Here is a 70798-nt window from a genome sequence, read left to right on the forward strand (position 1 = left end):
GCGTACAAAACATACCAACAAATGTCAGTTTCAGTCAGAGACACTTTCATCAAGGAATTGAATATTTATAGCAAATGGTTTCACAGCTGGGGGAAATGCTTCTGCTTTTTGAGGGAGCTCTCCTCCATTAACATACACATGCATGGATGTTACAGTTAACAACAGACAGAAGAATCTACACACCTACCCTTGTGGCAATGTTCCTGTAGTCTGCACAAATGCAAGATGATGTGTGAAGGAGCATATGCAAAGAGCTTATCTGAAGAAAAAAAAAGTGAGGGTGACAGCAGGATCTGTGTGTGTGCTACCACCCCCAAGACCAACCAAGGTAGACACTCCTTCTGATTTATATTTGATTAAAACACTCATTTTCTCTGCATTTATGATGGGTGCTTGTGGGAAAAAGTCAAACAAGTCGGTAAAAGATCTGAGGTGACTGGAGTGCTGGTTGAAGCAGCGGAGAAGTTCCTGGTTATATGAGTGAAATGCAGTGGGGGTTTGTGAGGGGAGATCCACAGACATGAGTGAGGATGTCAGCTAGGATGCAAATGAGTTCAAAACAATATTTAATGTGCCTATGTTGTATTTTGTGCCAGTAACAGGCAGGAAATTAAACAATTTGTTGATTTTTTTTTTTTTATAGAATAAACTGGTATTTTAGTTTGTTGCACCCATGGGCGTAGGTTTTGTTTGAAAACTTGGGACACACACACTAAGTGTGGGTTCTGGGGACCCTCCCCCTGGAAACTCTGAGTATCAAACACTTCATTACCTGTATTCTGGTGAATTTTTATGCACCAATTTGTGCCTTTCCTGCATCACTTTATGGTGGAAATGTCTTTATTTATGAGAATGAAAACACAAAATTCAGGCACCAGGTGACAGTTCAATTTATAATGAAATATAATGCAGTAAGGCTCTTGAATTCAAATGTCCCTCACTGTCAACAAATCACATTCTGCCGTTCTTTTGACTTTCTTTGGACAGCTGTTGCGCAGTTAATGCTGGATTAGCTTCTCAGCTGCTATCTTAGCTAGCTAGCGAGCCTTTATGGGCAGGCAGCATTACCTTAAGATTAGACTTTTCCCTTCTGGCTCCTCCATGGTTATCAACCTGCCTGCATGTGCACGGTGCCAGAGGAGAGGAGGAGATGCTGTGCTGCCGCTGACTGAGATCCCAACACTGTGTGTGTGTGTGTGTGTGTGTGTGTGTGTGTGTGTGTGTGTGTGTGTGTTTGTTTGTGTGTGTGTGGTGGGGATAATTACATTTGCCTCAAAAGATTCAGTGGTTGTATGAACTCATAATTCATATTCATATTTTGGGAGTAAAAAAAGACCCACTGCTGAAGAAAATAGACCTGCCCCTGTTGGAGGCAGTGTTGCGTCTATGAGTAATGTTATAGTGTTTTTTTTATTGTGGGTGGGACAATGCACGTGTTCAAAATATTGAGGGGGACATATTCCCTGCATCGTCTTATATTCTACGCCTATGGCTGCACTACATTATGAAAGAATGAAAGTTGTATTAATGCAGATGGGGAAAGGTTTATTCCTGAGCACTGAGAAAATATCCAGTAGAATAAATAATTATGACTGTAACTTTAACTGTAATTAAATCTGCTAAATTAGACTGTGAAAATCAGCGGTGCATGCATGGTTGGTCAAAGAAGGGTATTAGAATACAAGTGTCAGAAGATAGGGACACTATTACTTATATACTGTAAATATATAAAATATTTTTAAAGGAACCCAAAGCACAATGAATCAGGCAAACTCTTAAGTCAATACAAAGCATAGGGAAAGTCATTTAAGTAATGAATGACCTTAGCAACGGGATTGTTAAGAGACTAGGTGATGTAGTGTGAAATGTCAAGGAGAAACATACAGTTTTTCAATTTTAAAGCCATGAAAAGACATCACATACCATTCATACTGGCTGAAATTTTTAAGATCATAGGATAATAAATGTTTACAAGCTGGGCAAGCAAGGTTCAGAGTGGCCATATGTGGTTTTATGTACTTCACCAGTATGTGTTAAAACCCGTGGGCAACAGTAAAAGCCAAAAGAAAACAGAGTGTATCAAACTCTAATATGTGAATTCTGTACTGCATCAAGAAGCACAACATCAGCCTTATGCTCCCATAGAAAAACAGACCGTAAACAGAAAAGGCAGTTTTGTGAGCACAGCGAGTGAGGAAGTGGAACAGCTAGGGTTGAGTGAGATGGAGAAAGGTCACACAAGTTGCTTGCCCTGAATTACAATGCGGCTGTAACCAAAGCCTGAACTAGAGCTATCAGTACTGGATTGGATGAGGATGGAGGATTATGGAAAGCCAGTGATGAGGTTATGTGAGGGCTACAGGAAAAATGAGTATATTTCACCTGCAGATTTTTAGAAATGGATTTCTAGTAGATATGATTCTTTTTCAAGGAAAGGCTGCTGCCAGAATAAGACAAGTAACACCACAGCATGGGTATTTTTTGCAGCCGATGCACTGACAACACTACCAGGGGGATGATCTTTGGTCAAACCTGACATCGTTTTAGAGCTTTTAGTGGGACTGTATTGAGTAGCAATAGTGAGTGCTTTGGTATTTTAAGAGATTCAGGCATAAATAGGCATAAAGGTATGAGACTGCTGATGTAGCAGGTAAACAAGCAAAGTGAGATGAGGTGGATTTGAAATGATGGTGTAGAGTGGAGTGGTGTATGGGGAAAAGCAACAAGGAGGTGGCAGGGGAAGTTGGAGATGGAGAGTATAGCAAATGCCATTTTTTCAGCAGGGGACATTTTGTTGGTAAGTGATAAGGTGATGAAGACAAAAAAGACTGGGGTAATGTTTTAAAGGCAACATGGAGTTTAGCTGAGATTGAAAGGTATAAATGACGGTAATTGCGAAGATGATTATTCATGCTTAAAATATAGGTTAGGTTTGAAGAGAACAGAGACCATCATTTTTTATATGACCAAAATATGTGAACAACTGAACATTACATCCATTACTGTGATTGCTGAACATCTTATTCCAAAACTATGGGCATTGATAGGGCTGGACTGTATTAGACTGTAAATAAAGATGGATGTAGTTTCTGTGATGTCACCCATAAGTTTCTGAAGACCAGTTTTGAAGCTCAGAGTGGGCTGCTCTACTGTTGCCATTTTGTTGTGACATTTTGTGACTCCGTCTAGCTCCCCGCTAATTGAAAAATGGGCAAAGAGGTGGGGGCGTGCATGGAGCAGAGACTTCGGTTCATACCCACCGTCAACTGTGCATAACTTTAAGCCTTAATACAATTCAAACGGTTGAGTAAGATAAAAATTCACCCCCCTATACAGTTTTAGCTATAGAGACTAAGACAGTTTTTTGTAACTGGCTGTTAGCATGTTTATGTCTGCTGTAAAGTTTGGGATTTTAACATGGGAGTCTATGGGGATTGAGTGGATTGGAGCCAGCCTCAAGATGCCATTCGAAGAACTGCAGTTTTTAGCACTTTTCACCTACGAATCGTTGGCACACAAATGTATCATAAACTGTATTTTAAAGGGCTTTAATGCATGATCAGACTGACTGAATGAATAGACTTTTACTGTTTTTTAAAATTCTTAAGATTTACTTTTTTCATTATCATACTCTTATCATTCCACTATCCAGAGATTTTTGGTTCTGAACCACAGCATCTGACACCAGAAATGGGGAGGACAGGGTGGGAGGGATGGGTCAGCCTAGTAAGAGATATGATTAGGCCAGCCCTGTGTCATTATAGAAAATGAACCATTGGGCTTTGTGGTCTGGTCATGGGTAATATTTTTTTAATAAATTTGATTTTAGTGGCCTCAAGGTGCATCAGCCCACCGGGAAAATGCCTGGTATGCCAGATTACCAGTGCAGCCCTGGGCATTAATATGCTGTTATAACAGCCTCCATTCTTTAGGGAATTTCTTTCCACAAGATTTGGAGCCTAGCTGCAGGGATTTGTTCCCATGCAGCCACAGGAGCATTAGTGAAGTTAAGCACTGTTGTTGGATCATATGGCCTGGGATGTAATCTGCGTTTATTCATTCTAAAGGATGGCGCTGCGTTGAGAGCTCTGTGCAGGCCGCACTATAAGAATATTTGGATTTTGATTGGATTTGATTTATTTGCTTTACTGTGAATTCAATTTTCCTACATGGTGATCTAAACACTATGTAAAAGTGAATTTTATTGCATTTCTAAGTGACCTTACAGTAGTCAACTTTAAATATATACTGAGCCTACAACCAAAATCAGCCTGTAAAATACAGTCACCAGAAAAAATACAGAGGATGTCATATGCCATTTATTTCCTTCAATGGTAGGTTTAATTGGGAAAACCATGTCTTTATTTTCCATGTCCGCATACTTTTGGTTATACATGTTGTGTTGTCTACAACAATAAAAGACTGGATTCTTACGCTCTGGAAGGGAGACCTAAAGTGTAAAGAGGAAATGTGTAGTATCCATTACAAACAGCTTGAGGCAGTAATGTACCAATGAGGGTATAGACTGCTGCAAAGACACACGAACAAGAAAAGTTAGTTTTTTTTATATTTTATTAAACTACAGCGCCCTGGATTTAGCCTTACAGGAACCACTTCCTTGGCTGTGTAAACAACAGATTAAATCTCTTTGGCTGGGATTAGCAGCGCTATATCTCAGATATGGCCCTTATAATGCCCTCAAGTTTTATTTGATTGGCGGCCCTTATTGTGGACACTACAGTCTTGAAGCAATGTGTGCCTGAAAGGTTATACTGAGGGCTAAAATAAGCGGTGTCGTTTCCTCTGACTTCAGTCTTCTTTCTTTTGACTCATGTTATTGGCATTACCAGACAGAGACAGAGAAAACGTGGACTGTGCGCTTTACCATCTTTGCCTGATGCTTAATTTAACCGTGTTGACAGTTAGTTAGCATTAGTTAATACAAAAATCAAAGTTGAAAAGATATACCTCTAAAATGACGGAACAGTCTTCGTTGTTACTGCGTAAACAACTAGCAGGTAAGTTAGCAAGCTAACTGATGGTCCTAAACTTATAGCTTAAACTGTTGTATATCATATAGTATTTTGTTATGTATGCGAAAGTAACATCTGCGGTTCTTTTGCCTGTTGTTGTTATTGGTTAACCTGCGTTTTTTTACGTACAGATAACAGTGACAACAAAGTTGAAAGGCACGTGTATAGATAGCGTGCCAGACAGCTGTTAGCCGAGATGTCACTGTAAGCATAGCTGCTATTGCTCAATAACTACTGAAGGTAGCTTTTTACTGTGGATGTGCTTGTTTTTCCTCGGTGTACCAGACACCACCATTACTTGTCTTGTCAATAGTTTGCTTCCAGCGTCCGAGTAGTTTTGAAGGATTTATATCCCATGACGATATGACATTTAATAATTGTAAGAGTTAGCCTACATCTGACTAATTGTATCCTAAATTTAAGAGCTCAACAAGAACCCAGTGGAAGGCTTTTCTGCGGGTCTTGTAGATGATGATGACATCTATCAGTGGGAGGTGGTCGTCATCGGACCTCAAGACACGTTATTGTGAGTGAAATTATGCATCAAATAATATACAGTAACTTGTGATGATATGTGAGTTGTATATTCGCCCAGCTCCTGAGTGTACAAGCTAACACTAGCCTCTTTCTCATTTGCAGTGAAGGAGGTTTCTTCAAAGCCACCTTAACCTTTCCCCGTGACTATCCTTTGAGGCCTCCCAAGATGAAGTTCGTCACAGAAATCTGGCATCCAAACGGTGAGAACAAATTTCCCAGGTATCACTAATTAATCTGTGTCAACCAAAGTAGAACTAAATAAATATTTTCTGGAATCATTAAAAAAGAAAATGGACATATTTATGCACATATTTTCAAAGAGTTGAAAATGGCTGTAACAATCACTTCAAAATTGATTTTCCATTGCAAAAGAAGTTTACATTATTTTCAAATTTATAAATCAGGTTCTGTTCGGTATCTTAAAATACCTAATCATTTATTTTTTAATTCAATCAGAAATAGGGCATTTTAATAAAAGAAAAGTACATTAGTGTGCACTTAGTTACATGAGATAACTTCCTTGACAAGATTTTGAGAATCTCTCAGCTGGCTGCACCATATGGTGTACCAGGTTTGACCTTTCCCATTTCGTAATAAATGTGAAGCTGTAGCACAATATTTGATCTTGTGCTGAAGTGGGAACTTGTTAGAAATCTTTGTGTAAACTTGTTTTCTCCTAGTGGCAAAAAATGGCGATGTTTGCATCTCTATCCTGCACGAACCTGGCGAGGACAAGTATGGCTATGAAAAGCCTGAGGAGCGCTGGCTGCCGATCCATACAGTGGAGACCATAATGATCAGTGTTATATCCATGTTGGCAGACCCCAATGGAGACTCTCCTGCCAATGTGGATGCAGCTGTAAGTGCCTACTCAAGTTGTGGTTAGTTTGCAGACTCTCTTTCCAGTGATACATGTGCACCAGTCTTAATTCCAGCCTGAGTCTTGTTTAGTGTCTTTATTAAACGGAGTTAAACTGTAGAGCCACAGGGAACAATGGGAAACATTTCTTCTAATCTATATATACATATGAAGAGGGATGCAAATTAGTGATCTACAGGTGAAAAAAAAAACATCAAATTACTGTTAGAAGGCACCACTCTGTTTAGTCTAGGTCTTTTAATGGAAATCCAAACAAGTGGGCTGAGTGACGTGGGTCCCTGCAAGGGCAAATCACTGCCTGTCAAGGCCAAGCAGAGCTTTGGTTGGGTTAAAATGGCTTATCTCTTTATTCAGAGGTGCTGCCTGGAGACAGAAAAAGGTGATAGTTCAAACTCTGTTTGAAGCGAAGTAAATATCAATCAATCAATCAATCAGCAGTGCTTAGAATTTTTTGTGCAAAATGTGTGGCCAAGAAATAGAAAGAAATAAAGCACAAGTGGAAGGGTTGCATTAACATAGTTGTTGATATGAGTTTTTGTATCTGCCATACCCTGCAGAAAGAGTGGAGGGAAGATCCTACAGGAGTTTTTAAGAAAAAGGTGGCCCGATGTGTGCGGAGGAGTCAAGAGATGGCTTTTGACTAAAGCCTCACTCCAGTCATCAACACCGTAAGTACAACCACCTGTCAGGATTCATCATGGTGTAGTTTGGACTTGAAATGATTGAAATCTGAGAAGTTACTGTTCATTGCTGCTCATTTAGGTCATTAGGTCTTTCCTTGTAAAACCATATAAGTAATCCTGCTGTAGTTTTACATAAATTCAATTTATTGAGAACTAACCTGAGATGTACGTTTTTGTTTTAGGTTGGAACTGCGCAGGGGATTTGATAACTGGTTACACAAAGAAGAAAAAGACATTTATAAACCCATGAATTCTTTAGTACCATCAGCTGTGCTTTTTTGAGCAGTCATATATTTCTCTACTAATTTTTGTCTTGGATTTTGAGAGTTGTTATTTATGGATATTGTTGAATGGTAGTGGCGGCCATGCTGCCAAAACTTCCCATTTTACTTTTCAATTTTTCATCCTCAGATGAACAAGTCTTCCCTTTCAAGCATCAGTATTTCACTCACAGGAAGATGCAGTATACAGGCTCTCTGTTATGTGCATACTTTCTGGGAAGAAATATCCCTTCTGATAAACGCACCATTTCCAAACTTAGTTTACTTTATATGTACCTATTTATTTAGACTGAGACTATTTTAAGATGCATATCGTCTGTTTTGGAGGCTTTTCTTTTTATTCAACCTGCCACACTGAGCCATCCAGTCTATTGTTTAATAATCGATTATGCAGTTTTGGAGTGTCATTAAAGAGATGGAGATACAGACACTGGCTTTCCTTTCCTGCACTTTTCTAGGAGTTCTGCAGAGAAAGTGTTTCTTCTTTCCCTGAGGGGGAAACTTATCATCCAGCGCTGCCTTAACTTTGACTGCCGAGGAAGGAAACCTGTTTTCAAAAAGGACTGCATCTGAAGGCTTGTGTTGGAGGCAGAAAAAAAACTATTGTCAGCAAACCAAAGAGAACACACCAATAAATATTTTTTGTAATGAACATGCTACATTTTTACCTATGTAAATATAAACTACTTGTCCTAGTCATTGCACATGTTCAGAGGAAAAGCATCCATCTTTCCTATGGGAGAGGTAGCGCTGAGAGTAGCACTTCAAATACCACCCATAAAGTGATCTCCTAATCAAGTGGCTCATCAGGGTTGAACAGTAGTGATAACATTTTTTATGCTGAGTAAGGACATCATTTGAGTAGTGGGTATACAGTTGTACCCACTTTTGAGGTCAGTGAATGTTAGATTGTGAAACAAGTAATAAAGCTCAATGTGGAAATTGTTGGCTGATCTGGTAAAATGTTTGTACCTCTCTAATCTACAACTCGGTCTTCATTCTTAAGTTGATGTATGAGTATCTCACTGAAAAACAACTTCTCTCAGAGCTACAGTTAAAGATATCAGTATGTGTTTGTAAGTTTAAAGTGCAAGAACAAAACACAGTCCCATCTTTCTTCCCAATCTCCATGATTGCTTTATTGAATTAAGCACCAGCTCAATTTGATCAACATCCAGACACATAAAGACATATCTTTGAACTCAAAGAGTATAAAATCATTTTTTTAGCAACACAAAAGCAGATCCACCCCACCCCACCCCACCCAACCCAACCCACCCCCAAGAAAATCCATCCATGTTGCAGGTGTACAACAGAAACTGAGGGTCCTGAGTTGCTCACTGTCCAGGAGCTGACAGACTTTTGTTCATGAACTGCTTCTTGACAAAGCACACCCACCACTGAAAGAAAAAAACTTTGTTAAGAAATGTCTCTGAAACTGTTGCACTCTAACTACCTGTGGCAAGAATTAAAAAAAAAAAATCTAACTTGGGACCACACGGCCCATTAGTCACAACAGGATACAAATTGTTTTAGTCCAGATATAATGCTAGAACCTCTACTCAATGTGTTGATACACAGTATATTCAGGGTTTAGTTTGAACAGCAGTTAAATGTTTAATCTTGTGAAGCAGCTATAGCTCAATTTTCTCTAATTTCCTCTTCTCAAACAAGTAAACCTTGTTTTATATTACAACTTAAACCACAGAGGATGCAGTTAACTCAGTAATTACATTCTGAACAAAGGAAAAGTCGACCAGTGCACATTGTTTTTGTTCTGAAACAGGTCAGAATTGTGCTTTGTGCCTGTAAAACTGTAGTTGTGTTATTTTGGAGATGCTTGGCTCACCTTGCTGGGTTTGTCTGTCTGGGGGTCAAATACACGTTCACATAGCCTTAAGCCGGTCTCCTGACGGATCTGCTGGAGGTATGCTCTCATAGTCTCTGAAAAAGGTTGCGGCATGCATCAGTATTATAACAACCACCTACATCATCACAGTGTTTACCAGTTGACAGTAGTTTATGAGGAGAGTCACACCTTGCATATGTCACAAGTGGGAAATGGGACATTAGGGACTGCTTAAATTGTTGACCCATAACCCTAATATATTCTTAATTTTACAGAAAAAAAAGCCAGTAAATACAGACGCTGACGGACACCACACAAGCATGAAACAGCACTTCCAGCCTGAGATCCTTAAAGCTGATAGGGCCTTGGTTGACATTACTATTTTTGGCTTGATATTACTCAGTTAGGAATTAGCTGAAATATAAGAAGGGTACAAGGTAACTGGCGCTAATTCAGAGTACAGGGTAGTGAAACGACATAAATGGACCTCACTGATTCACTGCTAACAATCAGTAGAAATAAGGTGAAGTGCCCAAATTAGCAAGACTCACACTTTATTTTGTTTTGTTTTCTGCAGGCCAACACATATTAGACCTTATTGAAAGCGCTTGTTCTTACCTTCCTCCTGCTTGTTTGTAGGTTTGACGTACATAGCATTAAGAGGGAAGCCAGGTTCTCCAGGAATGGGGAAGTTAGTGATGCCCAGAGTGTACATCTCCTTCTCTCCCTGGCTCCTGGAGCTGCACTGTAATGAGCCACACATATGCCGATGCAGAGGGTGAGATCACTAAATAAACTTTAGCTCATCTGTTTGACTAATATCCTTTAAAATAGACCTTTAAGCTGCTAATTCTTTCTCCTTGCATGCAAGGAAAAGCAATTTAGTCTACTTATCTTTTAATGGCTCCCTAAAAAACATCTGGTGAGCCCTTTGAGGATCCTCAGCCTTTGGTTGATTTGTTGTTACACATATTAGGATTTGCATGAAGCCAGTATAGAGTGCAAACATCCACCTCTGCAACCTCTGTACATGAACCAATATACACCTTACCTTCTGTAGTCTTTTTAGGCATTCAGAAATGTAGAGTGTGACATAGATCAGCGTCCTGTCAGCCTCATTCTGAAAGAAACAAATACACTCACATTACTTATTTTGATTAGGACATCTCTAGTCAGGTCTGAATGGTAAAAGGTTGCATAGTTTAAATCTCAAGCAACTATGTAGTGCTGAGGGGAATGAGAAGAAGCAAGCTGGGGCATGCGGAGGAACGAAGTGCACAGCTGTTTCTCAACACAAAGAGAGATGGGGAAGAGAAAAAACTCACAGGAACAAGCACACTAGTGAGGTACATGCTTGCTCCTCATGCTCGTATCTTAGCTGTTAAAAACTTTAAACACTTTTTTTTCTTCTTCTTTTTGTTTAATTTGGCTCAGTTCAATGATTACAGGCAGCTACGTTTAGTCATATGTGATGAGGGATAAAGGCAAGTTGCCATCAAAAGTGACAGTAAATTCCTTACCTTAATTTCATAGTTCTTAAAGAAAACATTGGCTTTGAAGTAGTAGATAGCCTCATCAATGATGTCTGAGTCTATGCCTGAAATGAAAACCAATATATATATAAATAAATGCAAGACTCTCAAGTCAAGACATAATGAAGTGATCAATCTAAGTGCTGACTATGTTTATCAAGACAAAGTTATTTCCTGTTTTGGTCACCACATATCTTTTTTTATGTGGCACTATATTTGATTTGTCATCTAAAGGCAGTTGAGAAACCACTCCAAGTGGCCAAACCCCATTTCTTATGTATAATATTATACAATTATAATGCTCAGTTTTTAATAACTTGAAAAGTGGCATATTCTGGTTATTTTGCTATGATGGAAATTTATCAAATCATGACACCACTATATGATACGTAAGCAATGCTAATGTTCTGTAAATTATTACATCCATAGATGACATGTACAATAATGCAAAAATTCTAAAAAAATCTTCACAAACAGCTTTACAAACAGAAAATTTGTAAACTTAGTGTCACAGGAAATTAAAGAAGTTGAACTTCAGGATGCACTCTTCAGGCCATATATGGAAGTGAAGCAAAAGCATGTATCAGGAACTGAGCAACGTGTCATAATAAGGAATGAAATCTGCACAAACTTAACCGAAGTAATTAAGTAAGCCGTTAAAAACTAAACATAACGAATGTGTTTCTGTTGTCAGTGTGGGTCGGCTCCAGTTCGGGCTTGTAAAAATCACCGTAAAGCCTTACCGTCTCCTCTGGCTGGTCCCTTGAACTGAGTTTTGATGGGGAGCAGAGCCATGTTCCCCACCAGCCTGGTCTCAGGAACCATCAGGTTTGAGTGATACGCCTTAAAAATTGAGGAAAAAAGTTGCTGTCATGTTCATTTTTTACTGGGAACATTTCTATCAGATAGCATCAGTGGCATCTCTGCTTTCGGCACCTCTGCTTTAACACCTATGCTATCACCATGCAAGACCGTATATTTTATAGATACGAAACTAAGAAGCATTAGCAACTTAGTTACAAAGGCGAATTTATTAGTTCTAACAGTTCCAGCATCGTTAAATTGCAAGCAAATGCTAATGTGGCTAACCAAATATGCTAACGAGACTCGCCATCAGAGCTAGCGTTAAGTCGGAGGGCCTTGTGTCACCAACTGGAGTTTCTGTGTAGGTATTATTTGCTCTGAAGCCCACAATAAACGCTTCAGTTTGTCAATTGTCATGCAATTTTTACTCACCGGCATGCTGAGTGATAAATAAATCAGTCCAACTGCTCAGCGAGAGAAAAATATTAGCACCACAGGACCCTGCTTCCGCCTGTCCCACCCTTCAGCTTTACAGGAAGTAGCTACATGTCATGTCGCGCAGTGACCACATGAGGGCGCTAACACAAAACACAGACTGTATACACAAAGCACACGCACTATTTCTTCACAACTGCAGGCAGGTAGTACATTTTGTACAATATTTTATTTAAAAATATAAATGTATTTAATAACACCTCTTTAAACTTAAGCATTGTCCTAAAATAATGAAAAGAGAATAGATTTAAATTACAAATTTCTTGAGTCATCAAAGTGGCTCACAAAAACAAAACATTCTAAACATATGACACTGGGTATTCATGATCTTCAGAGTGAGTCTTTTTCCCCCCATTCTCACGTTGAAGTCACATGCAATTCTCCACTTGGCCTTGATATAATACGTCTTGTTTTTTCATCAGCCTCGTATTCGGTTTTCATCTCATGTAAAGTCTTTTTCGTAGCATCTCTGGAGTCACATTACTCTTCAGCTGTCCACTTTGCCTTGAAAAATCTCATCGTAATTTAGGTTAGCGGGCTCCTCCTCAACGTCCTGTAGAAAAGGAAAAGATGCAATGTAATTACACCGTGTTGTTAAATTATATGTTGTGTTTTGTTTTTGTTTGTTTCCTCACCTTTGGCTCCTTGAATTCCAGATCCTCTCCATACTGTATAGAGAAGTCGATGTGTTGTAGTACTATGTTAATACCTTCCTCATCTGTGCGGTCAAAAGGCAAGAATCTCACCATGCTGTAGTCATCAATCTAGACACAGGCAGAGAGATTGTCTATTAAAACAAAATCTGAATTCTGATTCAAAATTAAATGCAGTATCAAATTAGTGGCCTCACTTACCAGACCACAGATGGCTTTAGTCAGCTTCTTGAACTTTGTGCTTTTGATAGTATCAGAATTATCTTCCATCATTGAGTACATATCTGGGTCCAGATACCTAGTGAAAAAGAAAGCAAACCATGAGGAGTGCTGTTTCCAGATGAAAAGGCTATTTCATGTGCATTCACTATCTATAGTAAGAGAACTTCAAACCCTATACAATTCAATTTCGAAACACGTCACACATTTTAGTCACTTTTAACTTTCCATTACTTGGTCCTTAGTACTAACATTAAAGGGAATCATTGCTGCAGGTTTCATATAAACTGAACACACATAACATATTTGTACTGTTATACTGTACTCTTATGAAACTTACTTTTCAATTTCCTTCTTGGCTTTGGGACTGAGCAGGTCCATTTTGGTCATTATGTTTACTTGAGGAATCTCTAATGACACCATGGCACTGAGGGCAGCCATGACTCCTGAGATGAACTGCAATGAGGGAAGATGTGCAACTTCAGGCTTACTGTCATTGCTACGTTAAGTGCAGTCTATTGCAGAAGTGAGGTGTGTTTACAAAAACAAACATGGTAACTCAAATAAACAGATGAAAGTATTGGGGAGATTACCTTAAATGACTCCACCATGAACTGGGAGTCAACCAGAAACACACCGCACACCCGAAACTCCCACTGCTGGAGCTGCTCCACCAGCTGCCTCATTACAGGGAGGTGCGTATAAAGTTCAATTTGACCTGCAAAATCAAGCCACTTGTCAAAACTGCACCACACTTTGTGTTGACAGAACAGATGCCCTCCCATGTCAGCACCCCTTAAGTCTCTCCACTTCACCTCCTCACACCAGGTCAGCACAAAGTTTGTAAACCCCTTCAGCATGCCTCCATTTACCTGGGCAGTCAAACAATATGTAGTCATCTTCTACATGACCCAGGCTTTCTTCCAGCCAGTCAAAGTTGTTGGCGAAGTACTCCATGCAGAAGACCAGGCCTCCGTTAGGGCCGAATCTGAGAGAATCGTCTTCCATCACGTCATCCACCTGGATGAGCTCACGGATGTCTGAGGACACAGAAACAATGAGGTTGACATGTGGGTCATGTAGATCTAAACATTTATCTTACTAACATTTTATCCCTCTCCCCTCTAGCCATAGAAACATGTTCATAAAGAATTGCTTTCTTTTTAGCTGCACTATAGCAAATACCATTACATAGGCACATTCCTCAGTCTCAGTTGTGATTATACAACTTATTTTCTTAGTTTAGTGTGCTGTTATACTGTATGGGAACTAACTATTCGACCTATCCATCTACCTATCTATTAACAGCAAATCACATTTCAGCGCTTCAGTGTTTTCAAAGTAAATCTAAAGCACCATTTATATACATACGCATGCAATGACAGAAACTATATAAATCTCTTTTTATTACTTATTTAATGGGCTAAACATTTATTACCCCCTCTGTTCTGGATTATATACAGCTAACTCTAACAGTGTAATTAACTGTAACTATCCTTTTGCGAAGAAACAACAGGCTATATTCACCTGCCATAACAGGGTAGTCAAAGTGTTCAGCAGCTGGGTCCAGATTGACCACCTGAACTGAGCGGTTTAGGGCTTCTGAATGCTGGACCAGTGTGGAGCAGTAGGTACTCTGGAAAAAATAAAATATTAAGCTTCAGCAATAATTAAATGAAAGGAAGATGTCACTTAAACTCAGTCTATGTGTAGACAAGACAGCCTCATGCCTTAGCATAGCGCGTTAGCCGAATGGCATTAACAAGACATTTCAGTAAGTTTAGGTGAATGTCTGATGACGTACCTTCCCGCTGCCCGCCGGGCCCATCACTAGCTGTGCATAACGAGGCATTTTGCCTCAATTAAAAAGTGTTGTGGTAAATGTAGGTGTCTTTATTCACTGGCTGTAGCTAGCTATATTTTGTAAACGGATGCCCCAGTACTTCTTCGTAATGTAAAAGATATTCACACCAGTTGTAAGTTCTACTCACTACTACTGCCTGGTGGTCAGAATGGGAAGTAAAATGAAGCACACAGGAAAAGAGGATTGATAGGCGTGTCTCATGCTCTGACTCAGCTGCTGCTTTGATAGCTGTGAGGGGGGAATCAAAAGCCAACTCTATTAATGAGATGTTCACTGTTTTGTTTGGAGAAGGGAAGATTATTTGTTTTAAGAAAAAAGAAAACAGATATAACTTCTGACCAAAAAGGCTAACCAGGAATGACTGTAGGGATGTAGTTAAATAAGTAGGATGAGTAATATTAAAATATTAAACTGGTTTATGCACATGTGGTAGTTCTGAGATAGTCCAACATTTTCTCTAAAAAAACAGGAAATGCAATAGTAAAATTAATGCACCTCTTTGGTGCAGGGAATCATATCAGTCAGGTCCAGATCTATTTAATTTTCTTTTTTACTTTTTTTTTTAACTACCAAAGGCTAACTACCTGAGTGAGGCAGTACAAGAAGCGTCTAAATGAACAGTCCCAGAGGAAGAAAAAGAGGGGGAAGCAACAAACTGAAACAAAATGCAAAAGTAACTAAGCAGCTGACACTCGCTCACAACGTGACTGTGTGACTGATTCTCTAATATTTGTCATCGAAAGAAAATGTCACGGGGAATGAATGGAGTTGACACGTCAAGCCTTTAGACAAAGGTGGACTTCTTGTGGGTAGCTGAGGTAACGTGTTATGCCCTATTTTGCACTGCAATGGATTATGGTGTAGTTAGCGGGTTACATAGACTCTATTAGCTCGATTGTGCTCTTGGCTCTAGTGACTCTTTGGCAGCTAAACGTAGCAACAAGACCCAGGAGCTCTTGGCTACCCGGGCTATGTTTATGATTTACAAGTGGTAATGTCCTGCTTCAGCTCGGATTTAGTTGAACAGCTGTCTTTTATCGGTGTTTAATAACCCTAGCTACTGTCCACCGGCGGAGGGGGCTGCCCAAAGCGAAACCATACAACGTTGGCCATCAACGTCAGCAGTATTCATAAATGAATTACGGCGTATTATTAGCGAGTCAAGGCTAACGCTAAACTTGGCTAGCAGTGTGGTGAGCACTAACTTAACTGTAAGCTTATAGCAGACTGATAATATCAGGATAGTTAATGTCAACGGCTTTGTAGACGTTTTGGGATCTTGGCTTAGAAGTATTCTTGGAAATTTGACTGTCCAGCCGTGTTGGCTAGTTTTGTAGATGTGCTAACGATAAGACTTAGAGACTCACTAATGTTTAGCTAGTTAATGTAAAACAGGTCTTTGTAGCGTAATATTGAAAATTCAACTTGTTTTTATGTCTCTGCTGAAACATTTTAATTAAAGTGACTAAATGACAAAAATCTACTTGACACTCACAGAGGACATGAACCGATATAACTTTAGGCATCATTGTTTTGGTACATTAACCAAAGCAAGCTTTTGTTTGTGGCTGTGTTCAGTGAAAAATCTAGATGTATTATTTGGTGTATTACCCAGTAGATTAGATTATTTAGATTGTAGTTAAAGGTAGTACGTTTTTTTCTTAATGCCATTTTAAGGTAACAACATTTAAACAATAATAATGAAAATGCAGTATTTTCCTAATGTAGAAAGCAATGTATTCTCATTTCTTTCTATAGAGAAATGAAGGATTGGAAACAGAACTGTTTCCAGTTATGTACTAACCTCTTTTTTGTCTCTTTGTTTCCTAGTGTTGTAGACTATGAGTGTGGGTGATGGAGGACAGCCAATGTGAGGACTTGGACTACCTGATCCAAGATGAGGACACCCTCATTGAAGGTGTCAGCAACCAGGTCTTATTTGTTGTAGTGCTCAGTATCACCTTCCTTGCAGGCCTCCTCACTCTGCTGTGCAGGTAAGAAGCAAGTTCAGTTTATGTGTTTTTGAGGCAAAGTTGCCTTAAATAGTGGAGAAACTCAGTTTTAAAAGCAGTAGTCTTTTTTGGTTGCCTAATCTGGCCCAATTAGTATATTCCACTTAACATCAAAACTTTACTGCTGGCTCAGTCTCATATAGATGAATTTGTCTCTTGGCTGTTGGCCAACCCAAACATTTATCTAGCTCTGGTCATTTGATTTCTTCTGTAATTCAAATGTAAGTAATCCGTAAATACAACCTTACACCATACGAGCAACTTAGTTTCACATCTCTCCAGTAGCCAGTAGCAGCCAAACTGACACATTAAAACCTGCTCCTCATAGCCAAATAATAACACAGTTATTACGACTTTGCTTGGTGTTTTGCATTAGATGTCCAAAGCTTTTGTTTGATGACACAATTAGATGTAAAATCATCCTGTTATTTTGCATAGCCAAAAACACAGGACTAAGGATTTAGTGCTGTTACATGTTTACACTTTCAGCTCACACATATTGATAATGTATCAAATATCTGCCATTTGTCTTTTGCAGAGAAGAGGAGCAAAACATTCATCCTGAGAATCAGGAGCATGTTCGAGCCGTCCGACAACAGCTTCAAACAGAGCAGGTATGCAGGCAAATGAAACTTTAGCCTTTCGAGCCAAATATGGTTTACAAGAAAACCATACAAACAACAACAAAAATACATAAAATTTGTTTGAGTTGTTAGAATCATTTTTTGGAAGATGAATAAAATTACATTTAGTTACAGAATTGTTCTACAGTTTGTATATTTTAGACCATATGACAGTATTATTTTCAAATGCATGTAAAGGCGCTGAAAACAGATTGAGTCAAGTTTTAGAATCATATTGTAACTCGGAAGCTGTCATCCATTTTATACACCAGCTGAACAAAATGTAATATTATATATGCATTTTGTGTGTTTATAATAAGAGAAAAAGTTTTAAGATAATATTATTTTCTGTACCGTTGTATGAGAATGTATTTTGTTTAGGATTGTCTCTTCATTATTTAGGTTAAAAAGTAGCAGAAAGCTGGGAGAAGTAAGCAGAAAGGTGTACAATGCCAATCACCACGGGAAATTGCAAAAGGGAACTCAAAATTAATCATGAAATACTTTAATTCTACACATCTCAAAGAATATTTGACCCATTTAATATATTTTGCGGGTAGCAAATAAGGTAATACACTTTGTTATTTTGCAGGATTTGTGATAGGTTTATCTTTCAGCTAGAATGCAAATTTCAAAATTGTCTGTATATATGATTATTTACAGTTTATATTAAATTTTCATATGTTTTTTGAACTTTTATGAAATTGATTTCTTTCTGTCAGGATGAAAATCTGCAAGCGGAGGCCAGGCAGCAGTATTACACAGACATGTCTTGTCCCGTGTGTTTACAGCAGGCTGTTCTGCCAGTGGAAACCAATTGTGGACACCTTTTCTGTGGTAAGACAATTGTATGGATCTTAGTAATACTTACCAAGCAAAACCAAACCGTGGCGTTATGAGGATGAATTGTTGGTATAAGCTGATTTAGCTTCAAACAGAAATCAGAAAATAAAAACAGAATATAAAATTCAAAATACAAATTTATCAATTCATATATTAGTTGTTTTATTTGTACTCAGTGCTATCTTTTTCCTGCATAGGCTCCTGCATTATTGCCTACTGGAGGTATGGCACCTGGCTGGGTGCTATTAACTGCCCCATCTGCAGACAAATGGTAAGGCATGTAATGAATCTTGAATGTAGAATTGTTAACCTTACACCTTTTATTTTTGCATTAATTGCATTAGTTTTTGCATGCTAGACATTCTGGTACATACTGACCATTGCTTGCAAATTTATCGATATATATGTGAGATACTGTATATAAATTCTCTCATCTATTAAGACTTGTACTTGTTTATCTCTGGGTATGAAATACCTTTCATTTTCAGTTTAATTATCTCCTGTTATTGTGGAAATCATAGTCATAGTCGTCATAGAAAAAGGAAATGAGTGATATTTGTGTCAAGGAGAGTGATGGTAGTAGTCCTCACCCCCTCAGATAGCCCCATAGCCTATCCCACCTGCTTAGTCAAAGCTTGATGTCTCTTTTCATCTCTGGGTACACAGTGTTACTGTTTCCTCATTGGAATGTGTCTGTTAATGCAGGTTTAACCCCTAGAGTTCCTCTTAGCATTAGTGTTGTCATGTATTGAGTTTTTTTTCCCTTTTCCAGGTAACATTGCTCTTCCCACTATTTCATGAGCATGCCAATCCTCAGAGGGTCCAGGATGGTGAGGCAGAACCTCTGCTCATATTACGAGACATCAACGATTATAATCGCAGGTTCTCAGGCCAGCCAAGATCTGTGAGTATACTATAGCTGTATACACATTTAGGCTTGTAGAAGTTACAGGTTAGCTTGGCATACTTAATGCAATATTCATACTTAAATTACTTGTACATATCCATGACTAGAAACACAATGATTCTTGAGATAGAAATAGGATGAAGATGCTACTAGAGACACTTCTGGTGTCCTGTCATAGATGTTCAGTTACTCTACTTTTTAGTATTAAAACATAGCGGGAATTTAAAAAAAAAAAAAAAACTTTCCCACCAAACTGCATGTATTCTATAGCACTGCTGGTAAAAAATACACGCATGCAAATGAGATACTGACTTGTGCAGTGCATTATAATTCAGGGGAGTATATTTAGAACAGACTTCTTCATAATATTTCCTCCTCTGTCTCCTCAGTTTATGGACAGGCTGCGAGATGTGCCCACCCTGCTTCGTCATGCCTTTAGGGAGATGTTCTCTGTGGGTGGCCTCTTCTGGATGTTCAGGATTCGAATTCTTCTCTGCCTAGTTGGCGCACTCACCTACCTGGCCTCGCCACTCGACATCCTCCCCGAGGCGCTTTTCGGCCTCCTGGGATTCATGGATGATTTCTTTGTAATCCTGCTTCTCTTTGTGTACATCTCTATCATGTACAGAGAGGTGGTTACACAGAGACTGAACGGCTAGGTGATGACTTGCACAAGAGGCCTTAGCTTGCTCATGTCAGGCTCAGGAAGAAGGGAACTCAGCAGCTCAGGTGGACATGAAGACTGAATAAATGTTCAGAGGACAGTTCATCAATTATGCTGGTTCATTTTAAAGCCTAAGATGTTACTTCATCACTGGAGAGGAGCTATCTAGAGACTGAGCTCTGAATGTTTACTCTGTATATAGAAATCATCATTAGTGGTTCATAGGTTAAATGTGGTCAAAGCCAACAACAGTTAAACATAATGAGAGCTGTGGAAGGATGTGATGTAGAAATCTACTTTGAATCAGACACTGCAGTATGTCAGGGACAGCTCTAACTGAATGACTAGCAGTACTACCAGCCAATTCTTTGACAGCATTGCCAAAAGCAGTCCTTTTATTATCGGGCATACCATCATAATGGAGACATTGTTGTAATATAATATGATCTTGATTGTTCTGTCTTAATTATATGCATTTAAATTTGGCTGCCTGCTGCATCCAAGTTGTTGCCTGCCAGACAAAGGAGTGTTACAAGAGCAATCTCGCTGTGGCTAATACAGCCTGTTTGGTCAGTTACACTGTTGGTGCACTTATTGAAGTAACAAGTGGCTATGCATATTTAGAAAGACATGAAAAACAAAGCTTTTCATGCTTGTGTGAAAATCACTGAATCATTTTTACCTGCAGTTGACAGTTGATCAGATCTAATGAAATCTGCATGTATCCATGAGAACTGAAGAAGCACAGGACAACCTTTCTGATGCATAATGACTTCTGAAATGACAGATTTTTATCAAAGAAATAAAAAGTAATCCTATGATCATAAAAAGAAACCAAACTAAAGGTATCAAGGAGCAATTACAGATTCCATTGAATGTAAACTCACTCAATTTATGAATGCTGACTTACCATGTCAAAGTTTACCTTGCCACTCTATTGATAATTATGAGTCTCCAGCACAGATCTAAGTCAGTGGTTGAACAACTCCATGTACACTGTAAAACTTTTTTGTCAATCAATTTGTGGAACGCCAGTGTTCTGCTTTTTTAATCTGTAAGTACATTTAGAGAGAGATTTTATTTTTAATCAAAAATGGAGTTAACGTGCAGTGTGTGATTCAGTTAATTTCTTGTAAATATTTTGCAAAAGTTATATTCATTTGGCAAAGTAACATTGTCTTGAGGGCTACATGGGTATAAAATGAATGAGTAGACTCTCAGACTGTCGAAGTGATCACTTGAAGAGCTCCATTAGTAATTAATACTGGTGCACAGTAAAGATGCAGTTGTCATTCTCAAGCTTTTTGAATTGTGACCCTGTTAATGAACCAACTGCCATAGCTTGTGTGGAGAGTTTTCTGGTTTATTTGACAATCAGAAGACAGGCCAATAATGAGTAGTTATTTAATTTTAGAAATTATTTTTACACCCGTGTTCCTGTAAAACCTTTCTCGGCATCCTAGAGTTACTATGTCCATGAGGGGTCTTGACCCTAAAGCCTAAAATGGCTGTTTCAGAGTGGTAGCTGAAACTGTATCCAGGCCATTTGCTTTCTTGGGGCTCTATTTTCTGAGCCAGCATTGGCCTTCGTGTTCATGAATAGAGCTTGAGGTTCATGTGCTGGATAACGACTGTAAAACCCATTCAGTTTGTTTGACAGCTGTAGATTACTAGAAAGGAACATCAGTTCGCGCTTGGAATGTTATGGTGAGGTGTGGCACATGTCAAGCCATGTCATACCTTTTTGCAGTCACCTCCACTTTGTCTCCAGGGTGTCTGAGCAACCTCCACCCTTTTGGTTTTGGGTAGGTAAACAAAGGGCAATGAGAGCAGCATGTGTTGTGAATGCTTCTGCTGTTCTACAGCTGAGAACCGGTTAGATGAGAGTCTTCGCCTGGTGGGAAAATACTGTAGCTGCTGGAAGAGTCAATGCTTTCTCAGGATTGAGAGTTGTCAACCAAAAAATGCCCTTAAGTGACTGAAGCTATGAAACAATCCTGTGATATTCTTTGATGGATTCAATAACGACTCATCAGTCAAGATCTCTGTCGAGACATTCAACATTTATTGGTGTGTGGTCTGCTCCTGTGATGTTCTAGACAAATCTGTGTAAGCATGATGCAGACTTGTCTGAGCACAACCCCTCTGTCTTTCTGAAGGAAGTGAGTCAGCTGTGCACTTTCCCAAACTTGACACTGTTCAATGAAATGGGGTATATGAGGCAGCTACTCATATTATGGACTGCTTCAGTTTTGTCTGCAAGTCATTGGGTGTGTTATTGAATTCATGTACTAACTTTTTCAATTACTTCTACATGTTGTGGGCATGACCATCATCTAAGCTGAGCACTCCTAGAATGAATGAAGTGCTATTTTGTTTGTCATAGCTTGGGAGCAAAATTGCCTCTTATAAATGGCAAATGAACATACCAGTGTTTATTATTATTAGTTTTTTTAGAGTAGTGTCTATGCATGACCTTTGTCACCAGATGTACATGTCCACCAGATGTGACCATTTCAAACAAAATAATGTTTCCCCATAATTGTAGTTGGATACATTTTAGAGCCCTGAAAATTAATTTTGTTAGAACATATACTATTTGTTCCCACCCGTTGAGGCTGGACTTGCCTAAAGGGCAAACAGGGCAACTGTTACTTCCACCGAGGGTCTGGGGCCAGGTCCCAGGTTAATCTGTGTGGCATTTACTTTGTGGTTATATGATAGAATACAAATTGGAGATTTGTCTGGTAATATGCACCAATTAAGCACAATAAAACTGAAATGGTAGGGGCTAACAGGTCATTTTGGCTCCAGGTCCCCCTCGTATCTTAATTTGTCCCAAGGAGTGTTTTCTTTCCCCTCCTTGCCCTTGAAAGTGCCATTTAAATGAGAAGCTTAATGTGTGTCTCACTTAAATGTTCTCCATGTCCCTCGTATCCTAGAGCAAATTTTCTCCCGATTGATCTTTTTGTCTGTAATAGTGGGAGTTTTCCTTTAAATACGCTGCAGACTCCGCCCACCCAGCCCTCCTCTGGCAGACGCCGAAGTAGCGGAGCAGCGAACCAGACTATTGGCCAACGGATAGCCAGAGACCTCGGGAGTGTATGAAGCCGACTATCAACTTCAGGCTCAGTTCGCCACTCAAAGTCAGTCTACATTAGGTAACAATGAGTACATCGGAGTCATTGGATCGAATGGAACTCTGTGAAAGCCTCTTGACATGGGTAGGTGATGAAATACGAAGTTTGGGGGCTTTTTTTCACTGACAGACAGCTATTCGGCGCCGGCGATGCTAGCTAGCACACAGGGCTAATACTAGCTCGATGAGCTAACGAAGCAGACTAGAGGAAAATGACACGGGCTCACGCTGGTTACGTATGCAGGCCAGCTGTTTGCTGCTTTAGCTGCTGATGTGTTGCTTGCTAGCCACCAGCAAACCACATACCAGAATACAGAATAGCACAATTTTGGTTCTAGCTAGCTCTGTGCAACCGGGTATTTAGCTAGCTCAACTTTCTTAATGCTCTGTCGTATGTTGTAACGGGGATCAAACGGCAGAGACGTTGGCCTTGTTGTTGGATTGAGCATACAGTATAACGTTACAGCGCTGTCTGCTTTGAGTCTGAATTCCTGTCATTGTTGTCCAGTGCATCATTATGTCCGCTTTCCCTTCCCCAATCCTTCTTGTGACTAAAACTGCCAAATGCAAGGTAGCTTACCGGGCGTGGATTTACAATGTTACACTAAATATTACTGGTCAAAGCTTGAAAACGATTTTAAGTATCAAGTGGAAAAAAGGCATTAGACTGTAGGATCACGTGCTACCTTTTGGTACATGTTTACATTGCTGAAATGCAGCTTTGTGTTAAGAGCTGTGGCGATATTGATCAAATAGATGGTTGGCATAGTACCTAGGTATCAGTAATGTGCTAATGTTTTCGTTATGACTGTCTTTGATGCAAAATTCAATCTAAAGCAGAGATGGTTTATTAGAGAAGAGAATTCGTTGCTGATGTGCATATGACAGCCAAGCAGCTAGACATTCACAGTTCATGTCATTCCTCTTCAACAGAATTGTGACTGAGATGACATGTGATGGAAACTGTGCATACATGTTTAAACTATACACTACTGGCGTAATGTAAGAAGTGTATAGTGCAAACATGCATGTGCTGTTGGTTATAGTGGAGTGCCATAGTACAGGCAAACTACCATGCTTCTGCACAGTCATGTGCTTCCTTACATGTCATTTAACTATGCTTGCAATCAATTTGGTGATTCCCTCTTGTGAAACAGAGACGTAGGCCCTTCAGAACTAGTGTGCTGAACATGAGCAGAAATAAACACATGTGCTTCATTTACAGCTTGAATACAATAAAATCAAGTTTTTCCATAGTTACTCTTTGTTGGAAGTGAAAGCTTTGAAGGAAAAGATACATTCAAAAAGGTGGTTTCGGTACAAAGTGTATTATGCAACTTAAAAAATATAGTGGATGTGCAGTCACAGCTAATCTCCCTCCTGTATCTGTCAGTGCATCACTGTCACCTCCTCCTCTCGTTGTCATAGCTTGGTTTATGTATGACAACCCACAATGGCCTTTCTTCGTGTCCTAGTATTTGTTGTGGCTGGCAAACATTTCTCACATACCTGTTAACTGTGAAGTCGCAGTGTGACTGATTATTACTATAAGGCATTAGGCTGTACCTTTTACAAAATAGCCATGGAAATAACCAAGCAACTGTTTCTGCTTCAGGTCAGTGCAAGAGAATGGCCACATAGTCTTGATTTAAATGATGCTGAGAAACAAGAAACTGGATGTGTTTGATTATTATAGGTTGTGTGTCAGAATGCCGAAATAATAGCTGCTTAAATAGTGTTACCACATCCACATACAGAATATAATGTGTTACTTCCGGAAAAAATGTAAGCAGTTACTTTTGAACCCTGTCTTCATTATCTTACTGTTCTCAATAAAGATGAATAAATAAATAAAGGGAGATAGGATTTTTTGGGGGTTGCAGTCAAGGCAACTTATCTTTTTAGATTTAACCATTAAATCTGCCTGTCAGCCAAAAATCACTGTGTTGTACTGACAGGTATTTCTTTTATTTTGTCCATCTCATTTATATCAATGAGGGTAGGATAAATAACAGAAACATCTCTGTTTACTGCAGTGCAGTTCAACATCACCACAAACTGCAGCCTCTAAAATGATCATACAGGTGAATCTACACCTCTCTAAAACAATAAAAAAAAAACTGAACATAACTCTCCTGAAGGTAGAACTGTATGTATTAGACTGCATTAGTTTTAGCTTGGTGTATGTAATAAACTGACAACTAAATGTATAGTTGCTATATCAGCTCTATTCTTTTCATCTGGTGGATCTTGCATGTTGAACAAACCCTACAGTCTATGGTACAAACCAGTGAGTCTAATAAGATAAAGGGGAATAATGGGATGCAAGTGATACAGTTTTATCTCATGACGCTACAGTCACTGGGAAATAATGATGAGTTTTTCCTTTTTACTCTTGGTGCATATAATAGTTTGTTTGTATGAGAAAATTCTTCATTTCTGTTGAGCTGAGCTATAGCCTTAGCTGGCCGATACATTCTTTCTGGTGTGGACATTTGGGTACCTGTGACAATCACTTCCCTTCTGAATCTAAGCGGTGGCTTCTGCAGCCCATTTTTTTCTGAGTCATGTGACATACAGTATATTTTTTTTCCACAGCACTACTCTCTCCTTTCTAAACTGTTTCCACAAATCCGTAGGTGTGGATTTCCTTTTTTGACCTCAGTCTGCCCTATCTGTGAGACTTGTGTGTGTCCATACTTCAGCTGTTGCCTATTGGCGAGTTTAAGCAAGCATGATTGTTGTTTTTTTTTTTTTTTATTGCATGAGTTTTGTGGCTTTTCAGAACTGAACACATATTCATTTCTAATAGATTAGAAATGTAATTTATCATGGGAAAGGCAACTTTTGGTGAAGCGCTCTTTTATAAGCCCTTTAAGCAGATTGCTACGGATGATATGATCAAAGCATGCTGATTGTAATCTAGAACCACCGTGAAACATGAGCAAATCTTAAACTAAACTAGAGCCTCAGAATGCCTCAGGTCACATGATGCTTTTCTTCCACATTAATTGGTTTTCAGTTATTACGTTGCAACTCACACACATATTGACACATTAAAAAGTTAAATATGCCTCCATTTCAAAATTTAAATGAAACAATAAATTAAAAGCAATAACAGTCCATATTACCAAGGCTGGAGTATAAGAAAGTCTCAAATTCTGAAGTAGTGATTGTGCAAATACCGTTTGGGAAATGTAGACAGAGTTTGCAGTATTATAGCATCCCAAGCGTCAAAAGTGACAGTTAATGGTTCAGATGGATGTTGCTGTTGAAAAATGTAAGCCTAGTAGCTATGAGCACTGCAGCAGGGTAAATATTAAAGCAGTCATGTGTAATAATGAAGGCAATACAGAAAATATTATTCCAATATATGTAGTAGTGGTTGTTGACCTCCTTTTATTCTGTGGTCAGTGCTTCAAGGTGATTAATATCATCATAATAAGCTGATTGGGAGGTGATCCTGTTGACGCAGGGGACGCATGGCTTAGGCCAGAGCTGTCTGAAGAGTTCTGATGTTACAAGTGAAATTAACAAAGTCCGGATAGCTTCTATTAATTGTTGTACTCATTCACTGACAGCTGGTACCCTACAATATCCTAAACGCCATAAAGCCACTCACCTGCAGTGCTCCACTGTGGCTTTTCAAGAGACATCACATGGGCACATGTCCTTTTTTAAAGGCTTTGTATCCAGTGGTATGTATGCTGCAGTTTTGTTGATGTAACACGCAGTCAAGCATGTGGAGCTCACGTGGCCATTAGAACGCATTGCTGCTTGGGAACAATAGTTTAGGATGTAAATAAAGCTAGAGCCCTGGAAAAACTGAATACTCACCCACAAAATGCAACAGATACAGTAAGCTTGGATGTGTTGGACCTTTAGTAGATTGAAGGTTAGCTGATCAAACACGTTCACTCATCAGCACTGGCCACGTGTTGATCAAGCTTCCAACCTGACATCAAGCATATTATATGTCAAGGGCCACTTATTCGTTTCATTTTCAAAAATGCTTTATAACAATCTCCAGCTGACAGCTGTTGAGTGGCTGTCAGGTTTCTGTTAATGCTTTTGTTGGATGTGTGTGTGTGTGTGTGTGTGTGTGTGTGTGTGTGTGTGTGTGTGTGTGTGTGTGTGTGTTTGTGTTTGTGTTTGTGTTTGTGTGTTTGTGTGTGTCAAAAGGAAATGATGCAGACCAAATGCTGCCATGGTGGAGAGACATCAACAAGTTTAGAGCAAAAGATCTGCATGCAACCATTTCTACCACAATGTTTGTCTTGTTTCAATAATCTACAATTCTGTGCTCCAGATTTCTGTTTACATGTTTAGAATTCAGTGATTTTTCACCTGTATGAAACAACAATTTGACACTACATTTTTGACACCAGTGGTTTAATTCCCACTCTATCTACACAGATACATATTAAAATACAATGCCATCTAACCAGTATTGTATGGAAGTTTAGAGGATAACGTATCATTATAGCAAAGGGTGTAATCTTGCTTAAACTGTAGTATAAATCTGGGGGTGCTTTTGTAGCAGAATGGGTTAAATTATGGAGTGAATACTGTGTTGGTAATTGAAGTGGTTACGTTTTTCTCAGTCTCTCACTGGTAATTGATGTTATGTAATGGGGGTATTGTTTTGGTTCTGTTGTGTGTTGGCTCTGGGCCAGTGGCTGGCTTTAGCTACTAGCTGCCTCGCTGACACAGGGTACCCCTAAGGGACTGACCCTAATTGGCCCCTTAAACGTTATTTGGTGGGCATTGCTCCACGTAAAAAGACAAGAGCCAAAATGTCTTGAAGCTTACATTTAAGAAGAGGTGATGCACCTAGTGTTCGACTGTGAATCTTAAGTAAAACAGCAGTCTAAAAGCTTTTCTATTTAGATTATCTCAGTTTGTCTAGGAATGTTGATGTTGTTAGTGCCATGTTGCCTTTGTGCCATGGGAAGTTTGTCCTTTCTGGTTGAGTGTCAAAGGTCTTCTTGTTATGTTTACTGGTATCCCACTCTGTCTTTGCTAATAAATGATTGCAATTGCAATTGAATTCTGCTCAATATCTCAGACCTAGAGAACGAAAAATTAAACAAATGAAGTACAGTGAATTCACTTCACCTTTTATAGTTTAAAGTCATTTAAAATAGACACTCGCATTAGTGCAAGTCAGTAATTGGAGATGGTGTTGTTATTGCATCATGTTTATTTTAAGAAAATTGTGTAAACAGTTCTACAGCCATAGCCATGGGTTTAGATGGCAACAAGTGAAATGGCATTTTCTTGCTAATCTAACACTTTAAGCTGCTTCTCATAGTAAAATCTTTCCAGTCATAAGACCTTTGAATTGGTTTTATATTGGAAATGATAAGTTGAACATATGTGACAATAAACTTACCTCAAGCTTGAGTCTGATTTAAAGTGCTCTGGTCAGTTCACTTCAACCCAGTTACCCTGACTAAGGGCTTGAGAGCTGCATGTTGTATTTGAGCCACGTAATGAAAAGTGAGACAGACAGAAAGATGAAGAAGGTGCAGGCAGAATTTCAACCTCGTCATTTTCTTCCTGTCAGAACTTCAACATTCCTTCTCTCAGTTTCCCCTCTTCTTTTGGCATGTTGGCTGTTGGTATATAGACTGAAGAATATTCACTTCTGTCTGGGTAACAGACTTTCAGCCCAGAGGGAAAGAAGCAGAGAAGAACATGAAGGGTAGAGAGAGAACAAAGACATATCAATTGAGGTAGTTCAATCGGAAAAAAAAATCTTTGAAATTAACGACAGAGGTGACATAAGAGAAACTGAGCAACGATGATAAACAAAGTTGAGAGGGAATTTGCAGCAACAGTAAGTCAGCTCCGCTTTGGTGCACACAGTAATATATTTGAATCACTCAGGTACCCTTGAGGCATGTAACTCCCACCTCCTCTAATGGAGCTGCTAATTGGCCGGCAGGTAAGACTGTGGTTATAGTGGGCAGCTTCGAGGTGTTCCTGAAAACAGGATGTCATAGCTTTTCATGTAAAATGCTTGTTGAATATCTTGAGCAGGTTATATTGTGGGTCAACATAATAAACTACATAGTTTTATCCTTCACCCAGCACTCAAAGTTTGTGTCTGTTTGTTGTTTAGATCCAGACATTCGGAGTGGAGGCTCCATGCAAGACAGTAGAAGACTTGACGAGTGGTGTCGTCATGGCCCAAGCTCTACAGAAAATGTAAAGTTTTCATCCTTACAATATTTGTTATCAGTTGCATTTTTATAAAACAAATTCTTTTTATGTTATTTTACATTGTTTATGGCATATTCTGAAATGTTTGACAGCTAATGTACTAAAAACATTCAGTAAGACTGGCACTCCATCCCTGCAGGCCCGGCCCTTTTCTCATACAACCTCCTAAACCTGCAGCTTCATAAAATGCCATATCTTGTTATAAACTTGCCACTTTGTCTGTGCTTTGTTTATTCACAAAATCACACTTAAGAAGAACTTCATGCTCTCAATCCCTGTCCTTTTCTTTGTCTGAATTTTTTTTTTTTTAGAGATATAGTGTATTTCAATGACGCTTGGATTAGTAGAATCAAGCCAGAGGTTGGAGACAACTGGAGGTTAAAGGTAAGAATCAGACATGATTTGGATGGATTAGGATGCTTGGTTTATGTAATTTTTTTTTTCCAATTAGCTGAATGATGTAGCAAGTGTGAATGAACAATATCTTTGTCTAGAAATATTAATCATAAAGGTATGTTGGTATTGCATGTTCCTAATAACTTAGGTGATCTCACTGCTTCATTGTCACCTTTAAAAAATATAGCATCATTTGATATTGGTTCAGCATAAATTAGCAATCGGTATTGTAACATTTTTTGTCAGTCTCAATTTGAATCACTATCATTGATATTTTTAATATTGTGGGTAAATGTCTACATGAGTACTCTCTTCTTTCAGGTCAGCAATCTAAAGAAAATTCTGAAAGGCATCCTAGATTATAACCAGGAGGTAAGAGCAATTAACTGTATTTGTTTCGAAATAAGAGGTTTGATCAGTACCAAGCATTCAGACGTAAAGCGCTATGTTGCTGGGCAGGAGAAGTTCAGACTGCCTACTGCACACTTAATCCTTACAGGCCTCATAATCTAATTTTCATATCATGAAAGATTTAGATTATTTGAAATATATATTTATATATATAGATAACATCTGTTACTCCTGTCTAGGTTTTAGGGCAGCACATTAATGACTTCACACTACCAGACGTTAACCTCATTGGAGAACACTCCGACGCAGCAGAACTTGGGAGGATGCTACAACTTTTACTGGGCTGCGCTGTCAACTGTGAACAGAAACAAGGTGCATATTCCATATTCTGTGTGCGTTTTCGCTGTCTGTGATATGGAAGTTTATATTGGAAAACAATGTTCTTTTACATCACATTACGTTAACAGCTGACGCAGAAGCTTGAATTTACCTCGTAAATGTTTCTTTTTCTGTGTTTTCCAGAATACATCCAGACCATAATGATGATGGAGGAGTCAGTGCAGCATGTTGTCATGACAGCTATCCAAGAGGTAGACGATCATGCTATCTAGACCGATATGAAGTAGTATTTGCAGATGATAGTTGATTAATGAGAATAAAGTGGGATTGGTCAGACAGATTTTTTAACATAAAACAAGCTTGCAGGTGGGATTGGGATGTCACGTCTGCAGGATCAGATGTTAATCCTGTGGGACTGCAGGAAGGCAGTCATCTTCTTCCAACCTTTAACCTATTTTTGTGTGTTTCTGTAGCTGATGAGTAAAGAGACTCCGGTGACGGGAGGAAATGACTCGTATGTGGATCTAGACAGACAGGTATGGAGACTTTATTGAAGCTCACTGGGCTGGCTCTTAATGCAGGTGCCGTCAATAGGATCTCATATTTTAGAAAGACAACACCTTCATTTGTAATTTCAAGTAGTGAAAACGGTTTTACATTTTCTTCATTCTGTCTAGGATTCAAAAATATTTAATTTTAAATGTAACTGCCCTGAATTAAATAGAATTGACTTTTAATGTACAATATTAAAATCTTTGAAATCACACATAGACACCCTCCAGCACCTTTTCCACTGAAACCTCAACACAAGTGTGTTTACTTTCAGAGCATTCACAATAAAACAGGACCCTCAACCCACGTCTTACCCTCTTCCTTTTTGGCCACAGAGCTGTAAAACAGCTGGATCTGTGGAAAAGCTTGCTTCAACAGAACCATGATACTACTACGTCAACGTTACTGTGTACATACTGCTTCAAAAACACCTCAGACTATTTCTTGTATTTGTATATCCCCAGATCAAGCATGTCTGTGAGATGTAAGTGAGTGTTTCTGTAGTCTCATCCAAATGGAAATGAAATCTGCGGGGTTTTGACTTTGATTTTCTTTCTGTCAGCTGAAAAAGACAGTTGAGGAGCTGAACGACGCTTTGGCTACCAAGGAAGAGATCGCCCAGAGGTGTCGTGAGCTTGACATGCAGGTTGGTTTATTGCTGTGGCAACTCCCCATGTCGTAAGCCCTTTGAATGCTGATTTTGTACAACATAGCTGTGTGTGCTGTTAGTCACATGTCTGAATAACCTAATCTGAAAGACTTGCCCTGACTAGTGAGTCTGACAAGTTAGTTTTACATTTGCACACTATTAAAGGGTGAGTGTGTGTGAATAACGAGACATTAAGATAAATGGTTATTATGACACACTGAAACGAACGTCTTGGTAATTCCATCATAGTCATCAAAATATTAATCAAATATCAGTCTTGTTAGAAGAATTCCATTATGTATATGGTCTGCCGCTGTAGTCAGAGGTATAATTTCAACTGTTGAATATCAGTCATTAATCTTGAACATGATCATTTTCTCAAGACAGTGAAATTTGAGACTGTTAATCTTTATCTAAAAAGATCAAGGTGAGACATAGTGTAGATAAATGAGCATTTTTCTTGTAGTTTGCAGCAATGTAGTTAATAGTTTATTAAGTTGAATATATTCATAGCAAAAAAAACCACTTGTATAAATACATAGTATTCACATCCACCCAATTCCGTTATATTTTTACTTTCTTTCTGTGATGTTCATATCTTTTACTATCTGACTGATTTTGTCGTACTGTTTTTGGTTACACTTTAAAAGCAGCTCCCTTTTCTGCATAATTGCACCTTAATTAAATGGTATCAAAACAGCTGATTAGCTGATTTATGTACTGTGGATACACCATTTACTTTTAAGATTTTTTTTATTTTGTTACCTTAACAATTATCAGTTGTGGCAAATAGAAGGAAGATCCATCCATCTTCATAGAAGATGATTATATTTGATATCATTATTTAGAATTTTTTATTTTTCTGCCAATGACACAGAAACAGCAGGAAGATGGAGCTGTACTTTAAAGGGTTGCCTGATCTCCTGTTGTATTAATTCAGTTTCCTCTTATTTCCTGACTATTTCAATACTGTGTGCCTTGCTTTAAAGGCCCTCCATGTCCAAGAGGAGCGTGATAGACTGAGGTTAGAGTTTAATGAGCTAGAAGAGAGGGTAAATCCAAACTTTCTTTTCTTTCTGTCTCTTCCCTCCATTCATGGCGTGTGGTGTGTCTAATAGTCCTTGATTTTTTTTCAGTCTGCTTGCACCAGCATCCCTTTTGGAATCCAGATCCCCCTTCTCCTAACAATGTGTGCATGTGTGTGTACACGTTTGTGCACAAGTGTTTGTGCACACGTGTACACGTGGTCCTCTTGGGGCACACCAGCCACAACTGCAGTTTTGTGTGGGTGTGTCACCCCTTCAATAATAACCTCCGACCCTTTTCACCTTGTTGTGTTTCATGCTTTCCCACAGCTATAATAGGCAGCAAGAGGAAAAGCTTGATTTCGGACCAAGAGGAAGGAGTCATTAAATGGCAGAACTGTTGAATATATGTCAAATATTTACACACTGTATATTATTTACATGTTATGGTATAATTTTGGCTTTTTTTCTCTTGTGGAAGTACACATCAAGAACCTTTTTTATTTAAAAAATATGATCACTAAGCAATCAGCAGCACCACTGCACATACTGTAACTCAATACCTATATAGGAATGATGGATGTTTTTAGGAAACCTTTTCTGGTTTTGAGAGTGAATATTTGAGCCCTGCCTTATTTCCTGCTTTTTGAGCTGTCCTGATCACATCTTTGATGTGATATAAGCTTGTTGCAGTGAGAGAATTTTCACATTGGTGCAAGTTCTCTGAGATTGCTTCCACATAACAGTGTTACTGCCATTTAAGTGGCATACATTTTACACACAGGAGTGTTAAACAAAATAAAAAGGCAGACGTAGTTAATCATGTTGTGCTGGCTTGTGAATATATTTGAAAATCCTACGCAATGGAGTCTACAGGTTTAAGAAGCAAAGTTCATTTTCTAAGTCTAGATTCTACCAAAAATAATACACAAGCTGCACAATAATCAAAATTTCTCTTGAACATTGAACTTAACACAAGTCTATACAGTGGTGTAGGACTAAAATTAAACCCAAAGTACTGCCAGACTGGTGCTCCATGAGGCAGAAGGCATTAAATAAGATCCCTCTCTTACTCACTTACAGTTGCTATGTAATTTGTGGATATCACTTACACTAGTCTAGGCACATAAAAAGGGCATTTATTTTAAAGTCCCAATATTTTGGAAAATGGTTATTGGCAAATCCAACAACAATCAGGGATTAGACATGGTGGTATGTGGTAGTGAAAACAACCAGCTTCTGCTTTGCTTTGTGTGGAGAGTTTGATTCCCTGTCTATCACATTGAGAAGACAACATCAAACCATATGTAGCCCTCTTTAATGTTGGAGCTTCTTGGTTTGTGTGTTTGTTGTGTCCTTGCTTTGTAACTGGAGTTGATGCTGCAGTGATTGTGAATAACCTGGTGGACTGAATGCTGTAAAGAAACTGTTACATATAGATTTGAGTAGCTTGAGAGATATAAATTGAAAGTTTCAGTGCATTTCCCTCCCTAACTTGTTTCCCTTCTCTGCCTCTCTTCTCTCTCTCTCTTTTTAACATCATTTCCATCTTCACCTCTCATGCTCCTATCATCCTATCCTCCATGCCACCCCTTTTTGTTTTTGCCTTTTCCTCTATGTTGCACCTTTCTTATTATCCAAATCCCTGTCTTCTCCTTATTCATCTGATTCTGTTTGTCTCACTACTGAACCATATCCTCCTGCCCTTTCTACTCTTGTGTATTTCCATTCTTTGCCTTCCTCTTCGCTACCCTTCCTCCCTCAGGTGGCAGCCCTGCAAGAGGAGAAGAGCAGTTTGCTAGCAGAAAACCAGGTCCTGATGGAGAGACTCAACCAGTCTGACTCCATAGAGGATATAAACAGCCCAGCTGGACGCAGACATCTCCAGCTGCAGACACAACTGGAGCAGCTACAGGAAGAAACTTTCAGGTGTGGAGATGCTAGATGGAAAGACATTTTGTGACAGAAAAAGTGAGAGCTGATTTTACTGATGCTGATGACTCATATGTTCAGATTTGAAAGATGATTATTGTCGCTACTTCATTTTAGGTTGGAGGCAGCAAAAGATGACTACCGGATCCGTTGTGAGGAGCTTGAAAAAGAACTTTTAGATGTAAAGTCACAGAATGAAGAGCTTGTGTCACTGGCTGATGAAGCCCAGTCTCTCAAGGATGAGATGGATGTCCTTAGGTAAGTTGGGATGTAAAATCTAAGTCCTCAACATAGTGTGATTACCTGAGTAAAGCACACTAAAGTAAACACTAAACAAGAGAAGAGATTCTAATCATTGTTCACAAAACCCCCAGAGAATCACCTTGATTAAAAACATGAACATGGCACTATTGTTAAAAAAAGTCTTGCACCAAAGACCTAATGGATGTGAAAATGAGTCAAAAAAATAGAAGATGACAAAAGACAAATAATGCATTGTTGAACCACTATCCTGTTATTTCAGATTTCCTTTGTCACAGGTGTGTCACTATATAAACAGAGTTTTAGAAAAGCTCTCTGCTTCCTCCCCATTGCAAATATAACATCACAAAATGAAACCATCTGTTGTTTTTTCCCTCGTAGGCACTCATCAGACAAAGTGTCAAAGCTGGAGGGCACAGTGGAACACTACAAGAAGAAACTGGAGGACATGGGACTTCTCAGAAGACAGGTACACAGTCTCACACAGACAACAGACAAAATTGAATATATATTTTTATTGTGAGGAGTTTTACTAAATTCTTCTCACGTTACAACACATCCATTGGTTTGTAAGAAGCATTTAGTTTTGATTCATCACAACATGTAAGACACAAGATGGACAGTGCAAACGAAGCTTATATTTCTGTCGCTATTTTTCAGAATAAGCTGATGGAGGAGAAGAACACAATGTTAATGCAGACCAACGTCAGTTTGGAAGAAGATCTACGAAAGGCAAATGCTGCCAAGGGCCAGCTGGAGACGTACAAGAGACAGGTACCCAACCGACAGCCATGTTGACTTTCACATGTAAAAATCATTATTTACATCACCCCTGGCTGGACTATGTAACTGAACTTGCTTCGATACTCTGTTATGATACTCACTCACATGATCGATAATGCCTTCACTTGAAATGTCGCCTCTCTGCACAGGTGGTTGAACTTCAGAACAGACTCTCAGAAGAATCTAAAAAGGCTGACAAGATGGAGTTTGAGTATAAACGCGTCAAAGAAAAAGTGGACTCCCTGCAAAAAGAAAAAGATGTGCGTTCAATTCACTTTATTAATGAATGAGTTAATTAAGCTGGTAAAATGATAAATGTACATTCTCCGTAGAAACATCCCACAGTACATGTTCTCTGACCTATTTTATAGATGGAATCAGATATATTAAAACCAGAAAAATGTGCCTAACTTTGTGATTTAATAAGTAAAGTAAGATCAGAGATGCAAATGCCACATTTGCATAAAGTTATGAGAGTGGTAGCTAAGGGGTTGACATATGACAAATTCTATTGGCATTTAGTACATTGAGAACTTTCATTCTAGATCCTGCTTTATGTATCTCTTATTCACATTCTTTGCTCTCTGTCTCCTTTCTAGCGTATGCGGACAGAGAGAGACTCGCTGAAGGAGACTATTGAGGAGCTGCATTGTGTTCAGGCTCAAGAGGGACAACTTACATCAAGTAAAGAAATGTCGTAGTGGCTAAAAAAAAACCATCAATCTCAAGCACTCAAGTATAGCCTGTTTTATCATGGTTTACCCTGTAATAACACCACTATCTGTTTGCCCAGGTCTGTTCCCATTGGTCAGCAACGACGGCTCCGATTCACTGGCTGCTGAGATCACCACCCCAGAGATTCGGTATGACTTTTGAACCCTACTTAAGTGATTAAAAAAAAAAAAAAGAGAGAACTGGTGATATAGATTTGTTGACAGAGTACAGTTGTTATTTAATTTATTTATATTCAGTAGGTTAGTTATGTAAATGGATGTAAACATCCTGATTTACAAAGGAAGAAATATCACAGCAAAGTATGTAAAAAGTATGTAAAAGAAAATTCATCTGTATTGTGTATTTTAGAAATACTGTATATTGTGATGCAAAAGACAAAAGATTTTTGTCCCTGCGTCGCAAATTGCATTTTGAAAACCCATCATTCTAGATGAAGGATAAGATTCGAAAGGTGCTTTATAATGACAGGGGCCGACAGTGGGATCCTCTCTTGATGTTGCTGATCGTGTGTGTGTGTGTGTGTACAGTAATGTCCGTGGTGCTGTAGCCAGATGGTCTGTAGCTTTCTCCTTCTCTTTCTGCCATTTTAAGGTAGATGAGAGTTTGTCCTAAAAAGAGCCGTCTCTGTAGTGAGTTATGTAATAGTTGTGCGTGAGTTACATCAGCCTGACTGCTGCTGTCCAAGAGGGCTGGGTTTTCTGCTGGTAGTCAGAAACTGCCTGGATTTTATCTCAGCACTTGTGAACCTAGAAAAATGTGGATTTACATTGAAATCCTAATCGTCCAAAAGCTGCTTATGAGAACCAGTCCAAGCTATTCATTAGCCTTCATAGGTAATGAGAAGCTGTTGTATCCTGAAGTGATGTCATATCCTGCAAGTGTTCGAAGATCAAAGTAAAATGTTGCATCAGCAATGTTTCGTGGGAGATGTCTAGAGAGAAGAACAGTGTTTGAAAAACAAACTTGCTAACTGGGTACTTTGGTGATTCATGTTCATTTATGTCTGTTGGTTGTCAGTTCAGTGTCCAATAGTGAGTGTGAAAAGTAGTCTGTGCCTAATTCAACCTGTTGCTTTTATGAGCAGCATCTGGAGTTGATTTTGTCAGTCAGTTTTTGTCTAAGCTGAACACAGCCAGGAAAACAGCTGGAAACACAGTTATTCTCTCAAGTCTACTGTAGAGTAGGAATCAGAACTCCACCAGAAGAAATCCAACAGTGTTGATGTGATATTTTTACCCAATAAGCTGCACTGGAACGTCCTCTCAACTCTTACTTGCCCTCCTTGGCCTAACCTTTACTAGCCAGCAGCTGTGAGTGTGTCTTGAAACATTTAGCCAGTTCTCCAGTTGGAAAAGAGTCAGCAGCCACACCCTAAAAAAACACAAGACTCAAGTAACAGGCTGTGCTCAGTTCTGTCAACAGGAAGATCAAATCTGTTGAGTAGATGGGCTGAAGCAAGCCGGGTTATCTGAAAAAGCCACGCTATTTGGAAAAGTGAATAAAACATCAGAAACAGACAGATTACTAAGATAAACCTTGTGTCCAAAATTCATTGCCTGATTCACTTCCAGGCTGCCTGAGTATCAGATGCCTCCTGCGCTGTCTATTTTAGTGTTTACCTGAGTACAAAGACTCAGTCCTCCTTATTTACTCCTCTTTGTACTGTGTGCATTGCTGTTTGTTTGTTTTTTTTTCATATTTTATGAGAAGAGAAAAAAAATAAAAGGGCAAGTGAATGTGGGTGCACAAACAGCAATTCAACTAAATTAGTGTACAGAAGAGAAGATCATGGGAACACTGAGCAGCCTTCTAAACACATTTCACACAGATCATATTTTACCACTTGCAACTTTGAATATTACCTTCTTGATTTTGGCAGTCCCTCACTGCATTTCACATTGTGGTTGTAAAGATACAGACGCTGCAGACTGCAGAGGAAACACGTGAACTTTAGATGATGCAGGAATGCAAACTGGATAACAGAACTGAAATAAACTTTTCAATAGTTTTATCATCAGGGAGATGGTTCAAGTTATAACATCATCAGTGACTACTCAGTGGCAGTATCAGTCAGTATGACGTAGTATTACAGCAGTATTGCAGTAGTGTTGTTGTTGCAAATGTTACCAGAGCTGTTATATGATTCTATTTGCATAATAGGTGTTTGTAGAATTAATTAAGTTTGCCAAGTACTAGAATAAATCACCATCTTATATTATCTTCTTATGTTCTTATATTGGCACACACACACACACACACACACACGCACTGTGGGCCTTGTCTTACACCCCGTGCAAAGCACCCATCTGAGCACTCATGGATGTGTTTGTCTTGAATTGAGGTGTGGTTGGGCGCATAGTTTGTCGCAGTATTTCACTGTTATTTTAAGGGCACATTTTTAAAAAAGTAATGCGTGCCTACATAGGTGGATACACAATGTGCGTACACTGGCATTCCGGTTATGCACAAGTAGAGTGTGCTGAAAATGTGGTTCAGATGTTTGGATAAGTCAGGTGGAACCATACAGTCTGTGGGTGGAACATTACAATACAGACCTCAGAAGGTCCATTATCCATTATTATATGAAGGAAGAAAGAGATATTGAGGTTAATATTCTGTAGGGTCGCTGATTACAGTTTCATAACAACCAATATTGTTTGTTTCAATGAAATGTGATCAGTTATCAGTGTTGTCAGAAAGGAATTAACTCTCCGGTTTGTTTTGACAGAGAACACTTGATTCGTCTTCAGCATGAGAACAAGATGCTAAAGCTCGCCCAGGAGGGATCAGACAATGAGAAGATTGCGCTGTTGCAGAGTCTACTGGAGGATGCCAACAGAAGAAAAAATGAACTGGAGACAGAGAACAGGTCAGAAAAGCGCGTAACGACATGCAGATTAGCAGCATTAGCAGCAAAAGAAAGGAGGCTGAATTGTTAATAGCATTTGCCAAGGAAAAACACTACTACATTTGTTCTCAATATGTAATTGAGCTAAAATAGAGCAAAGAGAATAGTTTACTACCTAGAGTATCTTGATTTGTTCATGTTTGAGAGCTGTATTGTTGACTGTGGGGAAATTGTGTTTCCCTGTGTTAGAATGTGGATCGATCTTCCATTTATTCCCCCACAAATATTTTCTTTGTCTATACTAGCCCTTCAGTCAGTGACCTTTTAGCCAGAAGCCTGCCTCTCTGATTTTTTTATCTGCTACTGTACAGCTTGCTGTTAAAACTATGTTGTAAGACTGGTCTTTCGTGACTTTATCAAGGTTAATCAATCAGCGTTTGATGGAGGAACAGAGTCAGGTAGAGGAGCTACAGAAGAATCTTCAGGAGCAGGGCTCCAAAGCAGATGATGTAAGTAATGAAATGTGTGCGTGTGTTACTGTGATACCCGCTGAAATTCCTATCATACCACACCTGTTGAATAAAGATCGTCGACAAGACCGCAGTACACTGCTCCTCCTGAGGGCTCAAGGTGTTTGTATATTTTATCTAAAAAAAATAACTTGCAAAAGTGAAAAGGTCACTTTTGATTTCTTTTTGATATTACTACTACTTACTAACTCCTCTTAATATTAACCATTTCTAACCCCCATTGTATCTATGGTGTTTTATTTCTGTTGTGTGTGTGCTTTTACTTTATTTCCATGTGGTATTTAGAAAATGATTAGTTTTCCTGGGATGTCTACAAGCCTTGTGTCTTTAAAACATTTGACTGGGTTAAGAGCTCTGATGGCGTCAGACCATCATAATAATACAATTTGAACATATTTTCATTAAAGAATAAAATCCACACATATCAATTGAAAATCTGCAATGCAAATTTATTCTTGTTAATATTAAGATATTTAACTTATGTCTCATCCTGAAACACAAAAGGGAAATTTTTCCATTTCCTTCTTCTCTGTTCCTTGTGTCCCTTCAAACCAGTTTCTAGTAGAGGACTACTGGTATGTAGGAAGAGGAGGTTTGGAGCATCTCCCAACAAGCTTTATGTGTGAGAGAGAGTGTGCATGCATGTTTATCACAATCCATGTGTGTCTTTACTAAATAATCAACCTTAATCAAAAACATTTAATTTCCTTTGTGGGGGTTTCCAATCGCCAGCATTAGCAGTCTTGCTTAAACTATCTTTCACTCAAGATGAACAGAACGTTCACAGTATTTTCAATATTTTATAGATGCAGTTCAGTTTATAGAAATAAGAACACAATAAACAGAGGATGCAGAAACTGTTTTCATGAATGCATCATCGCAATTGTGGAGGAAGACCTTTTTATGCCTCCGTGCCGGTGACAGCCAGAGCTGTTTTTGGGTTGTCTGTCCGTCTATCCATTCATCCGCCCGTCTGTCCCCCGATTAGATTTTGGTGGCCAAAGGTCAAGGTCACAGTGACCTCACAAAACATGATTTTGGCTCTTTGAACGCAATATCTCCAGAACTCTTCAAGGGAATCCCTTCAAATTTGGCACAAACTTTCACTTGGGCTCAAGGATAAACTGATTAGGCCCGGTGATCAAAGGTCAAAGGTCACGGTGACCTCAGAAAACACTTTTTAGCCATTGCTCAAGACTTCACTCAGCAATTATGACAAAATTTCACACAAATGGTTAATATTTTATATGACTCTGGATAAATAGGGATGTAACCTGAAACTAGTCTGGGTGGCGGAGGCATACAACCGCGAGGCGGTTATTCTAATTATTTATGTAAAGTTATAATTACAGTATTAGTCATTTAAGGAAGCAGCGTCGGATGCAAAAATGGGAAAGACAGATCACTGTATGGATGTAAAACCATCCACATTTGGCAGGGCTGTGATTCTTGCCATTCGTTAAATACTTGAACATCTTTTTTTTTTTTTCAAATGATGCTCCCACTGTCAGACAATAGTAAGTATATCTTTGTGATTCCCGACAAGTTCCCTCTTCTACATTCTGCTCTTTCATGACCTAGAGTTTTTTTGACTTCTTGAAACAAATGTGTCACAACTCAGAATGTAATGAATTAGCACCTTATGAAAACTGTGCATAATGCAAAGCCAATATTGTTTTAGATATGTCATATATATTTTTAGAGAATAAAATAAGAACTCCATGATACTATTGTTTGCAAATAAAATTTCAACTTTGATGGCCAGAATTCTATCAAGAGTCATTGGATTTTAACCTTGTATTGAGCATTTTACTGCTTTTAATGCATTTCTTACACTGAGTTGTACACATGTAAGGGTCACGTTTTCTCTAGCTGAGTGTTGACATTCTGCAGGCTCACTATCCTTTCCTGTTAGAAATAGAGAGGTGTCTTTACTCAGTCCTTAGTCAGACACTACATGTACATTCTTCCTCCTTGTAGAAACCCACCTCTCCTTGTTCCTTGATGCTGTTGCCTTCTAGTTTAGAGAGCCAGTCTGAGCATGCAATCTTCTCTGCACAACTCTCCAGATTTGAACTTTGTCATGGTCTTGCTGCACAACACCTTAGATACCACATGGAGAGTGGTACCGCCTATGGACACAGAATCAAAAAACATAAGAATAAAAACAATTAGATCACTCATCTAATTTTGATTGTCTACCCTAGAAAATCAAATCGTATTATCACCCACACAGTAATGGTTTGGTGTCTACGTCACTTCTCTGTTGATTCCCTCCTTCTGATCTTTGATGCAGTATAATACCATTATGATAATATTTTCCAACTATTATTGACTCTACACTTCCCTCTGTTGGATATCATGGGAATTGTTCATAATTTTATCAAATCTTTTTAACCCTAGACCAGACAGACACTCTGCTGAACCTGTATAAACTATGTAAAAGTATTTGCTATGTTACAGTGATGCTGCACATATTATCCCAGGTGCCTGATCCCATTAATTGTAGGTTGGATGCTATGTTACTACAGAATTTATCATTATCATTTACACATTATTAAAACTGCATAATGTAATAATAATTATTGTTTTAAATATATATATATCATATTTTTGACTTGTAGTCAGTAAGCTAAACTGAACAATTTCAGGGACTAACATCACACACAAATGTGGCCGCAGGTTTAAAATTAAAGACCTGACGTGTGCTGCAGTTCCTGCATTTATCCAACAGAGTGGCTGTTTATTTATTATATATAATATTTCTGTTTTTGTTTTTTTTTTGTTTTTTGTTTTTTTGGAGATGTAAGATATCTGTAACGTAATTTTCATCTTGTCTTTTTTTAGTCTTCCATTCTGAAGAAGAAATATGAGGAGCACATGTAAGTGATCTTTTTACAGACCCAGAGCTGTTTTAATTAGTAAAACTGAATTTGAAGAGAATTTAAAGTGTCCTTATTATTTCATTCTGAGCTAATTCGTGAAATATTTAATATAAACCTTTTTGACATTAGTGCTTTGTTCTTTCCATCAGGGAGAAAGTACGAGAGTTGAACAATGAGTTGTTGAAGAAAAATGCCTTCATCGACGAAATGGAGCCTAAATACAACGCCAGCTGTGAGTTTGGAGCCCTTTCAGATTTGGAGTGTGAAGTGCACTTATAGTCTGTTGACCTTCTTCTTCGTCTGCAATTAATTCTTGTCATTTTTAAATTTGACATTAATTAATGTGTGATGTCACTGCGCAGATATGAAATATTCAATTCAGAAGGAAATGTGTGAAAAAGCACAGGAAAGGAGGATTAAACCAAATCTTTTATGTTGTTCCTTCTCAGCCCAACGAGTAGAGGAGCTGGAAGAGGCCCTGAAAAAGAAAGATGACGACATGAAACAGATGGAGGAGAGATATAAGAAATACCTGGAAAAAGCCAAGAGTGTCAGTCTATTTTATATTGCTATAGGGTCAACAGAAATATCTTTAGCACACTGTACTGTACTCACTGATACTTGCTCTAAGTGTAGGTAAACAAGAAAACTGTGATTGTGATGTGACTGAATGTTTCCTCTTCAGGTGATCCGGACCCTGGACCCCAAGCAGAACCAGGGTTCAGGTCCAGAGGTTCAGGCCTTGAAGAACCAGCTGCAGGAGAAGGAGAGGATGCTGCACTCACTGGAGGTAATCAGTCAGTTGTTGAGCGGACTCAACAAGTCAACTCATAGATGATCTGAGAGATTGTATTGCATTGTAGCAGTCTACTCTCTCTTGCGTTGTGTGATGAATCAGGTACAATCATCACTGTCTATGATGCCAACTAGCCATTTATTCTGATAGCAAGAGATTCATATGAGGTTTCTCACAGCCAGCTAGGTAGTAATAAACTCCAGAAATTGCATAAGGAGTGTACAGCCGACTGGTATAATTGCAGGGGCCCAGCAGAGGGCGCTCATGTTACACACAACAAACCAGTCTTTGTGGGAAATGAATAATAATACATTATAAACAATTTTAACAAAAATAGAATAGTAACAGTGGAATTATTAACTCTGCTACATAATCACACCAGAAAGGGAACAGACTCTGGAGAGGACAAAATGTTTTTCATGTGTATAAAAACACAGTGGAAGTAATTGGACATCCGTCTGTAGCTGAAAACATTCTTGCATTTCTAGAATTTTTTTGTCTTTTAATTTCTCTCCAAACAGAAAGAGATGGACAAGACAAAGAGCCAGAGAGATTACGAGGAGAAACTGATTGTGTCAGCCTGGTACAATATGGTAAGAAAGACTTAATACAGTCTAAGACTGTAACACCAGTCACATGTATCAGTGGTTTGGACTAGCGTCCCTTTTTAATTGTGGCACACACTCATGTACAGCTGATATTTAAGGCTAAGAAATTAATACACAAAATTCACTGATATGATAATAAGCACTGAAGAACGGACAATATTTTAAAGTAAATGTGCAGATAATGATTGCGTTGTCAGCTCACCTATTGATATACAGAACATTTTATCTTGTTTTAATGTAACATGGAATTACACATTTTTTGTGTGTTGAATTTTTAATACTTTAGACGTCTCTATTATACAGTAAATATCTCTTTTTCATGTAGACCCAAAATAAAAAGTCATCAGGCATTTTAACCACTAGAGGGCAGCAGAGACTTTTCTGTAACATTAACAGGAACTGTTTGCACTGTCACATATTTGATCAATAGCTGGTGTTAAATTGGCACTAATATTGTGTTTGAGCAAATTCTCTTTCTCATGCATCAAGGTTAGTGCACTGATTATAGCTAATTATCTGGTGACTCTCTTACTCTTTGTTGGAACAGTTTACTGCTCATGCATAAGCTCTGGCTCATACTGGTCTATTTAATCTCCATCTACTTACTGTTTCTATACTGATAGTGACTATTGAGACCATTAATGGGACTTCCTCTTTATCTTTTCCCAGGGTATGTCTCTGCAGAAGAAGGCGGCTGAAGACCGACTCGCCAACACCGGTTCTGGTCAGTCCTTCCTGGCCCGGCAGAGACAAGCCACCAGCACACGCCGCTCCTATCCAGGCCACGTCCAGCCAGCTACCGCAAGGTAGATGGCAACAGGGCAGAAAAATACTGCGACAAACTACCTTACAAATCCCCTGAACTTACATAAAGTAGATGCGCCTTTTTTGAGGCGCACTATTTCCATTCATTTCTAATGGAAGTTCTTGTTTTCCTGCATTCTGCCTATTGATTATCTTTTTTTTCTTCTTGATCAGATCCATGAGGTAGAGATGCCAGGCAAGGCTGCCCAAATCTTGCACCACTTTTTTCCTGACTAAGCACATTTTTCCCAGACTCCTGTGATGCCAGGCTTCTACCTATTTCACCCCCAGTATATTTAATAGGGTCTAACTAATCACTCCAAAACACCTCTCTTCCTCCCTTTCAACCACTGACCTTCCTCAACCTGTACTCTGTGGCAAACTTTTGCCAGGCAGGTAATCTGAACCCCAAGGCTGAGAAGGCTTGCATCTTCTTGACAAGTTACTGTCATTTTTGTGTAGAGGATCCGCTCTGCCTGTTCATGCAGTATTTATGCACATCTCTACCTGTGATAACATTTGAGGTTCATGGTTTTTTTTTTTTGTTTGTTTTTTTTTTTACTTGAGTTGACAGATCAGATTTTCTATCCCGGGTCATCTGTTTTAACTCTTCTGATGTAGCTTTAAGAAAGTTAACAGCAATTTTCTGTTACATGTGTCAATGTTTCACTTGTGATTCAAATGATGATATTTTCAAACAGTTGCTCCTTTGTTTTGTCATTGTGTTATAGAGTGTTGAGGCATAGGAAGATGTATAGTCATCACATGTAAATGTTCCATTTTCTTGCTAAAAGTTCTGAGTGATTTCTAATGGGACTATATGGTTTGAAAAAAAAAAAAAAAACAACTGTTGGCTGGTAAGTGCAGCAATAATTGTGAAAAGTATTTTTTCTTCCAAGGGAAAAAGAAAAAGTAAAGTTGTTCCAGAAGGTGTGATCCACAGCTGGGTAGATTGTGTCAAAGATCAGTGTGCTACGTTATAGTGTATACTGGTTTTCTTTATGTTTCTTGACGAGCCACGGTTGATCAAAGCAAGAAATGTATTAGTTCACATGGTTTTAGCTTTACCAGCATTTACCAGGTTGTCTGTGACAACACCTTTTGTGCCATAATGTTAAATTTAAATGTATTTATCACAGTATTTGGTTAATATTTTACTTACAACACTGCAGACTTACAGGCCCCCCTTACATAGGAAGAAATGTGTTAAAGGAAAATCTAGTCGTGAGGTGCAGTAGTTCCTGAGTTACAGATCCTGTGGCTGTCTGGTTGAAACTGCATTTAGTTTGTAGGTTGCTCCCAATGCCAATAAGTCACCAAAAAGGAGGCATTTATTGAATGCAGCACACTGAAGTGGACTTACTTTCCATATAATTTTAGAATGACTTGATTGCTATCATAGTAGAAAAGGTGTTTCAAGGTGTGTGCTAAGGTGTTTCAATAAGCACCGCACAGTACTGCTCATGCCACTTTACGTAGGAATCTTGAATAGGTATGCTTGTTGCAGCTGTTCCCGTCCCTTCTCTAACCCGTCTTTTCTTCCATTCTCTTTACCTTGTCGTTGTTTTTAAGGCAGCATCGTGAACAATCTCTCGTTAACATGATGGACCTGTAGAAGCATTGAAATTAACCCCATTAATTTGCTGTGTATCTGTTAAGATCAGGGCCCTGATGAGAACAGGCCCTGTCATCTGACCATTATCTCTCTCTCTCTCTCTCCTCCTTCAACAGCAATGTCACTGCATGACTGGCACACCAATGAACTGGCCAAGCCTGGTGTGGCTGGGCTAGGCTGAGGCACTCGATGCATGAACTACCTGCCTGCCTACTGTTTGCATGACTTTGCATTGACTCAAGCCTGTGAATAACCAGCGCACCCGGCTGCAGCATGAGCACTAACAACCTCTGCAGTGTCATGCATTGTAACCTCCAGACAAGCCTGAGGAGTGATGCAGTCAGAAAAAGAATACCCTCACGCTCCTTCCCCCAATTAATCTCCTTTCCACCCTTCCAGCTCTCGACTCCTCTTGTTCTCCTGCTCTTTGTTATCCTCTCCATCCCCTCTCCTCTACCCCTCCTACTTACTCTTCATGGACATGCCTGCTTGTGCTTCCACACTGCATCAAGTCTGCTACTATTCATGCGCCAGTATGTTACAAACACCTAGGACGAGGGCAGTATATCGCAGTATAGAGTCTTTTCTGTAGTGCTTGTGTGCAACTTGACGTTGGCTAGCTGCTTCAGAATACCTCAATGACATATTTCCACATATCTGTTTCTATTTCCATGGTCGGAGGACAGTTGACATCAGTGAGAGAGAAATATTTGAGAGGTGTAGCCTGCAAATTAGTCTGCATAACAATAAAGAAGCCAGCTCCCCTTTTAACTCCTGAGTGTGTATCTCCTGCAATGGTTCTGCCAGCCTCTCCTCAGTATGTTGCTAGATGGCATCTTAGAAGTGCTTTTACCTCAAGTATTAGAGAGTACAAAAACTTGTGGACTAAAGGAGAGTTTATGGGGCATTACTGGGTTGCCCTGTAGGCTTTAGGACGGTTTGCAGTAGGAGCATAGGACGGCAACATAAGTGTTTTAAATGAATAACAATGTTACAGACATGCATTTTATACAGGATAAAAGCCCCCATTAAGCTTACTTGCAATTTCTCTTTAGCTGTAATTGTTAAATGTTAGTGTCAGTGTAGCATCTGTTTCTTTGTAAGAATGCACATTTATACCCGTCATGTAGTGTTTCTGATGTCGGCTATATTGTAGCTGATCACTGTGTTGTCTGTTATTTGTCTAGTAGCAAATAAGTGCACGTTGTCTCATGTGTAATACACTATACCATAAAAATGAATGCCAATTTGATAGAAACATCAGACTATTCAAAAGGTGATATGAAACTCTACATTAGCTCTTGTAGGCTAATGTATAGCACATTCATTTAGTTGGATTGAAAGGGTTAATCAGTTAAAAGATGTGGAAAGGGAAAACGATTGCGATTTCAAAAGAAAAGTTTTGGCATTAATTGTTAACGGAAGAAGCTGACTGCTCAGACATGCAGGGTTAACCGCAAAGCAAGACATGAGTTACAGCAGACGCAAATTATAGTTTCAGTAATAGTGAAAGTTAATTTGGAGTTGATGTAAGTCATACTGTACTGTTGTGTAGCAACTGTCTTATTTAAATTTCACTTCCAGAGCTTATGTTGAGAAAAAGGGCGAGAGAAATAAAAACCTGGACCTGTGAATATATGCATATTATAGGCATAAATGCATACATTTGTTTAAATGGAAGAGATGTTTGAATGCTCCAATTTAGTGCCTTTGCTTAAAATATGATATAAAAAAAAGACTTTCTGGTCTTCATAGGACTAAAGGCACGTTGCCTTTAAAGACCAGCTTTATTGTTTTATTTGAAAAGATAAAAAAAAATGACTGAGATGGTCTTAAAACTCATCCACATGATGAATATCTTGACTTGTATTGTTTAGATGATGTAGGCTTAATGAGGGGCTTTTTCTTCTCTGTTTTTAACCTATTTTACTCATAATTGTTAAATTGTGTAACCTTGATTTAATTCATGCCGTGCATTTTTATCTCAATGGCTTATTTATTCTTTTGCTGCTTGTACAGCGTGTTGTTACATTTTTTTTTTATATTAGTAGTAGTATTATATCACCACTTATACTGTTACAATGGAGGTGAAGTTTCCATACGGCATCAAAATACTGTTAAATACTTGTATTATGCAACAAAAGGAGGAGAAGGCTTGTAGTAATGTAGTGTTTGTCTCCATCTAATGAAAATGACACAAAGGTTATAATATGAACAGTGTCAGCTCAGATCAGTGTATATGGGAGAAAACGCTGTACGGTTATATTTACCTCCATTCTTGTCAGGAAATTACTGTGCTAAGAAACTTATCATATTTGAAAAGGAATGTTTTCTCATCAACAAAAAAAAAAAGCACATTTAACATTTTTAATCACTGAATCGTTAGTGAATTTACCGTGACCCTATAAATTATCATATTTTCCAGTGTTTTAAGTGACAGCATCAAAGACGGGGGCCTTGTTTGTGGGGAAAAGGGTTCATTAGTTGTTGTGGATGCACGTGTAACTGCATTAAAAATGACATTAGTACAGATGTTTGGTTAAGTATCTTGATTAAATAAGAGCAAATCAGAAACCGTATTTGGGCATCAACTAAATTTGTGTCCCAGGAGCGAGTAATGAAGTTGAACATTTTCAGTCTAAATTCATTTGCAAAGGAAAGAGGTGACATCTTTTGTCTAATTCTCTACTGTTTCTCTCTGTTTTTTTTTTTTTTTTTTTGTAAATCGCTTGCCATTAACATCTACAGTTTGAGCTGTAAGTTATATTACACAGAACTCTTTTAACCGTCCATCCCCACAAGTCATTGGTTTGGTAAGAAATCTGTATATAATGGAACACATCCACTGTAATGGTTGACCTGTTCAAATTCATATCAGGGATGGTTGGTGGGGGGGTGGGGGTGGGGTATTTTTTGTTATTTAATATCTCCCTGAAGAAAAATCACATTGTGTTATCCCCTCTTATCCACCCTCAAGTCATCCACTGTTTTATGTTTCTTTTATGTGTCTGTGTATATTCGTATTATTACCTTGATGCAAATGATGAGACAGTGGGGGAGAGATTATTGCAAGGGAGTTGCAGTAATATAACCAGAGAAACTAATGTTTCACAGCCAGCTAGTTTTTTGGCCATTTTCAGATGTTATTAATGTCAAGTTCTTCTCAGTAGAGAGAGGAAGAGTGACACCTTTGTGAAGTATTTCAAGCTATGAGTCAAAATCCCCCCTTATTCCTGTTTGAGAACAAAATACTAAATGAGGATTGCAGTTTCCAAAACTCAGTCATAATGTGGTGTATTACTTACATGCCTAATCTAAAATGAGTACCCAGTATTTCCTAGTGTTACTTGACTGCTAACCTCTGTGGGCCAGTCAAAAGAGTATTAGAGAGATGATACAAACAACACGAGGCTGTTAACAGGTCAGAATCTTATCTCGACGCGTGCAGTGTTTGCTGTATTTTTTTACTCATTGGAAAACTTTTCTTTACATACTGAAGTAGCAAATAACCTTCCATTTGCCAAGTTTTATATTGATCTTGTACAAACACACTATGTACATACTTTATGTGACAGTGGTAGAGGAAGTGTCTGGCCATTTGAGAATGAGAACATAAAACTCATGTCTAGGTAGATGGATTTCATATAGCATCTGTCCGATGAGGACCTATTGATGTGCTTCCTACACTGCAAAACTTGGAAATGACATTGTAAATAAAGCTTGTATAAAACAGACTGCTCGTCTGTTTTCCAATTTTGTACATAACGCAATCACCAGTATAAAATGTGGAAATATTTTTCTTATGCCGTCAGATACTACACACATCCTCAGTCGGTTCTTGTGTCTGGTTTCATCGGTTAACTTTAAGATACACACACACACACAAACTAAAGAGAGACTGCGGGCTTAAATCAACTCATGACCTCAAATTATACTGTCTGAGGGGCTGAATCCATTATTAGCGCACAAAGTTAATTGATTTAGTTAAAGCAGCTGTAATTGATATTTTGATAATGATATCAAATGACAATGTGAAAGAGGTCACTCATTAGCAGCTGAAGAGCCTGTGTTTCCCTATTTCCCTCAGGAGATTGAAACCAAAAACAGCTAAAAAAGACTGAATATTCCACAGGAGGCCAGATACACCACTCCAGATGAATGACAATGAGGCTCTGTAACTTCTGGATGTGTAAATAAGAAACCTCTGCGAACAAGTTTGCCGTATCGGTTAAAGAGGTGATGTGAAAAGCCGACTTGTACCCAACTTTGCAGTTTAAAGTAAAATTTAGATTTTGAATAGATTATAAGATGAGCAGATGCATCATATTTAGCAGAGGACAACCTTGGCAGATAAAAGTCCTCCTCAAGGCAGAAAAACAAAAACAGTCCTGTAATAAATTTGTACACTCAGGTCTTCATTAAAATCCTTCCAGCAGACAGATGAGACAGTCTCCAGACAGGGCAAGAAAGAAAATGACGGTGATCCAGGTTGTTTTTAAGTGTCCTGAAAATACCCTCTAAACCAAGATATATATGACTTTCTTATCCCTAATGGGAGTTGGGCCTGGTCTTTAAGTTATGCCAAGGAAACATGTTTTCCCTAATACCAGCTTGTCTAACCCACCATCCTATCCTGGGTCTTAGTGTTATAACCTCTCTCACTAATACAGAACTATCATGGCGAATTCAGATTTTCAGTATGTGCTCCTCTTGTGAACTGAGTCCGTGCTCCTCTTGTGAACTGAGTCCGTGCACACAGCAACACAGAGGCATCCCAGCCTGGGAAATGAAGCCTTCGTTGCCCCTCGAGGCTGCGGACACAGGAACTTCCCTGTATCAGTGTCCCATTCTTCATTCCTGAGAGCTTCTCTTTTCTCTCTCTAACCTCAGCCTCTGGGTGCTTCCTCCTGACATGTCACGGCAGAGGTCCAGAGTCAATAAAAATACACTTCTCTGGTTACTTACTCACTTCCATCATGATGGGCCTGAGTGAAAGGAGAAGGGGCAGTGATGGTTACAGTCCACTGTATTCATATATGTTTATGCTGATGGTTTATTTTACCTCAGTTCCCAAAAACAAGTTACTCAACGTTTAGAAAATAACAAAAAGTAATTGATTTGGCTTTACTTTGATTGTCTGGATGTTGTTTGCGAGACTGAACATTTGTACAGATACAGATTTACGTCTGTTAATATATGGTAGTTATTTCAAACTTTCTCAGTGTGCCAATTATTAAGTGAAAATTTGTCTAAATTAATGAATAATAATGAACTTTAACACCTTTCATGCAAACAAGTGCTTTGCAATAAAAACACAGGTTTAAAAACCATACACATACAAAAGGCAGATTTGTGCATGTGCTTAAAACATAAATAGAATAACATTAACGCAGACAATGTTACTATAAAATAGCACAAAGTTATTAATATAAATTAAGACAGCTTTTATAAGTGACACATAGATTACCAGTTTCTATTATGATAGGTCTGCATGGTTTGTGTGTGGAAAATGGACAGTAATGTAAAGGTATAGAGCATCTATATCTTGGAAAGATATTTATTTTTGTTGATTTAAAAAAAAAAAAGAAAAGAAACAATCTTATAAACGTCATCACAATAAAAATAAAAAGTAGTTACATTATTGTAAATTCCAACGGCAGTATTAACAGTGCCAAAGACTTGGCTTGCAGTTGAGAGCCAATTTGTAAGTGTCAGGTGATACAATAGATCAATTCTGTGACATAAAAGGAAAGTGACACTGTTAGTCAATTATATTGACTTCTCTTTTTCGCAGTGACGAAGCAAGACAAACACCTCTCGCGTATGCGTTCAGTCTTAGATCTGTTATCATTTCAAGCAGCATCTACAGGATATTGTGTTCTTATAACCTTGAAATTACAAATCTCCGCTAATCCCGTTCCAGCTCCATTTTGTTCTCTTCTGTAGATTGGCTTTCAACTACAAAGAATCCGAAGCTAGAGAAGAGAAAAATAAAATTGGTCAGGAAAGGTCAATGAGAAAATAAAATAACACCACAGGCAGACAGTGAGTCATGAACATTATGAATAGGGTGAACAACCAGCAGCACTGACACGACTCCACTCCTGTGGTCCAGACAAAAGCCCCTGATTCGTGTACCGTTGTTAGAAACATGACCGCATGATGTCTGATTCACTATTATTCCATTTTGGTCAGACATTCTTTCAAATATAACAAAAATAGAAATAGATTAATTATGTGCATATATGGTCCATACTGTAGATGCATTGTAAGAATTTTACAGCATCAGAGTTTATGAGAATTTCACTTTGTATGGCTTGGATGCGGAGTGAATGGTCTTTCTGTTCTACGGCCTTTCAGAATCCACCTTTATAAAAATAAGACGAGTTTGACACCTGTAATGTCAGCTATGTAGGGGAAAATTGGAGGTGGAAAAATTGTACACCAGTTTTACAGAACATTATTTTTCTTACCAGTAAATGCTGTCAGAGGAAGAACATTGTTTTTAATATCCAACGAAAATGTTGTCATTGATCCCAGATGTTTTTCTTTTTTTCGACTCTGTTTCTCAATATTGAAGTAATTACAGAAACATTCCACCGGGAGGAAAATCAGAGCAAACGAGAGCTGTCATTTCCCTAATGAAAGAGCCTGTTATTATTTCTTCATAACTGTGCGTTTGGCTGACAATATGGGCTTTATGACACTTTCAATTTACATTTCAATCACACTGGTGGGGGTGGGGGCAGAGGCCTGATAACACAAGGCTCTCATTGATGCACACACTCCAGCGCGCACACACACACACACACACACACACACACAATCAGACATGCACAGATCAGGTGGTGTTTCAGAGCTTTTGGATTGAAGCCTGGCGGATACCTGACCTGCAATTTTAACATGCACGTGCACATGAAAAAAACCCACGGACACACACACACACACACACACACACACACACACACACACACACACAGAGCACTTTCCTCTCCACTTTTACATTATCATTTTTGGCATGACTTCAATGAGACGCAGGTGAGAAGTGCACCGGGGGAAACTGAAACCTTACGCTCAGCCTGTTGACACAGTCGGAGAGTAAAGGGAAGGCAGAGTGGCTCTTTAGATTGTACTGACCCCTGTTAGCAGAGATCGAGGGGAGCGGTCTGACTGACAGTCGCTGTGTACAAGAAGCTGTGGTTTATAAAAGGCTGCCATGCAGGCCAACAAGACTTATTTACTCCTGTCATATTTCTGGCCTCCTCTCAGGCTTGTTATGTTGTTAAAATGCCTTTCATTGACTGACAGGTTACAGAATTCTCTAGAAGAACAGATCTGATTTTCTCTCCAAATGTGAAATCTGCCTTTTGGCAGCTCACACAGGCTTGCCGCCATGTTAAATCCCCTGTGATATGTTCACCGTCAAAAGCAGTGAACTAAAAATCATAGCATTAATCTGGAGAATATTTCTCTTTTTCCCACAATTTACTGGCTTCATGATTTAGCCCAGTTGTTTAGCCTCACATCCAGCCTGTTGGATTAATTCGGATTGATGTTTTTCTTTTCACTTTCACTTTGATTTGTTATTTGGATTGGTATAATTCTGTTTGTCTGTTAAGATGAAAAAGTTATGAATAAATTTGCATCAGAGGATGATTTGAATCTTTACAGTTTTACTTGAATACATGTATGCGTTTACGGCTCATTAAAAGGCAAATAACTTCTGAACAAATTCATGAAACACAAACAAACGTTATCCGCAGACATAAAAAAGCTAGAAACCCTACTGAATGGGTAAAGTAACAGCATGGAGAAATTTTCAAATTATTTTCCAATTTCGTCAATTTTGACCACACTGAAAGTTTTTCCATAACTTTGAACAATGGTACAAAGGGCATCCCAAATTAATGTATTGTGCTCAGCCAAGTGGTGTTGAGACTATCAGCTAACGTGCCAACAGAAACATATTCCTTTTTCCAGTTTGACTTTTACAGTGCAAAAAAACAACATAACTATCATATTGGTAAAATAGGTCGTCATATATAACATATGCACTGCTTGATCATGGGCAGACTCCACAGTAATATAAGGCAATAAGATTTATGCTCACACGCTAATGAAATATAACTGTACTGGAAGCGGTAAACTCAGCGGTACTTGATACCATTAAAACTGAAACCTAAACAATAACTAATAGCAATAGAAGCTTAAACACACTGGACTCTAAAATAAATCAAGATGACTTTACCTCACAACAATAACGTATTTGTTTAAAGGTACCCTGATCGCTAGTAACGCCATAGAGCAATGTTTTTACAGGCAGGCCCCTGTTTTTGTTTGTTCTTGCGCATATGCACATTCTGCCGATGGTTTCACACTGATTCACAGGTGTCGGAAAAACGAGCCAAGAAATGGTGAAATACAACAGGTTTTTCAGGCCTCAAAGATACATGATACAATGTGTTTTGGCGGGTAAACAGAAACTTTGTTTACAAGATAACTCGGGGCACCTTTAATTCACAGGTGTCATGTGTTACTTTAAAGTAAAAAAGCACAGTAATTGCTGATTATATTTCTGGTGGTGAGTTGTTCTAAAGGTATGAGGCTTTGATTGCAAAATGTTTTATCACTGCCTGGAAAAACACACTGACTAGAACTAGATGGCCCATGAAATTTTTACATTTAGTAACACATTCCACGTGGTTTGACTTGGTCCCAAGGTTGTGGAGTATTTGTGCATACGTGGGACATTGTCAGCTGAAGACTACAGTAAAAACAGGGAAATGAGTAAACTGCCATATTCTTTTGCAGCCATTTTTCTCATCCCTCCATCTCTCTGGGAGTTTAAGTCTTCTATCATGAGCAGATGCTCTACGAGGAAAAACATAGATTAGCACAAGCTGTGGATGTTTTTGAGGTTGATTAGTGCATTATCTCTGTTGTTGACATTTGGCTTTTCATACTTAGAATTTCAGGTGGTTCATGTGTACATAACAAGCTTTATAAATAGAGTGCATGTAGGTTTAACTTACCACATGAGCACAAGTCATCAAGTTCAGGTGCAGCAAATACTGGGCACATTTAAAAAGGTCTCACACACATATGTACATATATATATATATATATATACACACACACACACACACACACACACACACACAGGCCGAAAGAGAGCAGAAAACCACCGGACCATAGGGATGAACGTCTGAGTGATCTCCACGGTATTTGAGCCAGAGTGAGTCACACTGGGCGACGTGACCACTAAATCAAAGCGCTGTTTGAACAGCTGCATTCCTTCACACCCCTTCATCCTCTCTCTCTCTCTCTCTCTCTCTCTCTCTCTCTCTCTCTCTCTTGCTGTGGCAGTAATACCAATTCTGGTTTTACCGCTGACCCAAACCCCCCCCCCCCCCCTGTCCAAAAAAAAAAGAAGCTCCCCAGCCCATGTTCTGGTGTGATGGAGATCAAGCTTAATGGAAAAAGAGTGCACAAGTGAGTTAAGTCATCGTTTGACTGCCGGGCAGGTGTCTGTTAAAAGTCAAGCGTGAAGATGAGAGGGAGAAACTCTGTGAAGCTTCACACCACACAACCGCAGCGGATTTATGAATCGTCAGAGTGAGCAGACAGTACAAAGTGTGATGACAGAGTTCATTCCACATGTTTAATGTTCAGAATACCGTGCATTTTCCCAGAGTGATGATAGGGTCAACAACTTTAAGGGATAGCCATGCAGGCATTTTGGGGAATACAGTATGTATATTTGCTTTCTTACCGGGGATTACATGAGATGATATCAATTTGCTCTCTCTGCGTGCAGCTCAGAGCTCTCTTCAGGAAGTGTGTAGCCTAACTTAGCAAAAACAAATAAAACAAGGGGAAAGCTAGCCTAGATATACAGAGTGACAAAGTGACAAGTTAGAAAACCTCATTTGTGACAATGCCTGTCTCAACAGTACGACATGCGACCTGCTTCATATGTCTAGATAAGATTCATAGTCTTTTGTAAAATTAATATTGTTTCTTCAATATGTTTTTTTAGCAGCCTTTAAAGAGCTCTATCTCCCATAAGCTCTAGATGTTTGTGGGCTACACGTCTGAGTGGAGGGGTCGCGGTTGTAGCTCAGACACGACTGCAGGATACAGAGGCCTGAGGCTGTAAAAGCTTTAAACAGCAGAGAGATAGAACTAGCAGTTAAAAACACAACATTAGGAGAGAGTGTTGGGGAATTTTATGGACGAAACCAAGTTACAATGACACACTGCTACGCTTGTAGTTTGATTTTGTTGTTTTTTTGGTTTGTTTTTTTCTATGCTCACATAGTAATTGTTGTATAACTTTGTTAAAATCAGAAACATTTCACATTTCTCATAGCTGCAGCTGCAGTCGACGCTGATTTGTTTGACAATATGGAAAATAAACTGCTTCATTTTTTCTCAAAGATCTATGAAAGAAATGCTGAATGAGAAGTTAAGCTAGAAGAACAGAGGCAAGCTTTAGGTGAGTCTCCTCATCACCACACCTTAATGAAGTTTTACTGTCTTTTTGTAAAATGCTTATAAACTCAATGTAAGAGAGGCACTGAACCACTTTATCCTGATGAAAATTTGGCCGTCAGCACTGACAAGATAAAAGATTAATGCAAACAGGAGGGAATTCACGACTCCTTCACGATTCTGCCTATAAGTTAATGATGACAACATAACCCAAGACTTCAAATCAAATCAACAGCCACCTCTGTGTTTCCTTTGGCGCATGTGTATGGTTAAATCCTTGAAAGAAATGAGGCATGACAGTGTCTCCATTAAAAAGTCATCTTTTGACTCATGTTTTATTGTGATACCAATTACTCCTGTAACTGTGACCTTAAAAAGACTGAGAAAAGAAAGCGATGAGAGCCGTTCTCGTTCCAAAGAAGGATGAGCTTTAAATGAATGAAGATAGTTCCTTTCAAACATCTGGAATTTCAGGTAAAATGAGCCAAGGAAACGTCTACAAATACGTTTGTAATTAATATCCTACTATTCTGACTGGGTCATCAGTGAATATCTGCTACGATAATCCCAGGAGAAATTGTTGGGAAATTCATATGTTGCTCTGGATCTGGTCATTTAAACAAAAAAAAAAAAAAACCTCCTTCAAACCTGAGGAAAAACAGTCTAGTGTCTGCTGCAGCGCTAATGCAGAACAGATGAGGCCCTTCAACCACCAACCTCGATCAGGTTAACTTCTGTAATAATGGAGTTATGAAATAATCTAAAAAACAAAGAGAGATTAGTTTGGACATGTTTTTTTTAAAAGATATTATCAATAAAATAAAAGCTAGACACCTTGAAGCACATGTGCAGCAGTAAAGGATCAACATCAGGAGCAGTCAACTTTCAAGCCTCTGGCAGTGACAGACAACTGAGGCATTAACTGAAGCATGCCATCATGAAAACTAATGATCTGCATACACATCAGAGGAAAATCGAGAGAGAGATAGAGAGGTCTGGAAGTTGAGGGTGGAGTCGGAATGATAATAGTAGGAATGATAATTATTATTGTCTTTACCTAACACTGACTTGGAGCAATAAACAGCTCATAATCAACTTTTGACTTCAACTGGTGACAGTCCTCAGAAACGCGGTGGGAGAGGTATCACATTTTAACCAGATTTTGTTTTCAGCATTTTGCAAGTGAAATGAGTAAAAAAATGAAAATGTGTTATGTTGTTGTTTTTACCAATACACCAAAAAATCAAACCCACAGTAGAACAAACTGTTCAGCTTGCCAGATAACTTTCCACATGTCAAAATGATAGAGAGAAGTATGTGAAACCAACAATCTAAAACTCACCACTGCCTGGAAAGAGTGATGCAAAATGGCAGACTTTATCAACTTTATTTAGCAATACAGTTTAATGTAAATAGATTAAAAAGAAAAAAAAAACAAACCCAGAAATATATGCTAATGTCAGTTTAAATGTCCCTTAGACTGGATCTTACATTTTGTTTTTTAACATTCTCTCTGTAAAATTTGAATACTTCAATATGGAGAAATCAGTCTTTTCTGCTCTGTCTTTTATTGTATCTTTTATTGTAATCTGTTGAATTACTCATTATGGGGGAAGTATTGCGATATAATAATGTTTTCCAAGAGTCTTACATAGATTTTGTGTAAAATTACCTTGGGTAATTTATCAAAAATGTACAGGGAGATTAGCAATATCCCCTAGTCAACAGCGTTGAAAGATCCTTTACTTACTGAAGACTAATACAGCAAAAGAAAAGAAGAAAAAAAGTTCTGATACAAAAATCCATTTTAATTTTTTGGATTTATTTCTAAACTTGTTTCTGCCAATTATTATTATTTAAATGAAACCGTGTGAGAGGTTTAGAGGGGAACTGGTAACATCTCATAGACATGACAAGGAGCCCCAATTAGACACTGACTTAGAGCCAAAAATATTGAGAAACAATTGTTTAATCTTTAACAATGTTTTGTATTTCATAGATTTATTATGTTTTTATGTATAATCTTAAACTGTAAAGTCACTAGATAGTCTACAAATAATACTACAAATAATTCTAGTGGAGTAAAAAGTACGATATTGCCCTCGGAAATGTGGCGGATGAAGTATAAAGGGTTGGTAATTGAGAACATGAGCTGAGATCAGACCTTTGGATCCAGTACATTCGGTATGTGTGTCTGCCCACAGAGCCGTCAGGACACCCGGGGTTCCAGTAAGTGCTTTATACCATGAACACCATTTCTGCTTTGATGCTGTGACTAACGGCTCAGTCACACAACCACTTCCATCACAACGAACCGTGCAGTCATGCCTTTTCTGCTCTGCGTGTCATTTGCCATTAATGTCATGTTTGTTTTTGAAATGTGAGACTACACATGTTTTACAAGAACCAGAAAATCAGAAAATTGAATGTGTTTTGAATATCAAAAACACCAATCATGTGGTTTGTACCCCTGCTAAAACTAGAAGGTCAGTGCATAAAACTCACTGAGGTTGAGTTGTGTGGAAGATTTGTTTGCTTGCTTTGGGAAGTCATGGATTAGAATAGATGGGATTACTGTAAGCGGGGCAAAAAACACCATTTAGGCAAACTATCATTTCACACAGAGGAAATGTAAGTGGTTTATATTTCAGGAAAACTGGAAAAGATCTCATTACAGAAGTCAAATCTCTTTTCAACAAAGGCATGCTACCTTTTTTTTTTAAATCTGCTTGAAAAATAGTCTCCACAATTTGTTTTGTTAGTGAATGGCTCTAATGAATGCTGCTAAAATAACTTTGAAAATCCAGATCAGAATTTTATAACCACCACGAGGTTTCTGACTCACTTCGCTCAGAAACAGGAAATTTTACTGTTTACTGAGATTACATGGATCAATGTTTTTCTGTATAACACTCTCTATACAGGGTAATTCAGTGTGGTTTACATAAGCAATAACATGTCTGAGTTTAGGTCGCGAGAGATTACCAGAACTTCCTTTAGCAGGACGCTAATCCTGATACAGGGATTTTCATAATGAGACATCAGACGCTCATGTTTTGTTCTTTTGTTATTGTTGCATTTTCCTGTGCATCGTTTCATAATAATGTACATTGTCTGTGAGCTTTTTGTCTTTCTGTAGAATCCCATGTTGCGAGGAATATACAAGAAAAATCCAGCAGGTAAATAAATCCTTTTAATCTGTACCAGTGATGCAGTCAGTGGTGATGATGAAGCTAACAGAAATGTCCATGTAGTCACTGTTTTAAGAGATGACAGACAGCAGCTCATTCAGACAGTGTAGTAGCACCTGTCACTACTGGTATTATGAGTTACCTGGTGGCTCACAAAGAGTCAGCCGTCCTCCGTGTCTCCTGTCTGGTTCAGCCTGGTCTCTGTAGGTGGAATAAAATGAAGTTGGTCCCTGTGTGTGACCTCTTTGTTGATGAAAGTCTGGCCAGACACCTGACTCCAAGCAGTGTCTGCTTTCATGTATCAGTGGAACGATTTCGGTGTCTGCCTCTGAAAAACTCTTCACTCTGCCAAGTTACGCTTGGATACTGACAGATGTTGATGCTGACAGAGACCCAAGCTGGACCAATGATGCCAGACTGAGCTGAGTCTCAGGCTAATTACATGGAGCAATTTTCCAAGTGACCATACGGTACTTTTTGGCAACTTGATATATTTTTTGCTTTTCAGTTTGAGAGTTCGTATAATCTTTGTTAGCTGTGAGCTTTTAACATTCATCTTTGAACATGGACTGTGTGGAAACATGGCACATTCCTGTCAGCAGACATGTCTGCATTGCCTGGTTTGTTTGGAATGAATACTGATGTTTTTACAGTAGAAATGTCTGAGTGTATTCTAGGTGGAAGTGTATTCTGCTTGAACCAGTGAGGAGGAGACAGAGGTCTGACCACAGGCGCAACTTCTCACTTAAGCTAACTACTACTACTGTGTTTAGCAATAACATGAACACAAAAAAAAAAAGGGAAAGAACTGTGCACATGAAAAAAATTTTAGTGTAACTTTTTTCTTTTTTTTTTTTTAACAGTCTCTTTATTTCCCAGTTGCGGTTTTCTTGGCTTGCCCTCATGTGGAGTAATATCTCACTTTAGGCCGATCTTGACCAGACCTCCTCCACCAGTCCACGCAGAGAAAGGAGATGCAGGTATGGAGACAGTCATGTTGCTGCACACACATACGCTGCAGTGAGGAAAACACTGCATGCACGCAGATATAGAGCTGCGGATACTTTTCAATCAGATTTTTATGTGCTATGAAGGAAGTAGTAAATCCCTTGATTTAGTAACGGAACCTAATTACATCTATTTAAGAAATATCCTGGAACCAAACAACACTTCTGACATCCGGTTTCTTGTCATATTTGTAATAAAAACTATTTTGATTATTAGTGGCTCAAAATATTCAGTTCTTGAATTTTTCATGCAGTTCAACTGACTTAAAGAAATGACCCTTTATTGTGGAAATCAAACTGACTGATGTTTTAACAATGATTTATAGTTTTTAGCCCTTCAACCATTTACTCTATGTTTTAAACACACTTAAACACACAGTGATGTAAATAGATTATTATTTAATCGACACTAAACTCTGAAACCACAGAAACCCTTATAGAAATAAAGCGTATCACTGACTTTACGGTATGACGCTGAGTTGTAACATTAAGCTTTTATAGTTTTAGTATGAGGTTGATCCTGATTATCAGTTTGACACAACAGGCCATGACAAACACACTGCGATTAAAACCATGAGCTGATATCAACGCAAACACACAGTGTAACTTCATGTGAGTTTATTCAAGACAAAAATATAAAAACTGCTCCTCATGTGTTTACACAGAAAATACGTATTAGAAGTAGACAGTCATTGTTGATTGAGGTCCTTTATGATTAGTTGATCATAATAAAAAAGATGAAACAATGTTATTATCATGAAATGAGTTGAACAAAGGAATGAAATTCTACCAAATGGGTTTAAAGAGCTCCTTGAAGATCCCATACCAACATAACATGCATAAATGTGTAGACTGTGTGAGACTGGACTGGTTTTGTGTGTGATGACAGATGGGATGATCTACTGTGATGCTGCTGCTGCAGATGAGGAGACATCTGGAGAAAAAAACAGATAAAGACGGACAGTTAAAAATCTCAGCAACTTCATGAGCAGGTATTCTTCACTGCATTCATTCCGATAATAACATAAATAAATGATTACTCATCTTTTTAAATAAGAGGATTCACAGAGAACGTTGTCTCCTTTTCCCCTTGTATCTTCTCCTCTCCTCTTTCTAAAACACAAATAGCAAATAAGGGAAAATAACAATTATTACATGTTAAGCAACTGGATACAAAAGAACTATAATGTCATAGAATAAATTAATACTTATATATATTTAAATGAGAGGGTGAATGTCGTCTCCTTTCTTCTAGTCTCTGCTGGTCGCTTTCTTTTTTCCTCCTCCAGTTGCTTCCTCTTGTCCCTATAAAAGACAAATGAGAGATTTGTCATTACTTTGTCCTTTGTCAACAATGGCAGTTAATAACTTCAACAGTGAAGCAAAAAGAAAAAGAAATTCATATAGTAACAGAATAATATATACTTATCTTTTTCATATAAGACGATTCACGGTGCCTGTCTCCTCTCTCCTAAAAGACAAAGAAAAAACAAGAGGAAATAACAAGTTAATAAATTCAGAGGTTCACAGAAAAACTATCGATCCAAGACATTCTGATAATATCAGAGAATAAATGTATACTTATCTTAGAGGGTTCACGGTGCACACTTGCTGTCTTGGTTTGGACTCATTTCTTCTTCTCTCTAAAAAACAAACAACAGACAAGCGGAGACAATAGTTACTAAACAACTATAGCCACCAGAAGAAATATTTCATATTTAACTGTTTAAGAATTCTAATAACTTAGATAATAACTTAGAGTAAATGTATTTATCTTTTGTATAAGAGGTTTCCCAGTGCGCGCTGTCTCCTTGCTATTTGGTCTTAGTCTGGACTCCTTTCTTCCTCTCTCTAAAAGACAAACGACAGACAAGCGGAGCGAATAGTTAATAAAAAACTTCATCCACCACAAAAAAATATTTAACTGTTCAAGAATTCAAATAACTTAGATAATAAATTAGAGTAAATGTATTTATCTTTTTGTATAAGATGGTTCACAGTGTATGCTATCTCCGTGTCCTGTTGTCTCGGCTCCTCTTCTCTTTCTCTAAAACACAAATGGCAGATAAGGGAGAATAATAGTTTGTCATTTCAGAACTCTTCAGAATGGAAGAAGTATGCAACAATATAGGGGGAAAAAATAGATTATTTTGATAATAACATAAAGTAAGCAAGTACTTATCTTTCTTTGATGAGAGAGTTCACATTGCACGCTGTCTCCTCGTCTCCTCTCATCTTCTCTTTTCTCTCGTAAATATGAAGATACGAAGATGAGGAAAGAAACAAACCTTCAGGTGTTAGTAATATTTTCTACAACATAAACACAATATATTGAAGTAACAGATTCTCTGTGAAGGACTTAACCAGTGTGTTCATTCCTGCTGACGTTTCAAAGCGAAGGTTTTGGCTCCCAGGTTTTCATCCTTCAGAAACTGATCAGGGTTTGTTGCTCTGTCCACCGCTGGCATAGATGATCACTGGCTTCTTTCAAGGTGTTCCTGCCTGCTCTCTCGTCTCCCATCAGGCTGTTCTTCCTGCTTGTCCTGTGTGTCGTTGGATCAGTAGTGTTGTTGCTCTCACTTTCAGTCCCTGCAGCTGGGATGTTCCCTGTTGTGCTTCTCATTTCTCACTCAGACTGAGGTCTGAGGCTTGATCTGACACGATGAGGAGTCAGCAACATTGAATAAAGTTCTGTGTTTCTAGCACAAGAAAAACACAATAAAACTTATTTGTTACTGCAGAGAAGAATGAAGAGAGCCATCCAGAACACGTCTGCTGTTTGCTGCAGGGGAGACTGGCATCTATCCCAACACACACTGAACGAGAGGCAATGTAGTTTCCAGTTCATCTTGCATGTAGAAAAAAATCTAATTTAAATTCCTTGAATGTTCATCCATGAGAGCTCCTGTCTCAGGAACAGAGTTGTGCTTTCTGTAGTTTCCATCATGTCAGACACACAGGCCAGCTCTAAGAAATAAAGAAAGGTGCGAGAAGCACCACTGCAAGACTCACTGACCTGTGTACCACAACCATGATGAAAAAAGCTATATACACTATATACAAATGTACAATATTTACTCCTCAGTCAACCATATGTTTGATATGGTGCTGCATGGGCCCCGGTGCAAGATGCTACCAGGGGCCTCATCAGCCCAGCCAGACGCTCAGGCTAGCTCTGAGGAGGAAAAATAGTCCAGAACACAGACATGGTCAGTCAAATTTACAAGGCATGACTAGAGGCCTGTGAGTCCAAAATTGACTGTTGAACCATGTCAGTGTTGAAGGGCTGCAGCAGGTCAAACGTCTTTAAAACACCAAATAGTCTGGAGCCTGCAGGATCTTCAGGATGTCCTGGTTTATTCTTGAGAAATATTGGACCATCCCATCACACTCTGAGGCGTTTCTTTGGTGGAGTCAGACTGCTGCAGCTGCTGCTACGCTCTTCCTCCTCTTGCTCTGTGTCTCTGCACACTGAGCAGACTCTTTGGTAAATTTACAGAGGACAGACATGAGAACTTGTCCGTCTGCTCTGTAGTCGCTCAGCCTCCAGCGGTTTGTCAGCTCTCTGTTTTCATTGCGGTACACAGGGGAGATGACTCTGGTCACAGTCGTGCCATCGACCTCCATGTGTCGGACGCAGTTTCTGCGGTCGGCCTTCAGTGTTCCCAGCTGTGTCTTCTCAGGAAGAACAGGAGTCAGTATAGTTGAGGTAGCAAAGCTGGAACCTGCAGCGGGCACCATCACACCAGCTGGTGCTTGCTGTTCTCCCCCTGCTCCGCGAAGGATGTGGCCGACTGAAGAGAGCGGAAAGATCCTTTGAATGGAATCACAGGGAAATCCTTAGAGCCTGTGATGAGGTTGTGATACAGGCTCAGGATGGAGTCCCTCATAGACTCAATGTTTGTGGTGCTCAGCGGACAGTTCCTCAGGTTGGTTACAATCAGCTCGAGGACTCGTCCTGGCCGAGGCGGATCAGCTAAATGGGAGGAAAGAAAAGGAAAAGATTAGTCAGGATTGGACTAATTAAAGTCTGGCTTAATAAATCTAAATATCTACATTTATGACTTTAAAGCACAGTTCTCATCATTACACACAGATGAACATAATGACTCACAGTTGGACTTATTGTAAAAAGCCTTATTTAAGATTATTCATGTGGTTCAAGCACGAATACATTAATAATATCTCTTCTTCATATCGTAAGTGTTAAAATGAATTGACATATCAATGAAATATTGTTTAATAATAATATCCTTCAGATTGACTGTCTGCCTCTGTTACAATAAAATGTAACTGTTGTAAACATGATCAGATTAAAAAATGAAAAGGCTTCTTTCACAGTGAGACCTCTGACTTGATCTAGAATCATTTCATAAGATATAATTTAATTCCGAACTTAAGTAGCTTAAAGCAAAACTGTATTTTTGCAGCACATATGTTGACTGGTGTTCTGTGCAGTTATTATCAGATTATGGTCAAATTGTGATAAATTAATACAATTCTTAATATTTCTCGTAGTAAGGGAACTACGGTAAAGTTGAGGCCACAATTATTTAATTCATATTTAAAACTAATATTAAAACTGTCTTGTTTATGAAGACTTTGTGTGTTTAAGCAAAAGATTTTGTACATTTATCTAAAGTAGTTACAGGCACAACTTTGCAGTCGTATTCTAATAAAACTGCATTATAAATATTTAACGCTATAAACAGTGGTGCTGTGTTGAGATGCAAGTTATAAGCAGAGCTGTTAGCATGAACAGTGAAAACATGCTAATTTAGTGACCCACATACAAACACTGGACCACACTGGAAATAAGATATAAATGTTTTTTTTTTTTATCATGTAATGTATTATTAAATAGGTTAATATGCTCCATATGGAGCAAAGATGTTGAAATCAGCACTGTTCTACTGTGTTTTACCATAGCCGTCATCCAACAGACGGAGGATGCCAATAGTCAGCAGGTGTTTCTCTCGGCGGAAACCAGAGGAGGCCATATTCCCCACACTGCAACAGCTGCTTTCAAACTTCCAGATGTCAGAGGTTTAGCCGAGACGTTTTCTCAATTCCGAGGTTTTACTTTTCAACAAATCAACACTTGGTCACAGTTGAAGAGTTCCAACAGCTCGATTCTTGTCAATCAGAGCTCAGGCGCAGAATGAAGTCAGAATTCTAGGATCTGCTTTATAAAGGAGCAGCTGGACACGTCAGTGCCCATCACCATGACTACCCGATCAACTCAAATATATATATATATAATTAATATTTTTTTTATTTTATTATTTCTTATTTTGGTATTATCCTTTTAATATCAGTTAATAGACAATACATTCATTAATATTACATATTCTTCTTCTTATTATTATTAATTAATAAGTCATTATTATTATATACAATTATCAAAGAATATCATTTTAATTATTTTTTTAATTTTTAATTTTAATTTATTTTTATTTCAGCAGAAACGTTTATAGTCCTTAACTGACTAGGTGACTGAAAAAGAAAAGAATAACAATAAATGAATAAATAAATAAAACCATAAATTAATAACACCTGTGCACCTGCTTATTTATGTAATTATCCAATCATATGGCAGCTGTGCAATGCATAAACTCATGCAGATACAGGAGCTTCAGTTGATGATTCACATCAAACATCAGAATGAAGAAAACAAATATGATCTTGGTAACTTTGACTGTGGCATGATTGTTGGTGCCAGACTGGCTGGTTTGAGTGTTTCTGAAACTGCTGATCTCCTGGGAATTTCTCATAACAGTCTCTAGAGTTTTAACTCAGAATGGTGAGAAAAACAAAAACACATCCAGTGAGCACCAGTTCTTTGGACAGAAACACCTTGTTGATGAGAAAGGTCAGAGGTGAATGGCCAGACTTGCCATCTTCTAATGGCTTCTTCCAGCATGATAAAGCGGCATGTCACAAAGCAAAAGTCGCTTCTACTGGTTTGATGAACGTGACAATGAGTTCAGTAGACCTCGGTTAAAATGACTGACCATCTGTAAATGGACTGAGTCATATGATCTGTTACTGGAAGGCTGACACATTGTCCGTATGCTTCGATTCTCTGAGCATGTGTAAAAATGAATGGATTCATCTGTCCAGCAGACTGCTTCCTGAAAGTCATATGGTCTGTTTTCAGGATTATAAAAATATGAGGAATGTGTAAACTGGGAATGCATACATACAAATAATGTAAACTATACATAGAAATCTGGGAGCACTTGCAAGCCACACACGCACACAGAAAGAGAGAGAGACAGTCTTTCTTTTTATTGATATTTATGTTTTTCCATTTGTAAAAACTTAATTTAAAAATATCAGGATGTTCTGTTTAATCAAGAAATATCTGTCACTACTGAGAGCGACAGAGAGTGTTTATATGGGTCACCTGACAGGATCAAATACATCCACCTCCCAGTCTTTATAAAATGAAACATATGTGGTCATTTCATACTGTGAAATCCTTTTGAAGATTTCTCTGAAGAGGCAGAATCAGATGTTTGCTCGGGACACCTCAGAAGACCCCAGCTCTGTTTGATCTTCACAAACAGAGCCACTTTAAAGTGGAAATGTACAGATGTACGGTCGTAGTATTGACGAGCGAGAGGTTACTTACGTCCATAACAAGCTTCAAACAGACTCTCTTTTATAAAACGGCATTGAAATGCTAGAGGGAAAGGAGTTATGGATTATTGTCAATTTTATTATCATTTATTGTTACTTTTTAAAAAATATTATTTTATGTACTGAATGGGTTTTACATGTTATTACACAGCATGTGAAAGGTCATGCATATACAGATGTAAAAGAAAAACAAAAAAGAAGTAAAAGGGCGTTTCACAGGCTCCTAGTTGCCTGGCAAAATTTTAAATTTGTAACTCAATTACAAACCCAGAGTTTCCAACCCATATAATAAGACCTCTACTTATCTTTTACTCATCAAGCCCATATGCTGGTGTGTCATATGGTTTTAGGTTAGGGAGATCTGATATGTGACTGGGTGATGTGCTGGTTAGTGAATTCCTGTCTATCAAGTCTTGACCCCCAGACTTCATCCTGACCCTACGTGTTAGTGAAAAACTGGTTTGAATTTGCTGTGAGGAACAATACATGATGTAAAAAGCAGCAGGTAACAGCTTTTACCTCTGACATATGTAACATATGTACACAGAGTGAGAGAGGATGATGTATGTTGGATAAGTATTTATATAAAACAGCCTCTGTGGGCTAAGTGGGGGGATAATGGAAATAGAGAACAGGTGTGAGAGCATGTGTGCGTGCGTGTGCGTGTGTGTGTGTGTGTGTGTGTGTGTGTGTGTGTATGTGTGTGTGTGTGTGCGTGTGTGTGTATGCGCATGTTGTAATGCTCATCTTTGTTTGTGCATCTGTATAGAGGTAAAAAGAACACCTGCAGCTGCTTCCTCTTTAATCTTTGTAAAGGTTGAGAAACGTGATTTGTAGAGAGGCATCTGTGTGAAACCACACACTAACACACACACACACACACACACACACACACACACACACACACACACACACACACACACACACACACACACAAATACACGAAACCAGGTCACAACCATCAAAATTTTTCCATTTTCACTGTAACGTGCAACAGCTTAGACAAGTGAGACTGAAACAGAAGTCAGTTAAAGGAGTTTGTATATTAATGTTTGACATTTTCTCCATTTCTCAGACGACGACATGATTGGACAAATGCACAGTTCCCAGGGCTGCCATTGGTCTTTGCATCTGATGTTCACACATGGTTCTGGAAATGAAACAACTTTCCTGAACTATCGAGCAAAGTAAGTTGAATCTGAATGTGAATACATTTAAATTGAGGGACAGATCACGCATTCTAATTAAATTTTATAACTACAAGTCAACTTTTAATTGTTTTTAATCTTTGAGAGTTTCACGAGGTGGCAAGAAACACCTTAGCTCTCAATGATTTGTACTGTACATAGCCCCAACTGGATTTTTCCAGATTTAGGAGAGGAGTAGTAGAGTACACTGATACTATATGCTGCTGCTGTATTTCTTTAAAGTTTTCTCCTGGCATCTCACGGTATGAATAGCCTAAAATAACAACGATCATATCTCATATTACCATATACTGTAGGCCTACATCTAACATAGATTTGCTGTGTTCCCGGTGCGCCGGTGTTCTTTTTCTTTTTCCAGGAATTAAACATAGCATGAACAGTTAAGAAATTGGATGTGAATGACACTAACGTCTTACAAAATGATTTTCTGACACCAGTGTGGCCCATGCAGGTTCAGGGCAGTGAAAAACAGTGAGGCAGATCAGCCAGATCTGAAGTCTTTGGATGAGTGGATGTTGGAGAGACGTCACTCAGTTTTAACTGTTTGTCTCTCTCTGCTCTGCTTCTCATGCAGTGTTTTGTCTTTGCACCCTGCATCCTCGCGTTCATCTTTCTGCCTTCTCCTTTTTTGTCTTTCAGTCTTTTAAAATTCAACATCGGCTCTGAATTTACATGACTGAACTTGGTGTGATGATGCCAAAGCACAAAAGCTGAGTACTGTAGAAAAGCACAGCTGGTAAAAATTACTTCCTCCACTAGGTGGAGCTTTAACGGGTTTTGGTAAAGTTTGGATTTCATTATGATCATGGTCCCATATTTCACACATATGGCCAGAAAACTCTCAAGAGCTGGTCTTTAAAACACGCACATATTTATATTTCAATCTATACAATTTCGATGCATATGCAAAACTGCACATAAGTCCTGTTTTATTTCAGTTTGTCTTCCCCTTGCTTTAAAAACACACAAACGGTCAATGAATTCATCTCATTCTCACAGTCAATGAGTTTGCGTCTGCTGTGTGTGAGATCGTCTCGTGCTGCTGAAAGCACTTATCATGCGAGGCGGCCCCGGCCTCCTCATAATCTTTCCAGTCTGTCGTATTTGTCTGCAAACAGCAACCAACGAGAATTAGGCCCCGGAGTCGTTCTTCGCGTCAACAAACCGTTTTGTATTTACTCAGACGTCTGACGACATCAACATGTGCTCGCTGCCCCCGTGTGAACCAGGGGTTTTGACGGCACGGAGCATAGAGCCGGGGAGCATAGATCGGCCTCCTAGGTGCAGCTATCCTCGTATACAGACTATGGCGCAGCCACAAATCAACCAAAAGACTCCTCCGTCTGTCTCCGTGTGACTGCCATATAAAAACTGCGATCCTCACTTCACTTGAGCACCTTTTCACTTTTGTCAGGGCGGGATTGGCAGAGTATGGCCCAGTAAATCCAGTGCAGTGAAGTTCAACCATTTGTCCTTGTAATTTCTGGTAAAGCAAACAGTCATTCACGCTGAAAATTTTAGTCATGGTGACACACATTGAAGTTTCACAAGAGCTGTTTTTGTATTTCTTTTAGTGGGATTTGATGCATGTATGGGTTTATAACACAGCCATAGGTGACATCAAGAAAACAGTGATCATACATCTTGGACAAAACATTTTCCCCCTCCATGCTAAACACCACAACACGTTTTTTTTTTTTTTTAAACTTAATTCATATGAGAACATATTCATTTTAATAGGTAGGCTATTCATCACTGAAACATTCAGGCTCCAAACAATCTCTAGGCTACATGGACTCTAACTAGGCAGTGCACTGTGATTGGGCTACATGGAACTTTATATAAAGATATTATAAATTTGTGTGGGATAAAATTACGACTTCAACAAGTTAAGGAAT

At 38.6% G+C, this 70798-nt stretch overlaps 5 protein-coding genes across 9 annotated transcripts; 3 read left to right on the top strand and 2 right to left on the bottom strand.

Moving 5' to 3' along the window:
* The first annotated feature begins 4745 nt into the window (after positions 1–4745).
* On the top strand, positions 4746–8359 carry LOC111238939 (ubiquitin-conjugating enzyme E2 G1-like). Of its 2 annotated transcripts, none has more exons than XM_022768669.1 (6): positions 4746–5018; positions 5457–5559; positions 5673–5770; positions 6251–6429; positions 7008–7118; positions 7873–8359. In XM_022768669.1, the coding sequence occupies exons 1-5, from the start codon at positions 4976–4978 to the stop codon at positions 7092–7094; spliced, it is 510 nt and encodes a 169-aa protein (XP_022624390.1). In that variant the 5' UTR covers positions 4746–4975; the 3' UTR covers positions 7095–7118; positions 7873–8359. The 2 variants fall into 2 exon arrangements, with proteins under 2 accessions (XP_022624390.1, XP_022624388.1); XM_022768667.1 differs by having other exon boundaries at positions 4763–5018; positions 7316–8359.
* Positions 8360–8523: 164 nt separating this feature from the next.
* On the bottom strand, positions 8524–12142 carry arpc3 (actin related protein 2/3 complex subunit 3). Its single transcript, XM_022768666.1, has 7 exons — positions 12032–12142; positions 11539–11638; positions 10784–10860; positions 10315–10383; positions 9882–10008; positions 9264–9358; positions 8524–8814 (listed from the first exon to the last, which is right to left on the bottom strand). The coding sequence occupies exons 1-7, from the start codon at positions 12035–12037 to the stop codon at positions 8752–8754; spliced, it is 537 nt and encodes a 178-aa protein (XP_022624387.1). The 5' UTR covers positions 12038–12142; the 3' UTR covers positions 8524–8751.
* Positions 12143–12230: 88 nt separating this feature from the next.
* gpn3 (GPN-loop GTPase 3) lies at positions 12231–14906 on the bottom strand. Its single transcript, XM_022768665.1, has 8 exons — positions 14771–14906; positions 14494–14602; positions 13839–14006; positions 13560–13684; positions 13307–13422; positions 12949–13045; positions 12730–12858; positions 12231–12647 (listed from the first exon to the last, which is right to left on the bottom strand). Exons 1-8 carry the CDS (start codon positions 14816–14818, stop codon positions 12582–12584), a joined length of 858 nt encoding a protein of 285 aa, XP_022624386.1. The 5' UTR covers positions 14819–14906; the 3' UTR covers positions 12231–12581.
* A 580-nt stretch (positions 14907–15486) lies between these two features.
* rnf170 (ring finger protein 170) lies at positions 15487–20364 on the top strand. 2 transcript variants are annotated; one of them, XM_022768702.1, is made up of 7 exons: positions 15487–15648; positions 16661–16824; positions 17381–17456; positions 18188–18302; positions 18506–18579; positions 19081–19212; positions 19605–20364. In XM_022768702.1, the coding sequence occupies exons 2-7, from the start codon at positions 16685–16687 to the stop codon at positions 19872–19874; spliced, it is 807 nt and encodes a 268-aa protein (XP_022624423.1). In that variant the 5' UTR covers positions 15487–15648; positions 16661–16684; the 3' UTR covers positions 19875–20364. The 2 variants fall into 2 exon arrangements, with proteins under 2 accessions (XP_022624423.1, XP_022624424.1); XM_022768703.1 differs by lacking the exon at positions 15487–15648 and adding an exon at positions 15775–16023.
* Positions 20365–21079: 715 nt separating this feature from the next.
* Positions 21080–48885, top strand: hook3 (hook microtubule tethering protein 3). 3 transcript variants are annotated; one of them, XM_022768699.1, is made up of 24 exons: positions 21080–23103; positions 29146–29231; positions 29558–29630; positions 29964–30014; positions 30233–30365; positions 30516–30583; positions 30806–30868; positions 31447–31530; positions 34324–34487; positions 34608–34748; positions 35133–35220; positions 35412–35525; positions 35684–35794; positions 36134–36218; positions 36328–36397; positions 38998–39138; positions 39539–39626; positions 42495–42529; positions 42682–42764; positions 42982–43082; positions 43218–43322; positions 43850–43921; positions 44606–44742; positions 44915–48885. In XM_022768699.1, the coding sequence occupies exons 1-24, from the start codon at positions 23047–23049 to the stop codon at positions 44925–44927; spliced, it is 2163 nt and encodes a 720-aa protein (XP_022624420.1). In that variant the 5' UTR covers positions 21080–23046; the 3' UTR covers positions 44928–48885. The 3 variants fall into 3 exon arrangements, with proteins under 3 accessions (XP_022624420.1, XP_022624419.1, XP_022624422.1); XM_022768698.1 differs by having other exon boundaries at positions 46472–48885; XM_022768701.1 differs by lacking the exon at positions 44915–48885 and having other exon boundaries at positions 44606–44746.
* The last annotated feature ends 21913 nt before the right edge of the window (positions 48886–70798 follow it).

The sequence above is a fragment of the Seriola dumerili genome, unplaced genomic scaffold (genome assembly GCF_002260705.1).
Source record: "Seriola dumerili isolate Sdu_G_001 unplaced genomic scaffold, Sdu_1.0 BDQW01001815.1, whole genome shotgun sequence".
Lineage (NCBI taxonomy): Eukaryota > Metazoa > Chordata > Actinopteri > Carangiformes > Carangidae > Seriola > Seriola dumerili.

Bases quoted from the DNA above. Each gene is read 5' to 3' on its own strand.
- gpn3 (XM_022768665.1), bottom strand. From the start codon at position 14,818: ATGCCTCGTTATGCACAGCTAGTGATGGGCCCGGCGGGCAGCGGGAAG. The intron at 14,603-14,770 runs GTACGTCATCAG...TATTTTTTCCAG, and splicing joins GCCCGGCGGGCAGCGGGAAG to AGTACCTACTGCTCCACACT. The intron at 13,685-13,838 runs GTAAATGGAGGC...TTGATTTTGCAG, and splicing joins CATATTGTTTGACTGCCCAG to GTCAAATTGAACTTTATACG.
- LOC111238939 (XM_022768669.1), top strand. From the start codon at position 4,976: ATGACGGAACAGTCTTCGTTGTTACTGCGTAAACAACTAGCAG. The intron at 5,019-5,456 runs GTAAGTTAGCAA...CCTAAATTTAAG, and splicing joins ACTGCGTAAACAACTAGCAG to AGCTCAACAAGAACCCAGTG. The intron at 6,430-7,007 runs GTAAGTGCCTAC...CATACCCTGCAG, and splicing joins CTGCCAATGTGGATGCAGCT to AAAGAGTGGAGGGAAGATCC.
- arpc3 (XM_022768666.1), bottom strand. The intron at 10,384-10,783 runs GTAAGGAATTTA...TGTTTCTTTCAG, and splicing joins TTAAGAACTATGAAATTAAG to AATGAGGCTGACAGGACGCT. The intron at 8,815-9,263 runs GTGAGCCAAGCA...TTTTTCTTTCAG, and splicing joins AGACAGACAAACCCAGCAAG to TGGTGGGTGTGCTTTGTCAA.
- rnf170 (XM_022768702.1), top strand. From the start codon at position 16,685: ATGGAGGACAGCCAATGTGAGGACTTGGACTACCTGATCCAAGATGAG. The intron at 16,825-17,380 runs GTAAGAAGCAAG...TGTCTTTTGCAG, and splicing joins CTCCTCACTCTGCTGTGCAG to AGAAGAGGAGCAAAACATTC. The intron at 19,213-19,604 runs GTGAGTATACTA...CTGTCTCCTCAG, and splicing joins TCTCAGGCCAGCCAAGATCT to TTTATGGACAGGCTGCGAGA.
- hook3 (XM_022768698.1), top strand. From the start codon at position 23,047: ATGAGTACATCGGAGTCATTGGATCGAATGGAACTCTGTGAAAGCCTC. The intron at 23,104-29,145 runs GTAGGTGATGAA...TTTGTTGTTTAG, and splicing joins GTGAAAGCCTCTTGACATGG to ATCCAGACATTCGGAGTGGA. The intron at 34,749-35,132 runs GTAAGTTGGGAT...TTTCCCTCGTAG, and splicing joins GATGAGATGGATGTCCTTAG to GCACTCATCAGACAAAGTGT.